Source organism: Cervus elaphus, chromosome 28 (genome assembly GCF_910594005.1).
Source record: "Cervus elaphus chromosome 28, mCerEla1.1, whole genome shotgun sequence".
NCBI classification, from domain to species: Eukaryota; Metazoa; Chordata; class Mammalia; order Artiodactyla; family Cervidae; genus Cervus; species Cervus elaphus.
Window position 1 is genome coordinate 39,641,722 of NC_057842.1, and position 72,089 is coordinate 39,713,810.

The window sequence follows — 72,089 nt, forward strand, 5'->3', positions numbered from 1 at the left end:
CCAGATAAATCAAAAGCCTAAAGAATCCAGATAGAGGAGCAGGGCTGGTGATGAGGAAAGAGTACGGAATGTACGGGACATTGTGGGACAGAGGGAGGTAAACGCTTGCTTTTTTACTTTTTTACTTACTGTCTCTAAGCCTCAGTTTTCCTTCTGCAATATGAAGATTACGATAGCGCTAATATTGGAATAGTTCTGAGAATCAAAAAAGAAAACAAGTAAGGTACTTGGCACAGCCCTGGAAGAAACAACAGGCGCCTTATAAGAGGTCATTGTAAGATTTTAGGAGTCCCAAGTCAGGGTGGAAGTTACAGAGAGCAGAATTGCTCTGTCGTAGCAAATAAATTATAGCTTCCTGCATCTGAAAAGAAGAGACAGAGAAATGTCAAATGAGAAAAAAAAACAAGGGAGAAGAGAGAAAGGCTGCTCAGTGTGAAAATAAACACATTGACAAATGAAGAAAATGGGCTGTGCCGCGCTTAGCTGCTCAGTCGTGTCCAACTCTTTGAGACCCCGTGGGCTGTAGCCCACCAGACGCCTTTGACCATGGGGATTCTCCAGGCAAGAATGCTGGAGGGGATTGCCATGCCCTCCTCTAGGAAATCTCCCCAGCCTAGGGATTGAACCCAGGTTTCACATATTGCAGGCAGGTTCTTTACCATCTGAGCCACCAGGGAAGCCTAGATACCTGCAAATAAAATAGTGCTGTGGGAAAAATACAGTGTGCTAGAGAGAGCTGAAGGGTGGAGACTTCATCTTGGATGGCCAAGCAAGTTGTGCAAGGCTCTGGTTGTGAAATGAAGTTAATAATTCAAAGATACAGGGGAATAGTCTTTCCAGGAAAGGAAGCAGATGTGTATAAAATGAGATCAGCATGTTGAAACAGAAAGTACACAGTGATTCTGAAATCCAGAGAATGAAAACAATATTAGATGAGGTTTGAGAGGTAAAACAAAGTCACATCATGTAGAACTTTTAGGATCCAGTCAGACATAATAAAATTTTAGTTTATTTGCTAAGGCTAAGAAGAAATCATTGGCATCACCAGTACAGGATGATATTTATATTTTAAATTGAGCATGCTGGTAGCTCTGTGGCATGTTATCTTCAAAGCAAGAGAAGAACAAGAAGACCACTTAAGTGGCTTCAGGAGTCTAGGCAACAGTTCATGGTTGTCTGATTTGGGAGGAAGAAATGATTAGACTGTCATATTCAGAATAGATGTTAAATGGGATGACTTCTCACTTTTCCTTATACAATATGAGGATGAGGAAAAATGAGAAATCAACCATGACTTCTGAGATTTTGACCTGAGAAACAAGATGAAAAGGATGACATTAATTGAAAGGTGGGATATTTGGAAATAAGCAAGTTGAAGGAAAATGGATTGATACAGGGAAGTGGTAAAGAATAGGTTTTTAGACTGAATTCCTACTTAAAAGACATTAACGGTGATGGTATGAGTAGAGAGGATTAAGAGGAAAGTGGGTGGTGAAGATGTACAGACAGGGATTTCAGTAGTCTTGTTTATTTAAAGAAAAATACAGTTCTTCCAAACATAAAGAAAAAAAAAAAAAAGAGTGGTTGGTACCAGAGAAAGAATCCCCTCTACTTTTTATCACATTAGTGATAGTCACATAAACCATCTTCATGCAATACTGTGTGTCCAGAGAAAATTTCTTGACACCACATATCTAACAGATATCTGCCAAATATTTGTGATTAATCTTCAGAATTGATTGTGTAGCTTCCTCAATACTGCATGTTCTCTAACGATACTGAGTCTTAACGATGTCAGAACAAATAAGGTTCTTGTCCTCCAATTTTTTTTTAAGTTTAATAGGACCAGAGTAAAAAATAATAGTGTGACTCTTTTCATATGATAAATAGGCTTGAAATAGCAATAAAATTATTCAAATCATTCTAGAGGACTAACTCAAGGAATTTTTCCCAAAATGGATATAAATATTCAAAATGGGTTTTTGACCAAAGTTTCTCAGGTGGGCTGATAGCCAAGTCAGATGATTTTGATAAGTCAAAAGATGCAAAGTACTCTGTTTTTAATTCTTGTCAATATCAGAACCCATTCTGGACATAGCCATTGCTTAACGGTTCCATTGAATGGTTCCCAAATGTGCTGCCTGCATCATGGACAAAACGATGTGATATCTGTCTCATTAAACAGAAAAAATATTCTTTTATACAGGGGATTAACTCATGCAAATTAATTGCAAATCTTCTATAAATGTCTCCTAGATGCTTCCTCTACATTTAGTATTAAGTGACTAAGATCTACTGCAATTGGTCTCACCATTCATCAGCTTTTAACCCAGTGATATCAGAGAGCATTTATTGAATATAGAATGCAGCACACAATATAATTCAAAGTCTGCAATGGCAGGTACCTTGGGCATTCAGAATCCAATAATATTCTTCTGTAGTTTTAGACAGTGGTTGGTGGAACTATGCAAAAATTCCCAAAGCTAGTGATCATGAGTGATAAAAGCCTACTCATAGAGGTAATTTGTGGAACTTCTTTATTTTTCCTTTTCCTTTTTTTAAAAAAAATGAGTCACTATTTAGTAAAAAGATGTCTTCTTTTATAAAGTACAGATAGAAAATAAAATTATATATTTTATCATTTATAGGTTTACCTGCCTTTGTCTCCAGAGAGAGGAAAATCAAATTATATACATGAAGAATAAATAGAACTTTGGGCCAGTTGGCCTGGGAATATATTCACTTTAGGAAAAACATTGTCCTTTGTTTGGGATAACCCCTTAATTTGCTATCTGACTGTGAAAGATAGAGATTTCTGATTTCAGGATAGATAGGTAGCATTTATAAATATAATTAGTTAAATGGCTACACATAAAGAGGGCTTCCCTGGTGGCTCAGATAGTAAAGAATCTGCCTGCAATGCAAGAGACCTGGGTTCAATCCCTGGGTCAGGAAGATCCCCTGGAGAAGGATACAGTCCATGGGGTCACAAAAAGTTGGATACAACTGAGCAACTAACACTTTCACTTTGTTTTTTAATGCATAATGAAGAAACAACTTTTGGCATTGTTTCTGTCAATTAAAGTAGCTGAATGGGCTTAGGAAGAGGAAATAGAAGAGGCTAAATAACTTTGGAATGAACGAGTCCATGGTTAGGACTGTATTTCAATATAATTGGATTCCTTTGCAATCCTATGTATTTTTTTTACTATACATTTAAAAAAATTATTCTGATAAAAGGTTCACAACCTTCTCTAGACTATTCAATGTACATTTAAAAGCATTTTTAGACATCCTTTTATAAGGAGAGATGAGCCTAACTAACAACACTACAGAATGGAACCCACAAAAGAACATAACAGGAAAGAAGTGTCTTGTGGAAGGGAACAGACAGTCCATTTCTAGGAACCATAGAGCTGTTATATTTGATATAGCTTCTATCCTGAGTTGTAATTACACTTCATCACTCCCATATCTTTCACTAATAACCAATTACATATAAAGTCTTGATGTTAATGGTCTTTAGAGGAGAGAAAGAAGGATGTTAGTACTAAAATGACTGACAGCAAATGAAGAGGAGGGACCCAGCAGAAGCTTTGTGGGAGAGGAAACAGTGACGAGTATTTGACCACAATCATGTGGTAAATGTCTTTATCCAAAATGTGCCATGGGAAAGGCACCCTTGCAGAGGTGTTAGGTGACAAGGAACTAGATCCTGCTACCGCAGGGGAAGATAGTCCTAAGAGAAGCACAACTTCAGGAGGATAGAAAACTCATGGATAACCAGGAGAGAGAGAGTTTTTTTTTTCTTTCTTTGTTTTAATTGAAGTATAATTGATTTACAATGTTGTGTTAGGTTTAAGTGTACAGCAAAGTGATTCATATATATAGAGAAAGTGTGTCAATCACTCAGTCAGGTCTGACTCTTTGTGATCCCATGGACTGTAGCCCACCAGGCTCCTCTGTCCATGGATTTCTCTAGCCAAGAATAGTGGAGTGGGTTGCCTTTCCTTTCTCCAGGTGATCTTCCCTTCCCAGGGATCAAACGCAGGCCTCCTGCATTGCAGGCAGATTCTTCACTGTCTGAGCCACCAGGGAAGCCATATGCACACATACACACACACACAGACACACACACACACACAGAGACACATATATATACATACACACACACACATATACATACACACACACACACACAAATATGTTCTTTATAAGACTGGTGGTTTAGATGGTAAAGAATCTACCTGCAATGCGGGAGACTCGGGTTCGATCCCTGAGTTGGGAAGATCTCCTGGAGAAGAGAATGGCAACGCACTCCAATATTCTTGCCTGGAGAATTTCATGGACAGAAGAACCTGGCATGCTACAGTCCATGGGGTCATAAAGAATTGGACACAACTGAGTGACTAGCACACATTTCTAATATAGGTTATTATAAGATATTGAATATAGTTCCCTGTACTATACAGTGAGTCTTTGCTGGTTTTCTGTTGTATATATAGTGGTGTATATATGTCAAGCCCAAACTCTTAATTTGTCTCTCCCTCCCCTGCCTTTCCCTTTTGGTAACCATAAGCTTGTTTTCTATGTCTGTGAATAGATTTCTATTTTATAAATAAGTTAACTTCTATCATTTTTTTGATTCCATATATAAAGTAGTAACACATGATATTTGTCTTTCTCTGTCTGACTTCATTTAGTATGAGAATCTCTAGGTCCATCATGTTGCTGTAAATTTAATTATTTCCTTCTATTTTATGGCTGAGTAATATTCCATTGTATGTATGTATGTACTACAATTTATTTATCCGTTCTTATGTTGATGGATACTTAGGTTGCTTCCATATCTTGGCAACTGTAAATAATGCTGCAATGAACATTGGGGTGCATGTATATAATCTTTTCCAGATACATGCCTAGAAATGGGATTTCAGGGTCATATATTAGCTATATTTTTAGTTTTTTTAATAAACTTCCATACTGTTTTCTACAGTGATTTCACCAATTTACATTTCCACCAATAGTATAAGAGGGTTCCCTTTTCTCCAAACCCTCTCCAGCATTTTAGTAGACTTTTTGATGATGGCCATTCTGACTGATGTGAGGTCATACCTCATGGTAGTTTTAATTTGCATTCCTCTAATAATTAGTGATGATGAGCATTTTTTCATGTGCCTGCCAGCCATTTATTGTCTTCTTTGTCCAACAGATCTTTGCCATTTCTTTAGATTGAGTTGTGTAAGCTGTGTGTTGTGGAAATTAAGTCCTTGCAATTCCCATCATTTGCAACTATTTTCTCCCATGCCAGAGGTTGTCTTTTCATTTTGTTGATGGTTTCATTTGCCATGTAACAAGCATGTGGACAAGCAGTTCTAGACCTACTAGACCAACTATCATCCTAAGAGTTTCTATCACTGAACTTTTGAGTTTGCTCTAATGTTCTACTCTTTCTTTAAAACACACACACACACACACACACACACACACGGCTTCCCTGGTAGCTCAGCTGGTAAAGAATCTGCCTGTAATGCAGGAAACCTGGGTTCAATCCCGGGGTTGGGAAGATCCCCTGGAGAAGGGAAGGGCTACCCACTACAGCGTTCCGGCCTGGAGAATTCCATGTCCTATGTCGTCCATGGGGTTGCAAGGTGTCAGACATGACTGAGCCTGAGCGACTTTCACAAACACACACACACACACACACACACACAATTTGGTTGGGGTGGGTCTTATTTGTGGCATGCGGTTTCTCTTGTGGTGGTGCAAGGACTCTCTAGTGGTGGTGCATGGGCTTAACTGCTCCACAGCACATGGGATCTTGGCTCCCTGATCAGGGATCAAGCCCACATCACTAGCATTGCAAAGTGGAATCTTAACCACTGGGCCACCAGGGATTTCCCACTCTACTGTCTTAAATGTATGTTTTGTCTGGATATGACCTCTGCTGTAGTTCCAGGAACAGCATATATCACATAAATTTTCCAAGTACTTATGTGTCTGAAAATGTTTTTACCTGGTCCTTATGCTTAATTGTGTAGTTTAGCTGGGAATATAATATTTAACCTTTAGGTTCCATACAACTTTCCCTTTGGAGTTTAAGACACTGCTTTTCATTTTAATTTTCTTCTTTCATCAAAGCATTACTAATGAGGTCTCATGTTCTTCTGGCACTTCTTTCTTTGCAGATGATCGTGTTTTTTTTTTTTTTTTTAACCAAAAACTTCAAGAATCTTCTCCTTATATTTAGTAGAATTTTATAAAGGTTCATATCTTCCTTCATCCTGTTGAGACTTAGTAACATGAGTCTGAAAACTTTCCTTCTCATGTTCCGCTAATTACCCAGCTATTCCTTTTTGACTTCCAGTTATCTCTTTTCTCCCCTGATTCCCTATCATTGAATATTGCACCTTCTATATCGATGCTTGATATCTCTTAAATTTTTATCCACTTTCCCCTCTACTCATTTAAATATTTGTCTAAGCTATCTTTTCAGTTTTATTTTCCAGCCCTTAGAAAGCTTTATCTCAATTGTCATGCTTTTTAATACTAAGAACTCCTGACCTCATGGATTTTCATTGAACCTCAGTTTTCCTCACATGAATGCAATATTGCCTCACCTATCTTTGTGAATATTAACTACACATTTACATTTTTCTGAATTATCCCTTTAAGAGACATCCACTGAATATCACTCAGAGCTTTATCTGTAGCTCCAGCAACACAGATCAGCAAGCTGTCCTTCTTCCCAAGAGGCTGAATGAGAACTTTTGATTTGGATCACTAGCATCCTCAGTGGAAACTCCCCCATAAAAGAGAGTAGCTTACCAGTTGTATCGGCCTAACACAACACTGTTGTAAATCAGAGCCGGCACCATATTCCAGGGATCCTGATTTCAAGGCTGGTATTCTTTCCTTTATATTTTTGGCTGAGTAATCCAGCAGATATGATATTGGTCAATTAGTTTTACATCATAAATTTTTCAAATATTTCATATAAGCTATGGGCCCTTTATAGTTAGCATAGTCTTCAGTATGTAATATAAGTCATATAAAATTATATCATTTTGTCCATCAACCATATCTCAATAAAAAATTATGTCATTTTTCAGGGCTTGAGTCATTTACAATAAGACATTTATTAACATTTATAGGAGTATTTTTCATGCATGCAAATAGTTTGTATTAGGCATTTTAGTTGAATAAGCTCTATTGTGCCAAGAATGTTGAGTTTTCCTTGAAATGCCCATGCTGTGATGTCTAAGGAAAATATCAGCTCCATAACAGCTGTTTTCAGAGAGAATTATAGTTAGTATTTGGTTTATGGTTGCCACAGTATCCCAGTTAATACCATAGCAATGAGGCTGAAGGCCTGTCAGAAACACAAAAGTTACTGCCTTTGTGTGGATTCAGAGGTTATTTCTGCTCTATAGTTAAAAGCAAGTCAGTGTTTTCAGCTAGTGAAAGTGAGATCTCCTACGCTTTCAGAAGTAACCGTCTGATTAGATAGGGGCATATCTTCTGACCTATGTATAGGGGCATTTAACACAAGTGTCTCAGGAAAGGCAGATGCCAAGAGCATGCTGCCAGCTGCAGTCTGTGGTGATCTTCAATGGCCTACAGTGCCAAGGCCTTCCTGGACAGCCAAAGGATTTTAGGAGGAAATCTGGGGAAAAAGTGATTTCTAGTTTAAGAAATACAAAAAAAGACACACACATTCTCTTTGCAACAGTTGATTTTTCGGGACAGGCAGTTTCAGAAAAAGTTTATCTCATACTTCAGCCACAGTGCTATTTCTCCACGAGGACATCTGAGTTTCCTCAAAGAATAATGAAATAACTGCTTCCTATAGACAGAAGTGACACAATACCTCTCGGAAAGTTACCCACTAGTGACTTGTCAAGCATATGTGGAGACCGGTTGTCAATTCTAGGCATCAGATGGCAAAGCAGAAAGGCCAAAAACAGTGATTAACAGTGTCATAGCATTCTGACTTTTCCTGAGGTTAACTAAAGTTTTAGCTTTGCCTTTTTTAGCTGTTAGTTTCTTGGAAATATTTTTTTTGTTGTTGTGAGAGGAGAGAATATATTTGAATAAATACAGGGGAGTACACTGGATGGTAGACTTATGTTGAATACCTCTGTGGATTTAATTGTAGGAAATATTAAGAACAAGAATTTCGACATTTTTAAAAGTCTAGTGGACAGGAAAAAACAGAATACAACATGCAAAACATTTCTTAAATGTCTCAGTAGCTCTAGAAAGATCACAAAACCATTCAGTAAATGTATGGTTGTTTAGGCAGGAAATTAAAGGTCTGCCAGTGTTAATCTGGAATTGAACACTATGAGCCTGCCAATATTGACCACCCTGGAGGTAGAAACGTGCTCTAATTGGCAATTGTGAATATGCTCTAATGTAAGTGCAGATGCCAGATGTGCTTAGATTAACATTATCAAAAGGGTAATGCTTTTGCTAATACAGTGAATCTATTCCAGCAAGAATACAGGTATACCATGGATAAAATGACAGGAGGTCTGAGTAGAGAAGTAATCTAGAAATTTAGAGAGAATTTAAGTAACATCAATTGCAGAACCTCCAATTAGAGACAGTGAGCTCCTCTGTGCTGTAACACCATGAATTCTGTTGTTGCTCAGTAAAGTTCAAGGATATTCAGCCAAGAGGGACTCAGTGCCTAGATTCAAGGGAATTCAATTTGAATGCAGCTTCCAACACAGGACACAGTCTCTGAAGAGATCAAATCCGTTTTGTGGATAAAATAAAAATGTATTGCTCTACTTTGAGACAAAAATAATAACATTTTGCTGAGAGGCTAAGTCCTGTGAATATTGAACTAAATAATAATAATTAATAACATTTAGAAAGATATATTTGATTTACCAAAAGATATTTAAGTTAGAAGGACTTAAATTCTGCATTTATATATATATATATATATATATATTAACTCCCTGTTTTATGTGATCAAACAAGTATCATTTAGTATCAAGTCAATTAGAATATAATTTAAATTGGGCAGCTTTACATTACTCTTAGAGTCCATTATATATGTATTATTTTATTATTGAAAGAATCTCTTATCCTTAGTAGAATTTTGGATAAAATTCAAATGGCAGAGATAATTGTTGTTTATTTTTTCATGGTGGAGCCTATACCTTACATAAAAAAACAAGAAGCAAAGCAAACTCAAATTTAGGAAATGATTGAAAAAAAAAATCAGTTCAGAGAGCAATCTCTGGTATTTCCCTAGCCCAAAAATGTCAATTGGCAAGTACTCTTTGGATTACAAATCCAAGTGTAAAAGTGCTAATCAGCATGATGTAGTATGTGAGTCAAACCCTGGACCTTAGCCATCCCCTAAGCAGCCACAGGACCTCTGGGAATTACCGAAGACTCTGGTTACCCTTCCGCATGAACCTGAACCCTTGCATCAGAAACAGGAGCTGACTCAATCTGCTCACTGCACACTTTTTGTCCTTCATCCTGATCCCCACCCACTTTTTTTTTTTGTTTTTTGGCTCACTCTGTAATGAGTAATCTTTTTTCGTTTTTGTTAACACTCTTTAAATCCTATTTGGATAGTCAGAGGCAAATGCTAGAATGCTTAAAAAAAAAAAATCTATTTTCTAAAGTGAGTAAAAATTATGGGCAGAAATAAATAATGTTAATCTTTCCCATGGGAACTTTGAAAGACATCTTGATATTTTAAAGAGTAAAGTTTATCTTATCAAGCATTTGAGGCCCAAAGGAAAGAAAATGAAACTCACTCTATGTCCTTTTCAACTAACACCTTCCCCTGAAAGCTAAGCTCACACACTACCTATATATGAGTTTTCAGGGGCCTCCTCAACAGAATACCACAGACTGGGATGCTTAAACAACAGCAGATTGTTTTTTCATAAGTCTGGAAGCTAGCAGTCTGAGATCAAGGTGCTGGTGGGTTTGGCTCCTGCTGAGACCACTCTCCTTGTCTTGTAGATGGCCGCCTTCTCACTGTGTCGTCCCTCTATCTATGTTGTCTGTGTCCCTGAACTTGAACCTCCTTTTCTTATAAGGAGATCAGCCCTGCTGGAATAGGGCCCACCCTAATGATCCCACTTGAATTTAATTATCTCTTTAAAGTCCCTATATCTAATATAGTCACATTCTAAGTACTGGGGGTTAGGGCTTCAACATTTTAATATTGGGAGGCAGGGACCCTATTCAACCAGTAATACTTTCCAATATAATTCTTCTGTTTATTGAGTTTGATTATAATTTCATTTTTTATCATGGTAAATTGTTGCTGTTGCTGCTGTATTGTTTAAAATAAATCACATTTTTAATAGTAATACATCCTTGGCTTTGTTTATGATCAGTCTTCTAAGACATATGAGAGATGTTGCCTTCTATGTCTTTGCTATTATTTAATTTTGGTTCATGATGAACATTTCTTTAATAATGTAATAAAAGTAAAGTCTAAACTTTAAGTCTTAGGATGTTACTTCTTGTATTAAGCATCTGATATTCTCAAAGTATTTGCCTTTTTATTCTGTAGACTACCATCCAAAATTTTTGTTGTTTATTTGGACTTTTTATACAAAATATTTGCTTACAATATAAATGAAGTAGAATTTCGTTAATAAAGCCTAAAAAGGAGAGGAATGAAAAAGTAGTTTCCAATCAAAGTGGGAGCAAGAGGAAGAGGAAGAATAGAACCAGAAATGCCAACGAAAGCACCACCAGCTGGGACATCCAGTTCATCTGAAGCTTGTTGGAAGAATGGAAGGCTTCAGGGCTGCCTGGCCACAGCTTTATGTGATGCACTTGGGAGTGCCAACATTTAACAGATTGATGATTGTGACCCTTCAGCATAATGGCAGGGAGGTTAATTTTTAAAAAATCAGTGACAGGTTAAATATTCATATCATCTGAGGTGGTTTTTTGTTGGTGTGGCCATTTAAAAAATGAAACTATAATCCAGTAATGTCTTATTCACATACTTCAGATATTCATAAATTAAAAACAGGGCCAATCTGAGCACTACGTGTTTTTCTCTCTTTTCTGAACATAGATTAAAAACACAGAAATGTCTTTGATGGTGGATGTTTTCCAGAACTTAGCCAAAACAAAGTAAAACAAGAGTCCCTGTTACACTAATTATGGTTGTCACTAGTCGCATGTACTTGGAGAGTATGGAAGGTATTTCTAGAGGGTGGTTTATTAACCCTGAATTGAATTTTTTTATTTTTGAATGGTGTTCAAATGCTGTCAGTGACTACAAGTTTGTGCATTCTTAACTGGTGTTTTCACAATATTTTGCTTGCTGAGAATGCTAGGGTTAAAAAGACAAAATACTAAAGCACAGAGATTCCCTTGTGAAAGTACTATACCTCAACACATAAATCTATCCATCCTGCTATTATTAACACCAAAGAATGACTGGAAAATAAGGATTCTGTGAAGCTGTAAAGATTAAGCTAAAGAGCAGAAAAGTAAAATCCAAAACTAACCAGCTGATTGCTCTTAGCAGAAGCCTTGCAGTTTGCTTTGGGTTGATATATTTCTAAAAGAGTAAACATCATTAATTTTTACTTGGATGAGTATTTTGTCTTAGTACTAGTGTTTTCAATGAAACATGCTTAAAATTACAGCCTTGCCATCTCTTTTTAATTATACAACTTTAGACAAAATTATAAAATTAGCTGGCTTTTTTCTGTAAGGTAGGGGGACCTTGGTGAGGGTAATGAGTAGTCAGAGAGTACAGGAATGTGTACATTGACATTTTATTTGAGAGTGTGTGTATGTGCACACACATGTCTTAGGCATTTAATTTAACCCACGATATAATATATGGTACTTTGAGACCAATTACACAGGTCTTTTGATTACAAATAGCTCAAGTAGAGCTTTCATTTAGAATTTTATCTACATATTATCCCACCAAAGGAAATTGCTGCCTTGAGTTTGTGGGTGGGTATCAATTGATTGATTGCCAAGTTTGTTCAGGAGTTCCTGACTCCACAGTGCCACCAGAGGGTTTCTCCTGGTACCTTTCCTGTACTAGTGTTTGAGATTGGAAACCAGAATGGTTTTCTGATTCCCTTTTTATTCTCCTGGCAGTTAAATGTTAAGAGATTTACATTTAAATCCCATGGCCCTCAGCAAGATTGAACAAAGCAAACCAAAATTCATGATTGTTTCTTATTGAGTCTCTGCTTTGCCCAAAGCACTACGCGTAACTTAGCTACTTAAGACAAGACCTCTGTGCCCAAGGAGATTCCTTTCAGGCTGTTCTCAGAAATGCCTTTCCTGTAGACTGTGATAGAATTCATTCTCTCAGGATATCACAAACTCTTAGGAGGCAGTAACTGGGGCAGTGACAATACTTAGTGAAGGGAGGTCTAGTCTCCACTCTCCTATCTTGGCCCATAAAGCGAGGCAGGGCATCATTTGAAAATGGAAAGTGAGCATGCTGATATTTTTACTCCCTTTGCCCCCAGTAGAAGATAAGTAGTTGACCTGCTTCATGCAACTGAGAGAGGAAATAAACCTTTGTTCAACTCCAGATGTTTTCTTGCCAATAAAGTGTTTCTGTGTCCAGGCATGCCTTCCATGACTGGGTCTATAGGGCTTCTCACCCTCTCCAGCTGTCTAGGTTCCTTGCACATGAGGTAGGGATACTGGATCAGAATAGCTGCATTTTTTTCTCCAAAGTTCCATATATATTTCTAATGAGCAGCCATGTTTAAAAACAACTAACATTATGATCTTTTATTTAGCTTGTTTCACTTTTTCTTTTTCATATTCAGTGCTCTCATTTAATTGAGTTTGTTTTCCAATTTCTCCATCTCTTTTTCTTTGATGTTCTGTCTAAAGCCTTTATCAAGTGTAGTAGAAAAGATTTTGTATACATACATATAAATAGTCTGTATAATATATATATATTATATTTAGAAAACTTATTAATTTTTGCCTAAATAAAAATTTATGGCATTTTGATTCCACTTTGTTTGACTTAGTATGAATAGAATACTAGATTTCTAATTAAAAAATAGATATGCAACAAACAACAAAGGTTTACTGTATAGCACAGGGAACTATAGTCAATATCTTATAATAACCTATGATAGAAAATAATCTCAAAAATAATATATGTGACTGTGTGAATCACAATAAGCTGTGGAAAATTCTGAAAGAGATGGGAATACCAGGCCACCTGACCTGCCTCTTGAGAAATCTGTATGCAGGTCAGGAAATCTGTATGCAGGACATGGAACAACAGACTGGTTCCCAATAGGAAAAGGAGTACATCAAGGCTGTATATTGTCACCATGCTTATTTAACTTATACGCAGAGTACATCATGAGAAACGCTCGGCTGGAGGGACCACAAGCTGGAATCAAGTTTGCCAGGAGAAATATCAATAACCTCAGATATGCAGATGGCACCACCCTTATGGCAGAAAGTGAAGAAGAACTAAAGAGCATCTTGATGAAAGTGAAAGAGGAGAGTGAAAAAGTTGACTTAAAGCTCGACATTCAGAAAACTAAGATCATGGCATCTGGTCCCATCAGTTCATGGCAAATAGATGAGGAAACAGTGGAAATAGTGGCTGACTTTATTTTTTTGAGCTCCAAAATCACTGCAGATGGTGATTGCAGCCATGAAATTAAAAGACGCTTACTCCTTGGAAGGAAAGTTATGACCAACCTAGACAGCATATTAAAAAGCAGAGACATTACTTTGCCAACAAAGGTCCGTCTGGCCAAGGCTATGGGTTTTCCAGTGGTCATGTATGGATGTGAGAGTTGGACTATAAAGAAAGCTGAGCACAGGAGAATTGATGCTTTTGAACTGTGGTGTTGGAGAAGACTCTTGAGAGTCCCTTGGACTGCAAGGAGATCCAAGCAGTCTATACTAAAGGAGATCAGTCCTGGGTGTTCACTGGAGGGACTGATGTTGAAGCTGAAACTCCAATACTTTGGCCACCTCATGCGAAGAGCTAACTCATTTGAAAAGACCCTGATGCTGGAAAAAATTGAGGGCATGAGGAGAAGAGGACAACAGAGGATGAGATGGTTGGATGGCATCACTGACTCAATGGACATGAGTTTGGGTAAACTCTGGGAGTTGGTGATGGACAAGAAGGCCTGGCGTGCTGCAGTTCATGGGGTCACAAGGAGTTGGACACGACTGAGCGACTGAACTGAATACGTATATAGAAAACGAATATCTGTTTTGTAGACAAAAATTCTCCTTCTTGTGGGTTATTTCAAGTACAGAGGCATCACAAAAGCAGATTGTTTCCCCATATTTAAGCCAGATCGTTCGGGCCAGCCTTACCAGGAATAAAGCTGATAAAAATTTTAGTTGGAATTTTAAAGGGTAAAGCTATGTAATTAATATTTATTTTTTCTCAACATTCATACATGTAAAACATCCACCACCAACAACTTAAAAGTTCTTCATTTAACCTGAAACTCCAAGTGAAGATATATAAGCACAGTAAGTTCTAATTAATTAATTAATGTTGCAATGAGAAATCAGTGTATTAATTAATTAATTAATGTTGCAATGAGAAATCAGTGTTAATTGTTTTCACTAGATGGGGAAAACTTAATGAAGATTACTTCAGTAACTTTTGAATTTATTTATAAACATCTGATTTAGGGTTCCTGCCACTGCATTCTGGCTTTTTCTTGAAAATTGCACAAATATACTATCACTGTTACCACAGTACTACATAACTGTGCTGCTCAGAAAATATCACAATTTTTAGTTGTCAATGTTTATTAAGAAAACCCAGAAAAGCAATGTATTTTAGATTATTTGAAGAGCAACAGTTAGTGCTTAAAAAAACAAATGAGGGGAAAATGCCCAAAAGGATGAGACAACAGCAAAGCCTCTGAGATAATATTTGGGAACCAGTCTAGCATATTTCTGATACCTTAACAAAAGTTTTTGTAAACATGTTTTCAATAGCACTTAAGAGTTATTGTCAAGACTTTTAGTAACAAAAAAAAGAAGGGAATGTTTACTTGAGGGTGTGTTTATTTCCCCTGTATCTCCTCCTCCTCCCTTCTGGCTCTCCTTTTTGTCTTCAGCTACCTTGTCTCCTTTGGCTCTTGGAAATTCCCTTTTGATATGTATAATTCAAATGTGACTTCCATTTATTCCAGAATTCCCTGGAAGACCAAGCCAGAATTACCCTCCTTGATGGGACTTTGTTAAATTTTACACCTCAGAGTAGTTCCTCTCTTTTATGCCCCAGAATTAGGGAATTCTTTACTGTTATTTCCTTAGAACATTTCTTAACTTTCAGTTCAGTTTAGTTCAGTCGCTCAGTCATGTCCAACTCTTCAGGACCCCATGGACTGCATGCAGCATGCCAGGCTTTCCTGTCCATCACCAGTTCCCAAAGCTTGCTCAAACTCATCTCCATTGAGTCAGTGATGCCATCCAACCATCTCATCCTCTGTCGTCCCCTTCTCCTCCTGCCTTCAATCTTTCCCAGCATAAGGGTCTTTTCCAATGTGTCCGTTTTTTGCAAAAGGTGGACAAAGTATTGGAGTTTCAGCTTCAATATCAGTCCTTCCAATGAATATTCAGCACTGATTTCCTTTAGGACTGACTGGCTGGATCTCCTTGCAGTCCAAGGGACTCTCAAGAGGCCTCTACAACATCACAGTTCAAAAGCATCGATTCTTGAGATTAATCCTTTGTCTGTTTCTTAATTCGCTATTATTTTCTCCCATTCTGAAGGCTGTCTTTTCACCTTGCTTATAGTTTCCTTTGTTGTGCAAAAGCTTTTAAGTTTCATTAGGTCCCATTTGTTTATGTTTGCTTTTATATCCAATATTCTGGGAGGTGGGTCATAGAAGATCCTGCTGTGATTTATGTCGGAGAGTGTTTTGCCTATGTTCTCCTCTAGGAGTTTTATATTTTCTGGTCTTACATTTAGATCTTTAATCCATTTTGAGTTTATTTTTGTGTATGGTGTTAGAAAGTGTTCTAGTTTCATTCTTTTACAAGTGGTTGACCAGTTGTCCCAGCACCATTTGTTAAAGAGGTTGTCTTTTTTCCATTGTATATCCTTGCCTCCATTGTCAAAGATAAGGTGTCCATAGGTATGTGGATTTATCTCTGGGCTTTCTATTTTGTTCCATTGATCTATATTTCTGTCTTTGTGCCAGTACCATACTGTCTTGATGACTGTGGCTTTGTAGTAGAGCCTGAAGTCAGGCAGGTTGATTCCTCCAGTTCCATTCTTGCAGCTCAATTCCAGAAAAATAAATGACCCAATCAAAAAATGGGCCATAGATCTAAACAGACATTTCTCCAAAGAAGACATACAGATGAAAAGATGCTCAACATCACTCATTGTCAGAGAAATGCAAATCAAAACCACAATGAGGTACCATTACATGCCAGTCAGAATGGCTGCTATCCAAAAGTCTACAAGCAATAAATGCTGGAGAGGGTGTGGAGAAAAGGGAACCCTCTTACACTGTTGGTAGGAATGCAAACTAGTACAGCCACTATGGAGAACAGTGTGGAGATTCCTTAAAAAACTGGAAATAGAACTGCCATATGACTCAGCAATCCCACTCCTGGGCATATACACCAAGGAAACAAGATCTGCAAGAGATACATGTACCCCAATGTTCATCGCAGCACTGTTTATAATAGCCAGGACATGGAAGCAACCTAGATACCCATCAGCAGATGAATGGATAAGGGAGCTGTGGTACGTATACACTATGGGATATTACTCAGCCATTAAAAAGAATTCATTTCAATCAGTTCTAATGAGATGGATGAAACTGGAGCCCATTATACAGAGTGAAGTAAGCCAGAAAGATAAAGACCAATACAGTATATTAACGCATATATATGGAATTTTAAAATATGGTAATGATAACCCTATATGCAAAACAGGAAAAGAGACACAGATGTACAGAACATACTTTTATACTCTGTTGGAGAAGGTGAGGGTGGGATGTTCAGAGAGAACAGCATTGAAACAAGTATACTATCAAGGGTGAAATAGATCACCAGCCCAGGTTGGATGCATGAGACAAGTGCTCAGGGCTGGTGCACTGGGAAGACCCAGAGGGATGGGATGGAGAGGGAGGCGAGAGGGGTGATCAGGATGGGGAACACATGTAAATCCATGGCTGATTCATGTCAATGTATGGCAAAAACCACTACAATATTGTAAAGTAACTAGCCTCCAACGAATAAAAATAAATGGAAAAAAAATAAAAAAATAAAAGCATCAATTCTTCACCGCTCAGTTTTCTTTATAGTCCAACTCTCACATCCATACATGACTACTGGAAAAACTATAGCTTTAACTAGATGGACCTTTGTTGGCAAAGTAATGTCTCTGCTTTTTCATATGCTGTCTAGGTTGGTCATAGCTTTATTCCTCATCTCAGCATCTAATTTTGGTAATCTCAACCTAAGACACTGGGCTATATAAATAGGCTGTGTATACAAACAGCATCTAAATAAATGTCTCATTCTTACCTAGGCTTTGAGGCCTTAGTACTTTTAAGATTAGAATATGAAGGGTAGGTAGTGATCATCTGACTAATTATTGTTCCTTTAAGATTTTAATTGAATCAGAAACATCTTTTATGTTCTTTCACATTTTCACCCTTATTTGTAAAACCGGAGAAAGGCTTAAGTTAGGAAAGTTTATCTTCTAATTACATTGTAGCAACTAATGTGTCAGGAAATGATCTATATTCTCCTATATTATTAGCTGTGACCAGACAACTTAAATTGCAGGAGAGAGTCATATGGATAAAAATAAATGGAAATAAATGTAAAAATGAATTAATATAATAGAATCTTGAATAATATTTGAAAGTCTGTTTAATAAGTTATAATTACTGGACTCTTGGATCTGGTAATGGCAGCCCAGGTAATCAGACCAAATCTCTGAAAACAACTGGAAAAACTGGATATAATATTTTTCTGTAATTTGCTTGAGATTAGCAAACTGCTAACAATGTAATGAATATTTAGGGGCAAAGATCTACAAGAAGAATCAAACCCACAGGGTTGAGCCCAGCCTTGGGGAATGCTTTTTCTCTAGGAACATCTGCCCACTCCAGCTTAGGTGAGAGCTTTAACAATCTTATGGAGTCAGAGCAATATAAACAAGATTCTAGAATCATCAAGAATTTAGAACCCTAGTAACTTCCCTAGGTATGAGATCAGAATTCTAAAGGAATAAGCTCTAGAATTAATGTTGAACAAAAGTAAATAGGCATTCAGAGAAAAAGATTTCCAGGTAATAAACTCAATCTTTGAAATTGAATTAAAGACTGCTAGTATCTCTATTTGTCTGTGCAAAGTAAACATTTATCTTTCCTGAAAAAAGACATTGTGATAGTCTCAAATAAAATTTACAAACTTTTATATGCAATTTGTGGTAATTAATTCAGAAATTACCTGACAAGAAATGCGGTAGGACAATATGATTGCAAATTTATGGAGATAAAAAGACAATAAAAAGAGACCCATAGGTTATATAGATAATGAAATCATTAGATCCAAATGTTAAAATAATGTTAAAATAATCATGCTTGATATGTTCAACAAATGAAAAGACAAAAAGAATTCTAGAAGAAATTATATCAAAAAACTAATAATTCTAGAACTGAACAAATATAAGCAATAATTAGTAATTAAGTGGATGAGTTTGATAACTGATTAGACACAGTGGAAGAAGGAATTAGTTAATGACAAGACTCAAAAGAGAATACCCAGAATGAAGCAGAGAGAAAAAGACAAGTGAAGAAAGGACAGAAGATAAAAGGAAAAGACAAAGTCTTAAATAATGTGTATTGGGAGACCTAGGAGGAAGAGAGAATTGAGGAGAAGCTATTTTCAAAGAAGTAATGACAGAGAAAGTTTAAAGTTAATTTAAAAATTAAACTATAGATTCAAAAACATAATGTTGCAAAACTGCTTAAAATATAAGGCAAAGGACAGATTTTAATTAAATGATCAATAATTAGTTTGACAACTGCTTTCTTAATAGAAAGATGTAAGTCTATAAACTGATATCTTGAATGTGCTGAAAGAATAAAATCAATAGTCAAGAACTCTGTGTCTTGTGAGAATACTCTTCCAAAATTAAACTGTACTAGAAGTATTTAAGCCAACAAACAAAAAAATTCTGAAAAAAAAATTATCACTGACATACTTTTAGTAAAAGATATACTTAAAAAGTGTTCTTCAGGCCAAAAAAAAAAAAAATTAAAGTCAGAAGGAAATATGGAAATAATAAGAGCAAGTAAAAAAGCAAATATCTCAGTGGACATAGATAAAAATTGTCTATAGGTATATAAAATATTAACTAGAATGTTTTTAGACATATAACTCTTAAACTGACTCAGAGACAGAACTTAGCATGTAGGATATTTATTAAAGATAGCTTTGAGATTAATAGCCATGGGAAGGAAAGAAAAGAAATAGGGATTGGAAAGAAGGAGAAATTAAGCAGGAATCCAGTCTCAATTACCGTCTTAGAAGATCTTTTGGGGAGCTTTGGGTCTAGAATAGTTCACATTGAACCAAGCCAGGATTTTGTACTCTCACATTGATCAATCATAATGTGTTCAGCCCTAGGAAGGAGTGGAATTTTGGTTAAAGGAGCTCTCTCCAGCTGAGTCAATTCTTAAAATGGTTGACATCTAAAGGCTATTTGCCAGCAGCACTCTCAGAGGCTGGCAAATACTCATTGTAAAAGAATCTGGACGGCACATTATAGCATTCATCACAGTCCACCATTATGTTACTCTGATCTGCTTCTTCACATATGTTCTGGAACACTTCCATCAGATTCTGATGGATGTCTTTTCCTGGGGTTAAACATAAAAGAAAAATAGTGGAAAAATAGTTCTCACTGTGACAGCATCTCAGGGTCAGGACTGATATTCATTATACCTCTTCTTCACTATCCAGTTTAGATCCCTCATCTACAGCTAGGATGTCTGCTAAACAAAGTGGTTTCTTTAAGCTGATGAAGCAGACCCTTACCACTGTCAGTTCTGTTTCCCTCTTTGGAAAGTGAGATTTCTAATCTAGTAGAGTTTAGAGGTCTATGCGCAAGTTCCCTCAAGCTGGTCACTCTTACTGGTAATTCTTGATCTCTATTCCTAAGAATTATTCATATTGTGAATACTATCATGGTGAAATTACATGTAGAATTTTAAATCAAATTGCATGCTATGCCTGGAGTGTGTTCCATTCTCATAAAATAACACCTTCAAACTGGCCGTTAGCTACATCTTTAATTGGTTCAGTGTAGTCAACTTTCCAACTAATGGCTAATGATCTTCTGAAGAGATCATTCTAAGTCAAGGATTAAGCACATGCACAACCCTGAGAAGTGACTCCTTAAATTTTGTACCTGAATTACCTCTCACTTTAATCTAATCCCAGTTCAGACTCTGAATATATTCTGACCTCAGATAACTTGTCTTTTCCTATAGATTTGACGACTAGATGAAACAACCCAAGCTCTGATCTTCGGCAGGATGCTTCTTCACCACTCTTTTTCAGACCCACTCTTGAGGGGATGTACAGTATGACTGCCATCTATTCTCAGCTCCCACTCACATACTGAGACAACTTATCCATAACTAAGCTCAAGCTTTTCCTTTCTCTGCCATTTCCTTGCAATAGATCCCTCACACAACACAGGTGTGAGCTGACAGAGAGGTACCAATGCAACAGTAGTGCATGGCATGTGGGTCTGACAACCTCCTGTACAACTTGATTATATACTCTAATCCTGTTTATTCTTATTCACAGGTGTACCATTTCCACCTTATAACAGTGATCATTGCTAGATCTGCTTAATGCAAGATTGCATGACTTGATGGTTCTTACAGAATTTGGCTCATAGTAGGAAACTATGATCACATGCTGACCAGTGTCCCATGTCAGACATTTTACATCTACAGTGGCTGAGTAGTACATAAGGATTCATTTTATGAAAGGCATAGCATTCTCTTAAGCAGATGACATAGCTTTGCTTTGAAACCTATGGATCTATGTTGTAAGTTTCACATAAACTCCATTCAGCATTTCTTCCACTATTGTTATCTCTAAAATAATAGTATCTGCCTGGTCTCATGGCTCAAGTGACAGGGTTGCGTGTATAACAGTCTGGACCAATTATCTTGGTAACATTTATTTTCCATCCTGTCAAGAACAGTGTAAGGTCTTGAATTTTGCACTACTTACAAGTTAGTCTGCAACAGTCTGATGGATGATTGCAGAACATATGATAATCCTTTTATTACCTCTGTGACTTGCAGTTTATTACTCATAGCAATAGCAGTAACCAGAGTATCACCATTTTTGCACTGGCTTCCTAAACTCCAGTTTCCATAGGTAACATGAAAATGGCCATAAGCCAGATACATATACATGCAGTGATTTGTGTTACAGGAAAGAAACACTGAGTTGAGGGAAGCCAAATATTTTATTGGGCTTTGCTGATAGCTCAGTTAGTAAAGAATCTGCTTGCAATACAGGAGACCCCAGTTTGGTTCCTGGGTTGAGAAGATCCACTAGAGAAGGGATAGGCTACCCACTCCAGTATTCTTGGGGCTTCCCTGTGGCTCAGCTGGTAAAGAATCCTCCTGCAATGTGGGAGACCTGGGTTTGATCCCTGGGTTGGAAAGATTCCCTAGAGAAGGGAAAGGCTACCCACTCCAGTATTCTGGCCTAGAGAATTCCATGGACTGTATAGTCCATGGGGTTGCAAGGAGTCAGACATGACTGAGCAACTTTCCTTTTCACTTATGCCTGCCTTTTACTCTTGAGAAAGATACTATCTTTATTTTCCAAGGTTTAGTTCAGTTCAGTTGCTCAGTCGTGTCCAACTCTTTGCGACCCCATAAATCGCAGCACGCCAGGCCTCCCTGTCCATCACCAACTCCCACAGTTCACCCAAACTCATGTCCATCAAGTCAGTTATGCCATTCAGCCATCTCATCCTCTGTCGTCCCCTTCTCTTCCTGCCCCCAATCCCTCCCAGCATCAGGGTCTTTTCCAATGAATCACTCTTCGCGTGAGGTGGCCAAAGTATTGGAATTTCAGCTTCAGCGTCAGTCCTTCCAATGAACACCCCGGACTGATCTCCTTCAGGATGGACTGGTTGGATCTCCTTGCAGTCCAAGGGACTCTCAAGAGTCTTCTCCAACACCACAGTTCAAAAGCATCAATTCTTTGGCGCTCAGCTTTCTTCACAGTCCAACTCTCACATCCATACATGACCACTGGAAAAACCATAGCCTTGACCAGACGGACCTTTGTTGGCAAAGTAATGTCTCTGCTTTTTAATATGCTGTCTAGGTTGGTCATAACTTTCCTTCCAAGGAGTAAGCGTCTTTTAATTTCATGGCTGCAATCACCATCTGCAGTGATTTTGGAGCCCCCAAAAATAAAGTCTGACACTGTTTCCCCATCTATTTCCCATGAAGTGATGGGACCAAATACCATGATCTTAGTTTTCTGAATGTTGAGCTTTAAGCCAACTTTTTCACTATCCTCTTTCACTTTCATCAAGAGGCTTTTTCGTTCCTCTTCACTTTCTGCCATAAGAGTGGTGTCATCTGCATATCTGAGGTTATTGATATTTCTCCCGGCAATCTTGATCCTGGCTTGTTACTAAGTGTAAAACATACTTGAAAAGATAGTCCAGAGCAATGGGCCGTCAGTGTCTTGGCGGTAAGACATGCAGAATGTAGAAGACCTTAGGAAAAGGTTTCTTGCCAAGGCCTTCAATATACTAGCCCCTTTTGGCTCATCTAGTTCAATTACCATGATATTATCAATGTAGTAGATTGGTGTAATATTTTACACAATGTTCTTTCACTCCAGAGCTTCTTGGACTATATCATAACTAATACAAGGAGATTATTAACATACTCTGGGGCAAAGTTTAAATCTGTTTCCATGTGAGTATGAAATGTTTCTTATCTTCTTTTCTAATAGAAATGAAAAAAAACCTATTAGCCAAATTAATAGCTCTATAAAATGTCCCCGAAGCCATGCTCTGGAAAAGATAACATACATCTGGAAAGGAAGCTGCAAGTTGTTTATTACTTGAATAGCTTTACTCCACAAAGAGCTTTGGAATAGAAGGCAACCTTCAGAGATGCCTCACGTTGGCTAGATCTTTACTGTCCTACATCAGTTATTAGATGAAGGCTGACCCAGAAAGAAGTGTGACCTGGTGTGAGGTGACACCATGCAGTTGAGGCAATCCTAGAAGAGAGTGACATCATAAGGCTGCCATGCAGATGGGGCAGAAAGTCCTTCAATGAAGGGGTATCTGGATGACACACTCTAGTGCCTGCCATGATACAGAGTTAAAATACACAACACAAGCTGGCAGATCAGCAGGGTTAAAAATTGAGTTAAAGAATTCAAACTTCTTTGCACTTTCTTGGATGAATTAGAAGCACCACTTTAATTATACGCTGCACAATTTCTACTACATTTTGAAAAAGGCAAAACTATGGAGACAGTAAAAGATCAGTGGTTGCCAGAGGATGAAGGAGGCTGGAAGGGATGCATACGCAGAGCACAGAGGACTTTTTAAAGCAGTGGAAATCCTCTAAATGATACTGTGATAATGGATATATATCATTATATGTCCAAACTTATAGAGTGTACAACACCAAGAGTGACCTATAAGGTAAGCTATGAACTTTAGGTGATTGTGATGTCTCAATGTGAGTTCATCAATCATAGAAAATATATCACTCTGGTGGGGGATTTTTGATAATGTTGGTACAGAGGGCAAGGGGTATATGGGAAATCTCTATACATTTCTCTCAATTTTGCTGTGACCTAAAAAACTGGTCTAAAAATTGTTTTGAAAGAAAGTGCTGCTTTATATTGTACTCTTATTTGTTATTGTATGATGTATATTGCAATTTCTAGGATAATACTAAACAACAGTACAAGAGTGAATATTTACAGAGCTAAGAGTGGGAAGGTTGTAGATTAATAAAAATCAATCCAAAGGAAGGCAAAAAATGGAATGATAAGCACACAGAGTATGTATAGCAAGTGATTAAAATGTTACATTTAAACCAAATATATCATTATTTACTTTTCATTTTATAATTTTGTTACATTAAATTTGATAAGCTGAAATAAAAAAAGAAATAGATAAATCCACAATCATAGTGGGAGATTCTATTACATTGATAGAAAAATCAGGAAGAAATTAAGATTATAAAATATTTGAACAAAAAATTAACAAGATCAAAATAGTTGATATATACAAATCATTGCATTCAAAAATGTCAGAAACTCATAACAGAAACTCCTAACTCATAACTGTAACATATTTTTTAAGCTCATGTGGAATATTTATGAATGGTTACCAAATATTAAATCTTAATATCTCAACAAATCTCAAAGTATTATTATCATCCAGTTCATGTTCTTTGACCACACTGCAAATAACATTTGAAAAGAAATCACTGAGCTTAAATATTAACAAACCTATTTCTGATACCCTATGGATCAAAAAGAAATTATAAATGACACAAGAAAAAGAAAATCATGAATATACTTGAAGAAACCAAAACTGAAAAAAGACACATGTACCCTGATGTTCACTGAAGCGCTATTTACAATAACCAAGACATGGAAGCAACCTAGATGATGATCGACAGATGAATGGATAAAGAAGTGGTACATTTATACAATGGAACACTGCTGCTGCTGCTAAGTCGCTTCAATCGTGTCTGACTCTGTGCAACCCCACAGACGGCAGCCCACCAGGCTCCCCTGTCCCTGGGATTCTCCAGGCAAGAACACTGGAGTGGGTTGCCATTTCCTTCTCCAGTGCGTGAAAGTGAAAAGTGAAAGTGAAGACGGTCAGTCATGTCCGACTCTCAACAACCCCATGGACTGCAGTCTACCAGGCCCCTCCATCCATGGGATTTTTCAGGCAAGAGTACTGGAGTGGGTTGCCATTGCCTTCTCCAAATGGAATACTAATCAGCCATAAAAAGGAACACATTTGAGTCATTTATAATGAATTGGATGAACCCAGAGGCTATTATACAGAGCAAAATAAGTCAGAAAGAGAAAAACAAATATCGTATATTAACTCATGTATATGGAATCTAGAAGGATGGTACTGATGAATCTATTTGCAGAGCAGCAATGGAGACACAGACATAGAGAACAGACTTAGAGACAAGGGTGGGGAAGAAGAGGAAAAGGGTGAGATAAATGGAGAGAGTATCATGGAAGCATATACAGTAACATATGTAAATAGATAGCCAGTGGGAATTTGCTCTATGACTCAGGGAACTCAAAATGGGGCTCTGTAATAATCTAGAGGGGTGGAACTGGGTGGGCGGTGAGAGGGAGATTCAAGAGGGAGGGGACATATGTACACCTATGGCTGTTCATGTTGGTGTATGACAGAAATCAAACCAATATTATAAACCAATCATCAAGCAATTAAAAATAAATATTAAAAAAGAAAATTATTAGCCTTACATCACATATTAGATTAAATACATGATTAAAATCAATGATATAAACATAGGCAGTTAGCAAAATAATTAAACCTAAAGAGACTATTTAAAAAAAAAAAACAATAGAACTTTATGAAACAGCTTCTGCTTAAGTTTTCACCTCTCTCCTGAAATTGTTTCTTTTTTCACTTATTTTATCCATCTTTCCCTATAAATTATTTAACATATAAAATATTAACAGTTGCTTTTAAGTTATTGGAATGTCTTTATTATCTGTAGGTCTGCTTCTGTTGGCTACTTTTCCTCTTGATTATGGGTCACAGTTTCACCTTTTAAAAAGATGCTCATTTTTTATTATGTTCTACTCAGTTTATGAAGAAGAGAAGAGATTGAGCACTAACATATTTTTATTAAGATTTGTTTTACCTTTCCAAGATACAGCAAGCAAGCCTTTTTCTTTGTCTGGTGGCTAGAATGGTGATTGATTATCAGATTCCTCCAAAAATCAAATTGAAGTGAGCCTGACCTGTCATTAAGCTGAGTTTGTCCCTCTTAGCCCTACTCTCATTTCCCACACCATTGATGCTGAGGGTGTGGGAAGTAGTTTTTCATTGTTGGTGTTTGAGCCGGGAGGGTATCGGGCCAAAGCTTCAGCTAGTTGGTTTCATCCCTAGCAGGATTCATGGATACAAGCACCATGCAAATGTGGAGACTCCATAGGTTCTTTCAGCTGTCAGGACTCCCTCCACTGGGGCTTTCTTAGAAAACTACCTGGGGACCTGATGAAGAGAAGAAAGTAGGGGCTGAAAATGTCCTTTCACATGTGCAACTTTCCAAATTCCAGTCCATTCTGCTAGCTCACCATATTCTCATCTGGTTCCTCCTTGTCTCACAAAGTATTTCCATTGATGGTAAATCTGTTTCTCTGACCTCTGGCATTGAGGCTGGCTGCTCAAGCCTAGTTATGAAAACTGTTGCTGCTCTTTGCTTTTCTAACAGGGGCACTTTCTCCCTAAGGTTTAGTTTATCACTGCTCTTTGATAGCTTCATAAAAAACACTATTTTGATTGTGTTTGTTATTCTTCTGTACCATAGCAGTAAATGTCTTTCACATTATATATGTTTTCTAATCAAAAAGAAATCTACCTGAGCATTTAAAAATTTTATTTTAAAAGATAAATGAATCTGCTAGAAGACAAAAAAAATTTCACATAAATATAGATTTACAAAGTTGTATCCATTTAACAAATCTACATCACTTTAACAAAGCAAAAATGTATGTAATTCATCCAAATTCAATACGCTTCATTAGGGTGAAAAATATTCATAATTATGAATTAATATCTTTTGTTGATTATCTAGAGACCATGGATAACTAGATAAAAAGTAGACTTCCAGGTACATTGTGACCACTGTGTTAGTTTATTTTGTAGTTTTCAATTTACAATAAACCCATAGTAAGAAAATCCGTTAAAAAGACTTCGTGCCTTTTTTCCTTCTGTAGTGATAGTATCAGAACATAAGGGAATTGTAGAGTAAGAAGTAAATAAGGACTAGATTAAGGGTTTTCTGATTAAGAATACATAAAATGCCTAAATCTGAAACAGATACAGAAAACTTTTGAATCACTTATGTCAGCACTTTTTATTTCCTTCAAGAACATTTCCTTTGCTTCACAACTTGACTGTTTGGTGCAAGAGGCCTCCTAACCTTTTGGCCTCTTGACATGTGACCTCACTAAGCTTCATCATTTCTAGATTTTATTTAAAGTGAGAGATGTTCAACTCTTCCTTTCCCTTGAACACTTACAGGCAATTGTAGGGCTAGTAATTGGTTTAATTTCAATATTGTCATGTCTCAGGGACTAGGGAGGCCAAAGCAGAGGGAGTTAGATGGGGAAATGGCTGGTGGGTGAAGCCATCAGAACACACATAAAACTTATTAAGTTCGCAGTCTTAAATGGACATAGTCTGTGATGGCCCAAAACTATTTTAATAGTAACGTCAAAGACTGCTGACCACAGATCACCATGATTAATATAATAATAATGGAAAAAATTGAAATACTGAGAGAATTACCAAAATGTGACATAGAGACATGAAGTGAGAAAATGCTGTTGGAAAAATAGTACTGCTAGACTTGCTCCCTGTAGGAATGCCTCAAACCTTCAGTTTGTAAAAAATATAAGATCCATAAACTGCAATAAAGTGAAGTACAATAAAATAAGGTATGACTATATTCCTTTTTGTATTGTCCCATAGTCCTTGGATATTTTGCTTCATTTTCTTCCATTTGATTTTCACTTTATTGCTGACACATCTTCAAGCTCATTAATTCTATCGGCAGCCTTTGATTAGCCCATTAAAGATATACTTCAAGTCTGTTACAAAGTTTTTGATTTCTATACTAGTTTCCATAATTCCCTACCAAAAGCTATACTACTGAGAGTATCAAATGAGGAATTCTCAAGAGTAACAAGTTAAATGATTTTACTCTAATGAAGCCATCAATTGCACCCTTTCTAAATAGTTCATATTCTGGTTGAGAAAACTTAACAGTACTCTTTATGAACATAAGTTAATAGACACAACAGGAAAATGAAACCTCATTTATTCTTAACTCAGCACAACAGAAAAGACTTTCTTTTTCTGCTCTCACATATTAGGCCATCAACTAATTTCTCTTTAAAGTCCAGGACACAGCATGGAAAAGACCTGATAATTGCAAGCAAACCTAAATTGCAATAAGATGACTGCTTCCCACTGAGGACTTTAAGTGCTCATGGGGACCCTGCTGTGTTGCATGTGGCTTCAGTGCTGTCAGGAGAATGCTCTTTTTGTTCCCATACTAACTTTAGATCACTGATCTGTGGGGTCTCCCTACTATTTTGAACAAAACAGAATATTCACCTATAAATTCAGATCTCCTGAAATTCACACAAATATCCTGTTAGGAAAAAAAACTCTTTTTCCTGTCATTTTTGAATTAGTAGCAAAGGATTTCCAACCTTTACAAAATGCATTTCTAACTAATAGCCTGCCACCCTGATTTGTTGTGAACAGCTCCAGTGATGGAGAGCTTTTTTTTGCTCCAACCAGCATATTCCATGTGGACCGCTATTGTAATATTGGATCCAGATTGTTTCGTTTTCTCATTATCCTGTTTTCATGTTATTTTCCTCCTGGTGTCTTATACAGCAACTTTTTAAGAAAATGGCACTTGCTATGTCCAACATCCATTCACACAATGGATCTTTTTTTGCAAAAAAAAACATCCCACGTTCCCTCAATGATACCTTATACCACATGGCTTTCTTTACCCCATCCTGTTCCCTCTGGAGGTGTAGTACTCAGAAAAGGACCTAGAAATGAAAGAGATCAATGGGTGAACTCTAGATTACATTTGTAATACTCTGCCACTTCTTTTGGTTTGTAAGCTACTCAAAGACTGATCACTCTCTTGGCTAAGTAATATCCAGTGCAGACTGTCAGGAAGGTTACAACAGGAAGATAAGACTATCTGTAACATCTTACTTCTTTTAATCTTCCTATTTGAGGGTCCCCATTACTTTCTTCTGTAACATTTGGGGCTTCCCTGGTGACTCAGATGGTAAAGAATCCACCTGCAATGTGGGAGACCCGGGCTCGACCCTGGGCTGGGAAGATCCCTTGGAGGAGGACATGGCAACCCACTCCAGTATTCTTGCCTGGGGAATTCCCATGGACAGAGGAGCCTGGTGGGATACAGTCCATGGGTTCGCAAAGAAGCAGACACAACTGAGCAACTAAGAACAAGCACATTATTTTCTTGTAGTATGATCTTTCTTCTGTGTATATGGATGCTCCCTGTCATCAAAACTTCTTTTCTTTGCCTTATCTCTGCAGGAATCTGATCTCTGTAGAAAGAGTTAATTAGAAGAGCTTAATTTCAGATTTAGCTGGTGATGTTTTTCTATCAGCATCAGCTACAGAGTTGTGCACAATAAAATAAATGTCAACCCATCTGAAATGTACATATACCCAGAAAGCATTTCAAGGATGGCTAAAGATGACATATTCTGTATTTAGAAACACAGAGGTCTGAGTTGCCTCTATTTAGGACTGGTATATTGGAAGAGTGGACCTCTTCTAAACCAAGGCTACTCAAAGTGCAGTCCCTGAACAGACATATCAGTAGCATCTGAGAAGTTAACAGAAATGAAAGCTTGGGGCCCCTCCCCAGGCTTACTGAATTAGAATGCCTGAGGCTAGATTCCAGAATTCTCTGTAGGAAAATTTTATGCAGAATAAAATTTGAGAAACAAATTTCTTAACCACAGTCACTCTCACAATCTATTTGTTCCAGGTGGCTCTGGCTTCCTGTTGACATGACATTAAGTGTGGTGCCACGGAAGAAGAGCATATGATATCTAGCATTGTCATATTCAAGATTCTCAGTGATCTGATTCACTACCCTTACTTTCAGCTTTCTCTTAAAGAATCTCTCTTAGGCACATTTTTACCTGAATTATCATTTAAGATTCATATTCAAGATTCTCAGTGATCTGATTCACTACCCTTACTTTCAGCTTTCTCTTAAAGAATCTCTCTTAGGCACATTTTTACCTGAATTATCATTTAAGATTCATATTCAAGATTCTCAGTGATCTGATTCACTACCCTTACATTCAGCTTTCTCTTAAAGAATCTCTCTTAGGCACATTTTTGCCTGAATTATCATTTAGCCAGTGATACTCACCTTCATCTGTCAGAATTATATATCCATCTTTCAAAATAAAACCTAAAACCCTGCTACCTCCTTGTCACTTTCCTGACAAACCTAGATACTGAACCTAGGAAAAAAACTCTTCTTCTAAACCCTCCTATTGTGTCATTCACAACTCTCTTATACTCACTGACACCTTCTTCTTGTGTAATTAAGTGTTCCTAAAAAACAGAAACTGAAACCAAATTGTATATGCTGATAATTAATTAGTATAATCACACAGAAGAAGAAAGAGGAAAAGAGAGGAAGCTCCGAGGGGGGGAGAAATTAAATTCAAGAAGATGAATTCCTGATACTACTTGGTATCAAGTACATCTAATTGGTTATTCTTGAGGAATCATCCTCCTAGCATCCACATGAAGAACTGCATCTCAGGATTCTCTATCTGGGGTGGAGCAGCCATAGCAATGAAAGATTAATAGGGGCTTAAAAATATCTGCTTAATGAATTGCATGTAATTAATAAATTCTTCTCTCTACACCAGCAATTTACAGTCTGATAATCTCCCCATTGTCATTTCTTCTCCTTAAAATTCTTATGTCTGCCAACTAGATGTCTATGTCCAGTGCTGTTTTGTTGTCCATGTGTTAAGTTCTATAAAAACCCATAAAATAGAGTCCACAGTCTTTAATCTATTTGACAGATAAGATATATAACCTCCTGCTAGGTCACTGAGTATCTAATACTTTTTTGTATGTGCACATTTTGGGGAACACTAGAATGTTTTCTATTCCAAATTTGTTTGAAAATATCTGTAGTGAAAATGATTGCATTTGCTTTACATTTGGCACCTGAACTAAAACTTGCTTTGCAAGATAAATTTCTATCTTGCTCCTGGCAATCATGTAAAACAAATCACTTTCTGTTTGTAGGGAATAAAAACAGAATTTGTACTTGATGCTTTGGGAAATGGAAGCTAGAAGCAATGCTGAAAGAATGATTTCTTCATAGCACAGGTACATTTCTAAAGTAAAAGTTTTGGGGGCTGAAAAGAATGCCATCTCTTTGTGTTGCCTACAACAATGTTCTAATATGGAAGGAAGTGTTCCAGATAGATCAGCTTTTGGCAAATCTCTTTCAGTACTTTTAAATGAATCAGTATAAATTGAGTTGTTAGGTGCTTATCATGTAAATATCCTGAAGTAATTGTATTCTAAGTAGAGTAAATATTTTGCAATAGAAAAAATTGTAACCAAGAGTTATGGAAATTGAAACAATCATGAAAAAGTTTGCTCAGTTTAGCAACAGCTCAATTCAATAATTGCTGAATGCACACTTATTACGGAGAAGGCAATGGCAACCCTCTCCAGTACTCTTGCCTGGAAAGTCCTGTGGATGGAGGTGCCTAGTGGGCTGCAGTCCATGGGGTCACGGAGAGTTGGACATGACTGAGCAACTTCACTTTCACTTTTCACTTTCCTGCATTGGAGAAGGAAATGGCAACCCACTCCAGTGTTCTTGCTTAGAGAATCCCAGGGACAGCAGAGCCTAGTGGGCTGCGATCTATGGGGTCGCACAGAGTCAGACACAACTGAAGCAACTTAGCAGCAGCAGCAGCAGCACACTTATTAAATACTCTGTTTTTTAAAAGAAAATGTATGCCCTTCATGCCTTGGAGAAGGAAATAGCAACCCACTCCAGTATTCTTGCCTGGAAAACCCCATGGACAAAGGAGCCTGGAGGGCTACAGTTCGTGGGGTCGCAAAGAGTTGGATATGACTGAGCGACTGAACACACATATGACATTCTTATTCTAAGTGCTTAGTATGTAATCTGTAGTATAGATATTAGCATCAATTAAAACTACAGAAGAGTAATACCAAATATTAGGTTGGTCAAAAAAAAGTTGACTTAAATTTTTCCGTAAGATGGTGTGAAAAAAGCCAAACAAACTCCTGGCCAACCCATACAAGGAGCAGGGCTTCCATAGTAGCTCAGTTGGTAAAGAATCTGCCTGCAATTCAGGAGACCCTGGTTCAATCCCTGGGTCAGGAAGATCCCCTGGAGAAGGAAATGACAGCCCACTCCAGGACTCTTGCCTGGAGAATTCCATGGACAGAGGAGCCTGGCGGGCTATAATCCATGGGATCGCAAAGAGCCGGACACAACTATGCGACTTTCTGTTTTTCATACATGGAGCAAATGAGAAGCAGCTATGAGGCAGAATGGTTTGATTTTTCACACATTATGTGAAAGTTTCTATAGGTTAGATACTCTCCTGCCCTGACTCTGTTTGTGCGCCCAATACTAAAGGTAATGGAACTCTTGGTGGCCTAGGAGCAAAGGTGGGAAACTTAGCATCTGCCCTTTGGAGGAGAGAAAGGGCTCTTCTTCTTCTGCCTGGAAAAATCTAGTCATTGTTTGCTTGTTTTTTAATATAGGTGATTGAGTGATTAAATGGAAAGTGAAGGAAGGATGGATATTATGGGAAGATTCTGTGAGAGAGGAGAGAAAATAAATCTCTAAAAGATGAGTTTTTTTCTGAAAGATACACTGTGTTATTGAAATGCTTGTATAGAATTTTTCTGAACCTAGTCTTCTAAAAGAAAATACAGTGCCTAAAAGAACGTGAGGTTAGGATTTAAAATGTGCATCCATGCAAGCAATGCCTCTAAAGATATTTGTGTTACTGAACTATCCATCACAAGAATCACCTGTGAACTAAATGATAAGTGGGGTTTCCAAAGGCAAATTTTGAAAAGAGAGAAAGAGAAAAAGAGAAAAAGAAGGGACATACTTTTAAGAAAATGGTTTATCAATTTAAAACACATTATTCATAATCTAAGATTTCAAAGCTTTGAAGGAATATTTGTCTGACGGAGTTTAAATCTCAGAACTATTAATAAAATCTTAATTATTAACTGAATTTGCATTTTATTAGGAAGATGCTGTAGAGATAATCAATTTTCAATCCTTTTGTGCATAACCTGTGACTTAGAAATGCTCCTGAAATTATTTACAGATGTTTCAAATACAAAACAATTGTAACTTAATAATCATTAATATGATCATTTTGGATCTATGTATTAGATGTCAGAAAAATTAAAGTGAAAGTGAAAGTGAAAGTCGCTCAGTTGTATCGACTCTTTGCTACCCCATGGACTGTAGCCTGCCAGGCTCCTCTGTCCATGGAATTCTCCAGGCAAGAGTACTGGAAGGGTAATCTTTCCCTTCTCCAGGGGATCTTCCCAACCCAGGGATTGAACCTAGGTGTCTCGAATTACAGGCAGATTCTTTGCTGTCTGAGCCACCAGGAAAGCCTAGTGGTGAATCATTTTACCTAAGACAAAATGAAGCTGTGATTTTTTATCAGATATAATTAAGTGGAAAAGCTCAACTTCATTCATGGATTGCTTACCTTCTATTCCTCAATCAAATATAATTTGCCCTTTTGTCACTAAATCTAGGTCATATTACTTGTTGGTGTATTAAGTGGGGACAGTTATAATTATTAACAATGTGCTTTAAAAAAAAATAGTTGCTGAACTTAACATCCTAAGGCACAGTGCTTAATATCTCAGACCCAAGTTTTCTGCTGTACTTAAAAAGGATAACACGTACTCACAGGGTGCTAAATTAAACACAACATATGAAAAGCACTTAGTATAGTATCTGGTGAATGAGACGCATGTCATAGAGGATAGTTTTGTTATGAATATTGTTGCAAATATTACTAGGCACTTCTAGTTAAATAATCAGGAAAAAACTTCAATTTATAGTGCTGAGATATAGTTTAAACTGACATCCTTAAGAGAGAACACTTCATTTCCATTTGGAGGTTAACATCGGTTTAGTTTTGCTCAAAATGAGTGACATATTATACTTCTCCAAATAGCAAAAACACTTGTAAAAACAAAACTATAATAGGTTAACTTGGACCAGTTTTCTAATTCCCATGAGAACTTTTACTATGTTTTTATTTCCCATAATCATATGGTCTTAGAAAGAACAGTTTGAGTGTTAACCAAATTAATGATATACATAAAAATTATTAATTTGATGATGCACTGATTTTATTATTAATGGTTTTTAATAAAATACCCTCCAATGAATAGTAACTCATAGCCCATAATTTTATTAAAATAATGATTTCAAATCATGTGGTACCCTCTAACTCAATGAAATAGTTTTGTAGAGTTTGCATTTCACATACATTTGGATGTGCAATGAAGTGTTGATTCATTGCTTATAGCCAATCATATTAATAAATGTCAAAGAAAAAATGAAACTACTTTTCTCATGCTTTTACTCCATTTCCCATATGAATAAGGATGGTCTTCATATTAAAAAGTGGAAAATAGCATTTATTAGAAAGAACGGAAGTCCTTAAGGATATTAAAAAGCACAGTCTGTTGGACTAAATGTAATCTCTGATAGGACAAATGGTGTCCTGGTGTATTATTGAAGTCTACGGGAAATTCACAGATGAGATAGCGGAACCACTGCTAAGAATCTCTAAGGAAACTATAGGATAAGAAAATTATCATACATCTTGAAGATGAGCAAATATAAAGGCAATTTTTCACCATGAAATTGAACTAAACACTTTTTTTTTTTTCTCTACACACTTGTCCTCAGAGGACAGTTTTTGAGTTCTGGAAGGAGAAAGTTGCATAGATTCATTAAAGACAAGTTATTGTTCATTAGTCTTTGTTTCATTTTTTTTAAAAAATAAGACAGAAGGTGGGCTATTCAAGGAGATTCTATCAATAATGTTTCTATGTGTTGTGCTCAGTCACTCCGTCATCATCCAACTCTCTGTGACCCCATTGACTGTAACCCGCCAGGCTCCTCTGTCCATGGAATTTTCTAGGCAAGAATACTGGAATGGGTTGCCATTTCTTTCCCTAGGGTATCTCCTGGAGTCAGGAGTTGAACTCACATCTCTTGGGTCTCCTGCATTGCCAGGTGGATTCTTCACCACTGCGCCACCTGGGGAGCCCTATTGTCTCTGTATTATCTCTAAACTTTAGCGTGGAACTTTAAACTTCTGCCTTAACTTTGTAAACATTGTGAAATAATCTTATTAATAATGCAGTTTGGAATATTTATATAGATTTAAGCAGTACTGATAATTTATATAGATTTAAGCATACTTAAGCGGTACTAACAGCAGTACTAATACAATAATAATAAAATGATTATTAATGAGTCTTGATCAACTTAAAATGGAGGACTTCCATATACAAATCTGTTTCATTTAGTAGTTTATTTTAAAATTTTTCTATCAAGGTAATATGCAAATATTAAAACTTTATCATATTACAAGCATATTAAAAGCAATAGTCCCTACCCTACCTTTCCCCACCTCAGTCACTAACACCAGAAGCAATCATTTGTGATTTCCATGCTCAGATAAACTTAGTTATCTCCATTTCTCTAAATGATATATTCATATTAATATTTCTCAATTTATCAACAGTAGGTGTAATTTATTGCTTGTTATACCATGCCTTTAAATAGATAGCCTACTAAAAATCTGCTTCATTTTCACCTCTTCTCAATAAAATAATAGTACTACTTTTTTTTTTTTGGTAATGGCTGGAATATTATATTTAATTCATTTTTAATTGAAGCATACTTGCTATACAACATTGTATCTTATATATGTACAATACAGTGATTCACATTTTTAAAGGTTATACTCATTTATAGTTATTATAAAATATCAAAAAAATAAAATAAAATATCGACTATATTCCTGTGCTGTACAATATATCCTTGTAGCTTATTTTACAGCTACAAGTTTATAGCTCTTACTCCCCTACCTCTATTTTGCCTTTCCCTCCTTCCCTCTCCCACTGGAAACTACTAGTTTGTTCTCCACATCTGTGAGTCTTCTTTTTTTTGTTATATTCACTGGTTTGTTGAATTCTTTAGATTTCACATATAAGTGATATCATGCAGTGTTTGTCTTTCTTTCACGTATTTCACTTAACATAATGTCCTCCAAGTCCATCCATGTTGCTGCAAATGGCAAAATTTTGTTCTTTTTATGACTGAGTAGTATTCCATTGCATATACATCTTCTTTTCACATTCACCTATTGATGAACATCTAGGTTTCTTTCATACCTTGGCAATTATAATGCTGCTATGAACACTGAGGTGCATGTATCTTTTTGAATCAGTGTTTTGGTTTTCAGACATATACTCAGGATACCCAGGAGTGGAACTGCTAGGTCATTTAGTAGTTCTATTTTTCTTTTCCTGAGAAAACTCCATATTGTTTTCCACAGCTTACATTCCACTTTACATACCTCAGTTTACATTCCTAGCAACAGTGTATAACAGTTCCCTTTTCTCCACCTCTTCACCAACATTTGTAATTTGGGTTCTTTTTGATTATAGCCATTCTGACAGGTGTGAGGTGATATATCATTGTGATTTTGATTTGCATTCCCCTGATGATTAGCAATGTGGAACATCTTTTCATGTGCCTGTTAGCCATCTACATTTCCTCTTTGGAAAACTGTCCATTCAGTTCCTCTGCCCATTTTTAAATCAGGCTGTTTTTCTTTTTCTAATCTTAGGCTACATGAGCTGTATACATACATTGGCTATAATTCCTCATCATATTTTCTCCCATTCAGTAGACTGTCTTTTCACTTGGTTGATAGTTTCTTTTTCTGTGCAAAAACTTTAAAGTTTCATTAGGCCCCATTTGTTTAATTGCTTTTGTTTCCTTTGTGTTAGGAGATGGATTCAAAAAAATAATGCTGTGATTTATGTCAAAGAGTGTTCTGCCTATGTTTTCCTCTAGAGGTTTTACAGCATCCAGTCTTAGATTTAGCTCTTTAATCCACTTTGAGTTTATTTTTTTTACATGATGGTAAGGAATGTTCTAATTTTATTCTTTTACATGTAACTGTACAGTTTTCCCAGCACTACTTATTGAAAAGACTTTTTCTCTATTGCATATTCTTGTCTCCTTTGTCCTAGATTAATTGACCATAACTGCATGCATTTAATTCTGGGCTATCTATCCCGTTCCATTGATCTATGTGACTGCTTTTGTGCCAATACCATACAGTTTTGATTAGTGTAGCTTTGTAGTAAGATCTGAAGTTAGGAAGCCTGATTCCTATATGTCTGTTCTTTCTGAAGACTGTTTTAGCTATTTAGACTCTTCTATGCTTCCATACAAATTTAAAAGTTATTGGTTCTGGTTCTGTGAAAAATGCCACTGACATTTTGATATGGATTGCATTGAACCTTTACATTGCCTTGATTAGTATGATCATTTTAACAATATTGATTCTTCCAATCCAAGAAGAGGGCATATTTTTCTATCTGTGTCTTCTTCAGTTTCTTTCATCAGTGTCTTATTTTTTGTGAACACAAGTCTTTTACCTCTGTAGATAGGTTTATTCCAAGGTATTTTATTCTTTTGATGTGACAACAGATGGGATTGGTTTCTTAATTCCTCTTTCGGATTGTTGTTCAGTCATTAAGTCATGCCCAACTCTTTGAAACTCCATGAACTGCAGCATGCCAGACTTCCCTGTCCTTTACTATCTCCCTGAGTTTGCTCAAACTCATATCTATTGAGTCAGTGATGCCATCCAACCATCTCATCCTATGTCACCCTCTTTTCCTCTTGGGCTCAGTCTTTCCCAATGAGTCAGGGTCTTTTCCAATGAGTCAGCTGTTTGCATCAGGTGACCAAAGTATTGGAGCTTCAGCTTCAATATCAGTCCTTCTAATGGATATACAGGATTGATTTCCTTTAGGATTGACTGGTTTGATCTCCTTGCCATCCAAAAGATTCTCAAGAGTCTGCCAGCACCACAGTTCAAAACCACCAATTCTCCAATGCTTAGCCTTCTTTGTTGTCCAACTCTCAGATCCATACATGACTACTGGAAAACTATAGCTTTGACTATATGCACTTTGTTGACAAAGTGATGTCTCTGCTTTTTAATACACTGTCTAGGTTTGTCATAGTTTTACTTCTAGGGAGTGAGTGTTTTTTTAATTTCATGGCTGCAGTCACCATCCACAGTGATTTTGGAGACCAAGAAAATAAAATCTGTCACTGTTTCCACTTTTAACTCTTCTATTTGCCATGAAGTCATGAGACCAGATGCCATGATCTTAGTTTTTTTATTGTTGAATTTTAAGCCAGCTTTTTCACTCTCTTTCTGATCATTCATTGTTAGAATAAATGTATAGAAATGTAAGCTATTTCTCTATATTAATTTTGTATCCTGCATTTATTGATGAGCCCTAGTAGCATTCTGGTGGCATCTTTAAGATATTTTAGATATATATATATATGTGTGTGTGTGTGTGTGTGTGTGTGTATACATGTATATTCACAAATTTCTGGGTGTACTTGTTTTTCAAACACAGTGTTTGAACCCCTTGATTACTCGATAAATATAATAATTGCTATTGGTGTTTAGTTGCTAAGTCATGTCTGACTCTTTTGCGACCCATGGACCGTAGCCCATCAGGCTTCTCTGTCCATAGGATTTCCCAGGCAAGAATACTGGAGTACGTTGCTGTTTGCTTCTCCAGAGGATCTTCCTGACCCTGGAATTGAACCCACATCTCCTGCATTGGAAAGCAGATTCTTTACTGAGCCTGCCAATATATATATATATACAGGAAATTCCCAAGTATAGTAATACCCATAATAATTCCTTCACCTATCATCTCTCTGTCCACTAACTTGACGAGCTATACTTTGACTTTTGCATTGCCAATACTGATGACATTTAGATTCTGTTTTCGGATGCTTTGATAGTTCAGTTGGTAAAGAATCCACCTGCAATGCAGGAGACCCCGGTTTGATTCCTGGGTTGGGAAGATCCGCTAGAGAAGGGATAGGCTACCCATTCCAGTATTCTTGAGCTTCCCTTGTGGCTCAGCTGGTAAAGAATCTGCTTACAATGCAGGAGACCTGGGTTTGATCCCTGGGTTTGGAAGATCCCCTGGAGAAGGGAAAGGCTACCCACTCCAGTATTCTGGCCTAGAGAATGCTATGGACTGTATTGTCCATGGAGTTGCAAAGAGTCAGGCATGACTGAGTGACTTTCACTTTCACTTTAGATTCTATTCTGCCATTATGACTAAGCTTCCAAGCTTTATCTGACAGTTCAGCCTAAAAGTGGAAAACAAATATAGTTTTTATATTATTTTAACTTTATGCATTGTGCCCCATGCATACTGCAGTAGTTTATTTCAATTAGATTTCTACTCTGCCACTCAAGAAAGCATGCTCAAATGAATTCTCCATCATGAAACTCCAGTAGGTGGTCAAATATGTCATCTATTTTAAATTTGACCATGGTTATGGTAGGCAGAATTACAAGATGATCCCAAAGTCCTACTTCCTTGTGTACAGACTTTGGATAATCTTCACAGTGTAAATATCATGGATTGTAGTCCTATCATTAGATTGTATTATATGACACCATGGACTTTAAGAAAGGAAGATATTTGCATGAGCCCTTTAAATTTGGGTATTAATTTCACATACAAGAGGAGTCAGAGAAAGAAGTCAAAGAGATTAAAATCTGTTGACTTGGAAAGATAAACAGCTGTGCTGTGAAACATCAATGAGAGGGGTTATCCTCCAGGAACGGAGAACAGTGCCTTGCTGACGGTTAGCAAGAAAACCTTAGTCCTAAGGATATAAGGAAACAAATCCAGTCAAAATCTTGAATGAGCTTAGAGGGGGAATTCTTTCCCATGGAAGTCAGATAACAACTTAGTCTTGCAACAGTGACACTTTGATTTCAGTCTTGTATGAGGCCCTAAGCAGAAAACCTAATTACACTGTGCTAGTTTTCTGACCTATAGACTGCAAGATCATAAATGGTGAACTAAAAAACTGGCATTGTTTTAAGCAACTAAATGTGTGGGAATTTGTTGCACAGTAATAGAAAACAACTACAACATTTACAACTGTGTTTGGAGAATTAAAAAATCCCTGAAGATAGGATTTTTTTTTCCTTTACTTTTTGAGGTGATTTTAAAACATATCCACAACTTTGATATTCTTTCTGTAAAATGTGGAATTTAATCCATCTCCACTTGATACAAGCTGATGTTAGTGATTTGCTTTTGATGAGCAGAATGTGTATAGCATAGGTGACATTATATAACTTCCCAGACTAGCTTGAAAAAAGTGATAGATGCTCAAACTGGAACCAATCAAGACATCCTTCAATAAGATAATGGATAGACAAATTGTTCTAGGCTTATGTTATAGAATACTTCATGATCAAGAAATAAAGCTGTCCATTCATACAACAACAGGGATGAAGCTTAAATGCATATTTCTAAGTAAAAGAAACCAGTCTTATATTACATGTATATGAGGTACTGGAGAAGGGAAGACTACAGAGGTGGAAGACAGATCTATGTTGCCAGAGCATGGGGAAGGGAGAGGGTTGAATAGGACTACATGAAGCACACAAGATATTTTAGAGCTGAGAAAATACAGGATGCCATTTAACAAAACTTCTGTTAAACCCCATAGAACTTTACAACATAAACAGTAAACTTTAATGTATGTAAATTTTTTAAAAAGGCACAGGATCTCAGGATGGAATGTAGCATGTGACAAAAGAATCTAAATATATTACAAATACATGATGTAATCTAACTGAAGGGAGTGAAGAAAAAGAGGTAATGGCCTACCTACATAACCTTGGAAATGACTGGAAAATGTAAAACTAAACACAAAGGAACTGTATGTGAACATTACACTCTAGTTGGTAAAACTGTTTCTCACAAAAGTGCATATTAATAATTATGAAGCCATTTTACATCTATACTGGAATAAACAATAAGTAAATAAATGGCAGATGATAGAAGTCAGGTGTATTTACTGTTGGAGTGAGAAAGTAAAAGTCGCTCAGTCATGTCCGACTCTTTGTGAATCCATAGACTATACAGTCTATGGAATTCTCCAGCCCAGAATGCCTGAGTGGGTAGCTGTTCCCTTCTCCAGGGGATCTTCCCAACCCAGGGATTGAACCCAGGTCTCCCTCATTGTGGGCTGCTTCTTTACCAGCTGAGCCACTGAGAAGTTCAGATAAACAATAGGCGAAAGCTAGACTTAAACCAACGGAGAAGGCAATAGCACCCCATTCCAGTACTCTTGCCTGGAAAATCCCATGGACGGAGGAGCTTGGTGGATTGCAGTCCATGGGGTTGCTAAGAGTCGGACACGACTGAGCGACTTCATTTTCACTATTCACTTTCATGCATTGGAGAAGGAAACGGCAACCCTCTCCAGTGTTCTTGCCTGGAGAATCCCAGGGACAGTGGAGCCTAGTGGGCTGCCGCCTATGGGGTCGCACAGTCAGACACGACTGAAGTGACTTAGCAGTAGCAGCAGAATTAAAACGAAAGTATTTAGACTCTGGTTTAGCTTAATATAAATGCTGATGGATATATGAATACATAGAGATGTATATGTGTACATGCTTTAATGTACATACATGTATTTCCTCAATTTACTGAGAGGACCTAAAAAAGCGATGAGCTTACTCACTTTCCAGATATTAGTCTACAACCCCACTCTTCAATAAAATTAAGAAGGTTTTGAGAAATGGCTGAATCTAGGACTAAGGCAGGACATATACAAGATTAGCCTAGAGCATCTTGTGGTGTCAGAAAGGACATACTGCTAATGACTGATGCTGAAACAATTTGAGCAGTGAGATAGATAACTAATAATGGGGTATTGAATTATAACAAAGTATAAAATAAATATCGATGAATCCAGACTGATCTGATTGAAAACTGAATGAGAGAGAAGAGGTAAACCTTCCATACAGAAGAATTCCAAATGATGTATATAGTTACTACTCCCTCAAAGAAGTGGAACATAACTCCTCACTCCTCAAGTATGGGCTATGCTTTTTCACTTGCTTCCAAATAATGTAGTCTAAAAAGGAGGTAAGTATAACTTTACAATAGAGCAATCCAGCATACAGTACTTTAGCCCAATGAATAAGACTTACTTCATCAGTGATTCTATGTTTTATTGAGAAGAACATTTCATCTCTGTGATTATCCTCCTGAAACAAGCATAACCTGTTAACATGAAAAAACACATATACTAAAAGCAAATTAAAGGACATTCTGCAAAATACCTGACCAGTAATCTCAAAAGACACTAGGAGAAAATTAATGAAATTTGAACAAAGTATGGAGCCTAGTTAATAATAATGTACCAATATCGATTAATGAGTTACGACAACGGTATCAGAGCAGTGCAGGATGTCAACAATAGGGAAGCTGGTTGCAAGGTAGATGGGCCTCTCTGTGCCAACTATCTTGGCAGTTTTTTTTTTTTTTTAAACAAATCTAACTTCTGAAATAAGGTTTATTAGGAAAAACAAGGTGATCAAGCCTGGGGAACTCTCTCAGGAAATGTGCCCTGAGAACCCTAAGCTAACAAGGAAGAAGTCTAGCTGTCCTGAAGCCAGTGTGCTAGAAGTATCATATGAAGAGATCACGTGGAGATAGGAGACCCAACTTTCAGGCCAGATCTTTCTTTTCCCAATCTTTCAAGATGTGAGTGAGCTTTCAAAGTAGTTCAGCCCCAGCCTTTGAGCTATCCCAGTAGCCAACCAGAACAGGTATGAGCTGCCGTTTTTCAGTCGCTCAGTCATGTCTGACTCTCTGTGACCCCATGGACTGATGAGCTAAGGCCAGCCCAGACTGCAGATTTGTGATTAAAATGAATGCTGCTTGTTTGAAGCCAATAAGTTTTGAGGTGCTCTTTCAGGTGGCACTAGATACATGGAACACTCCTATTTACTATGAATTTGCAGTGGTACATCTAAAAAAATTACTTTTACCAAATTTGATCAATATTTGTCAAGCTTCTTTTGTTTGAATACATCTCCTTTAACTCCAGAAACATTTTTGGCTTTTGTTTGTTTTTTAATATTTTTCCTCTAGTCTTCCTCTTGTGTTCCTTTCTCAGAGTTCTAATTAGTTCAGTACTGTCTTAAATGGATACTATATGATTTTTATCTTTTCTCTCATATTTCTCATGGTTATACATTATTAATATTTATTTGAGGAATTCCTTTGACTTTATCTTTCTCTAACTTTATCTTTCTTATCTTTTGTCAGAAATACTTTAAGTTTTGTGTAATTATTTATTTTCCTGTGATCCACACTTTGACAAGTTATGGGATTCTTTTATGAAGTATATACATGCACACACACATACATAAATCTTTCTAAGAATAAATTACCCTTCCATTTCTTGCATTATCTTCATTTCCTTTCATATTTCAAAATGATGCTAGAAAATGGGGGCTGATACCACTCATGCTCTTCAAAATGGATTTTATTAACAGGCAGCTTTTGCCAAATGGTCAACAGAACTGGATGCCAATCATTATGGCTAGACTTCCTTAATGCCAGAATATACTAGTTGCCTCATTTCTCTCTAGGCAGCTCAGATTATTTAAAAAATAATTGTCCTTTCATTGTTGGGTTTTTTGTATGTATTTACTTGGTTGTTAAAGCCTAGCTTCTGGGTGAGGGATAGAGGAGGATGACTGCATAAATAGGAAGCCAGTTTTTCCTTGCTTTTAGACCCCTTCTCTCTCCAACCCTCTGAGGTTACTTGCCTTGTTGTCAGGAGCTCTGGGCTGTAGCCCTCTCTGGGTTTCATCAGTTCATTTGTTTGCCGTCTTCTAGAGGTGATTCAGAAACTTTGATGTGGTGATGTCCCATTTTCTATTATGTTTGTGGCTGTAAGATTACCATTTTGATTCATTTAACATTATCTTAATGGATATCCAGGGATAGGAGATAAAAGTATTATTTCTCAAATTAGAAGCTGAAAACTTTAATGATCTAGGAAATGACATCAATGAGATACAAATCAAATGTTCATAGTACAATGAATTGAAGTGGAGAGATGAATAAAAATTCAAATTCTAAAAGCTAACATGATTGCTACATATTATTATTATTATTATTATTATTATTATTATTATTATTATTATGGACTTTCCTGGAAACTCAGTCAGTAAAGAATCTGCCTGCAATGTGGGAGATCCAGGTTTGATTCCTGGGTCAGGAAGATCCTCTGGAGGAGGGAATGGCAACCCACTCTAGTATTCTTGCCTGGAGAATCCCAAGGACAGAGGAGCCTGGCAGGCTACAGTCCATGGAATGGCAAAGAGTCAGACACGACTGAGTGACTAACACACACACACATTATTATTATGATTGCTATCATCATCATCATCATTATTATTCCATATACCCTGGCATAAGTTTTACATATCTGTTTGATCCATACAACAATCTGACTACTTCTCACCATGCCTTCTGCTCTCATCCAAGTCTGAATCACCATCTTTTTTCATCTGAATTTATTTCAAATGTCTAGTAAATGCTTTCATGCTTCTCTTTAATTCAGTTATCACAGAATAATCAAAATGATCTTTTAAAAATAAAAAAAAAATGGATCATATCATTGCATTGCTTAAAATGTTCCAGTTGGCTTGCCAATCCCTCAGAATATAGCCAAAGACTTATAGTCAGTTATGAACTCTACATTACCTGATCCCTGCCTAAATCTTGATTCCCTTACATATTTCTCCTCTTCTTTCTTTATTTCCCATGTTCCAGACATGTTACTTATTGCTCTAAAGGTACATACTCTTATCTCCTGGTAACTGTTGCATAGGTCAGGTTCAGTTCAGTTCAGTTCAGTTCAGTTGCTCAGTGTGTCTGGCTCTTTGCGACCCCATGAATCGCAGCACACCAGGCCTCCCTGTCCATCACCAACTCCCAGAGTTTACTCAAACTCATGCCCATCAAGTCGGTGATGCCATCCAGCCATCTCATCCTCTGTCGTCCCCTTCTCCTCCTGCCCCCAACCCCTCCCAGTATCAGGGTCTTTTCCAATGAGTCAACTCTTCGAATGAGTTTTGGAGTTTGGAGCAAAGTACTGGAGTTTCAGCTTCAGCATAGATAAATATAAATACATGTTTTCTAAAATATTAAGCCAGGAACAGTTGCTAGTAATTACATGTCTAGCTTAAAAGAGTTGTGTGTTTAGCATATCTGCCACCATTTTTGAACTGTCTATGTCTGCCTTTTCCCGAGAAATAATATTTATTACACTAATGTCTTGTCAAGGGAAAAATAAATGTTTGGTAAATTAACTAAATCATGACAGCCTAGAGCTGTCTCCTTGTTTATTCTGTCAGTTTAGCTGGTCATCTTCTGAAGAGTATTTTCAAAATATTAATAGGATAACAACTTCTCTACATAAAGGAGAGAAATTATCAATTAATATAACAAAAATCAGAAGAACTGGAAGGATAAGGAAATTAAATGGCACAATTAAACAGATTTAAGTAGAACATACCAGTCTAGACAGTGCCCATTCAAAGACTTATAGAAGGGACTGGAGGAATACAAATGCGTTCAAAGTTCTCACATTTAGTTTCTTCCTCACTCCAGGCTTCCTCCTTCCTGGGAATTTGCCAGTTAAACTTTCTCCCCCTTGACTTGATTTGTGCAAAATCTTGGGAAAAGAGTGTCTTTGGATTTCATTAGGTCATTATTTGGTTTATTCATTCCTGAGGATGTGAGTTAGAGTGCCTTTCACTAAACCACACACTTTGTCTAGTTTATACACATATACACATTACCTTCTGCCATTGCAATTTTATCCCAGTGCTTTCTAGTTAAATCTGGGGAACATAATCACTTAGTAGAACCATGATTGTGGCTGCAGGCTGGCATTACAAATCTTACTTCCCCATTTTCATCTAACTAGGTTGGTCCAAGGAATTGTTTTTAATGATCAGAATCACTTACTACTCTGAATACATACTAGTTACTTGATTAGAAATGGTTTATCCTCTACTTAACAACTAGGCATATGATAATTGGCATTTCAGTCTAGGTCTAGGTAGGAAAGTAGAAACCTTTTAAAGCAGAGAGAAATTAATGTAGCAAATTGATGATAAATAAATCAGAGTTGGTGAGGTAATCAAAAGATTAGCAATAAGAAAAGACTACCTTCAGTCCCAGGCTGGAAGGAGTGAGAGAGGAAAAGATTTTACTAAAGTCCTGGAGCTACCCAATGGAAGTTGGAATAGTGATAAACATTTTTCCTAATAGAAGCTGGAGCCACAGCAAATATATAGCTGTCAGAGATGGTGCCTGATGCTAGCTTCTCCTTTCCTGCCATCCTCCAATCTATTGCCAGGAACTTCTGTTGGCGAAAGGCAAGAAAAGCCAGCTTAGTCAGAAGGCTGGGAAAGGCAGTTTGTAAGATTCAGTCTCTGTGACACAGAGCTTAGCAGAGAAAGACAGAAAGTCAGGACTGAGCAAGCCCAGGAAGGGCACAAATTAGTTTTCATATGGGTCCAATAATCAAATGTGTTTACTCAAAAATTATTATATGTCCATGTTGAATTGGGCATGTTTCAGTGAAAAAAATAATTGTATTTTCTAAGGACTTTATTTGTTAATTGAGAACTACAAACTGAAATCTTAGTAGGAAAATATAGCATTTAATTGTCTCACCAAGGAGGAATATGCAAGGCAAACAAACAATCCATAATTGTTGCTTTTATGAACTCATTTAGCATTATATTGGTCCTTAGGATTACATATTTATCTCAATTAACATTAAGTCAGGTATTAAAAAGCTGATATTAATATTTATAGAGCTCCTGTCACAGCAGCAATTCACAGTCACCACAGTGAGTTGGTAACCTGGCTGTTCCTCCATGGAAGCCATCTTGAATGAAATGAATGTCCCAGAAGGTACACAGATAGAGCAACATAAATTAATCCCAACTGTCTGGAAAACTTTATGGCATAGATTTACAATACATGATGTTTTTATATCCAACAATAAAACAAACATTGAATTCTGTGGAACTGAAACCATCATAATCACTAGAGAGAAATTATTAATAAAAAGAAAATTCCTTTTAGATATTCATTATACACTGCTGCTTAATCTCAAAGCTTTTGATGAGAAAATATATGGCTATTTTGTGCTTGTAATGACAAATAACCAGATGTTTGGGAATATCCAGAAGTTCCTCTGAATATTTTTTAACTTTCCTCACTATTTGGAATGACATCAACACAGCTAACATATGAGAATTACAGCTTGATTGGCAATATGTAGCTAAGAACAAATACAACTATCATTTTGATAACTATATGCTTTGGCAGGGGCTTCCCAGGTGGGTCAGTGGTAAAGAATCCACCAGCCAAAGTAAAAGAGATAGGTTCAAACCCCAGTCCAAGAAGATCCCCTGGAGAAGGAAATGTCAGCCCACTCCAGTATTCTTGCCTGGAAAACCCCATGGACAGAGAGCCTGGCAGGCTGCAGTCCATGGGGTTGCATAGAATTGGATATGACTTAATGACTGAACAAACAAAACAAAAACGTTTTGGCATATGAGCTATACTATAGTTACACAGATGATTTTAAAAATTAGATGAATACATGAGTATGCCTCTATTCATTGCATAACCTGAAAGGAACAATACTATAAAATCAATCCCTTTACTGTCAAGCCTTAGTTTTCTGTTTCTTTCACACTGGCCTCCTAGTAGGATCTTCTTTGATTCTCCCTTCACTTGATCAGATCATTATAGTTTTATGAATACTGTTTATTGAAGATCTAACACATGCCCTCTGTGCTAAGCAAAATCTTTGAAATAATCTTATGATACTAAGCACTCTGCTTATCCATTCATTGATTCAATCATTTATCCAATGTTTACTGAGTGCCTATTCTGTGTTAAGGGCTTCTCTCATAGCTCAGTGGTAAAGAATCTGCCTGCCAACATTAGAGGCATGGGTTTGATCCCTGGGTTGGGAAGATCCCCTGTAGGAGGAAATTACAATCCACTCTGATATTCTGGGGCTTCCCAGATGGCACTCTTGGTAAAGAACCTGCCTGCCAATGCAGGAGCCATTAAAGATGCAGGTTCCATCCCTGGGTTGGGAAGATCCCCTGGAAAAGGAAATGGCAACCCACTCCAGTATCCTTGCCTGGAGAAGAGGATCCCATGGATCCCATGGACAGAGGAGGATTCCATGGACAGAGGAGCCTGGAGAGTTACAGTCCATGGGATAGCAAAGAGTCAGACACAACTGAGGCTACTGAGCATACACATTCTGTGGTAAGTGACAAGAATCCTGACATTATTTCCATTTTACAGGAAGAAGATACAGATTCTAAGAGTTAATCCCATTTTAAAGTAGGAAAAATTGAACTTTAGGAAGTTTAAGGAAGTTACCCAAGGTCACAAAATCTAGCACATGTAGCCCTAGGATTCTAGCTTAGGAAATCTAACTGCAGTGTCAATAGTCTTGACTAGATAATGGTTCTGTCTCCTGTCTTTAGGGACTCTGTTTTCCCTTTTCTTAAGAAAGGCTTTAATTAATTTACTTATTTACATTGAGATGCACCTGCTTGATAAGCATCTATATGTGGTAGACTGTATTTTTTTTTTCTCTCCTAGCAAGCTCTCTTATATGCTTATTGACTTCTTATAAGAGATTTCCTATTGTTAATGCATGGATAATAGGGAAAAAAATCACTCTTTCTTGAGTACTGATAAGGTGAGGTTGCTGGACATTGTTAAGACTTGTCTGCAGAAGAGAATAGGGCTAACATGTAAAGAAAATGAAAGATAAATGGATAATGAGAAGACAGGGAAAAAATAAGAAGATAGAAAGCAAGAGAGAATTTCCTGATAGCATTGAATCCCCAAATGGAGTCCCTGAATCTGGTTTTAACACTTTTTCTTTTTCTTTTCTCTCCCTTGTTCTGTGAATTTCTAAAGCATCTACAAGACAAAAATATGCTTTTTGTTTATGGGGATTTCAATTGGGTCTCTTATAATGCAAGGAATCAAGACTAATTCTCCCTTCCATTATCATAGGTATCTGTAGCATAAGATAAAAAGCCTTAAGCAGATGAGTCTCTAATGTGGGAAAGCTTAGCATTGATAAGCCAATACTAAACATATATATCTACCTTGGTGCAGGAGGACTTGTCTCAAACTACAAATCATATGCTTATTGACTTCTTGTAAAAGATTTCCTATTGTTCAGGGCTCCTGTACTTCATAGAGTCGAATTCTCTGAATCAGAATTAGTAGGCTGATATGATCTGTTGAACTGGGATGCTTGTAGGTGAGATGGGAACACTTCAGTTGTTCAGTTTCAACCATTACTATTTTTTTTACATCTTGCCTGCATGGCTTCTTCCTGGCTCTGAAAATATTTACCATTCCTATATTAGAAATTTATTTGTCTCTCTTTGCATCAAAAAAGTGATTGATTTCTTATTTATCAATTTGGAATCTGATAACTCCTATCTACATGTCTGGCTCCCTTGGAAGGAAAGAAACTTAAATTTTACCATAAAAATTTGAAAACCTGATTACTCAGAAGAAATTACATATAAAATCATATCAACTAGTATTCATTTTTATAATTATCATTCAGTTGATAAAGATAAGCAGTGTCCTAGTGATGCTATAGATTATAATCCCAAGGTCACATCATATTCTCCATAGATAAAAATTGCTTGACAGCCATTGTACAAGGTGGTTTTTTTTTTTTTTAATGCATAAGTTGTTTTTATTTTTTTTTTAATTTTTATTTATTTATTTTTTTGTCATACATTGATATGAATCAGCCATAGATTTACACGTATTCCCCATCCCGATCCCCCCTCCCACCTCCCTCTCCACCCGATTCCTCTGGGTCTTCCCAGTGCACCAGGCCCGAGCATTTGTCTCATGCATCCCACCTGGGCTGGTGATCTGTTTCACCATAAATAGTATACATGCTGTTCTTTTGAAATATCCCACCCCCACATTCTCCCACAGAGTTCAAAAGTCTGTTCTGTATTTCTGTGTCTCTTTTTCCGTTTTGCATATAGGGTTATCGTTACCTTCTTTCTAAATTCCATATATATGTGTTAGTATGCTGTAATGTTCTTTATCTTTCTGGCTTACTTCACTCTGTATAAGGGGCTCCAGTTTCATCCATCTCATTAGGACTGATTCAAATGAATTCTTTTTAACGGCTGAGTAATATTCCATGGTGTATATGTACCACAGCTTCCTTATCCATTCATCTGCTGATGGGCATCTAGGTTGCTTCCATGTCCTGCCTATTATAAACAGTGCTGCAATGAACATTGGGGTGCACGTGTCTCTTTCAGATCTGGTTTCCTCAGTGTGTATGCCCAGAAGTGGGATTGCTGGGTCATATGGCAGTTCTATTTCCAGTTTTTTAAGAAATCTCCACACTGTTTTCCATAGCGGCTGTACTAGTTTGCATTCCCACCAACAGTGTAAGAGGGTTCCCTTTTCTCCACACCCTCTCCAGCATTTATTGCTTGTAGACTTTTGGATAGCAGCCATCCTGACTGGCGTGTAATGGTACCTCATTGTGGTTTTGATTCTCTAATAATGAGTGATGTTGAGCATCTTTTCCTGTGTTTGTTAGCCATCTGTATGTCTTCTTTGGAGAAATGTCTGTTTAGTTCTTTGGCCCATTTTTTGATTGGGTCATTTATTTTTCTGGAATTGAGCTGCAGGAGTTGCTTGTATATTTTTGAGATTAATCCTTTGTCTGTTTCTTCATTTGCTATTATTTTCTCCCAATCTGAGGGCTGTCTTTTCACCTTACTTATAGTTTCCTTTGTAGTGCAAAAGCTTTTAAGTTTCATTAGGTCCCATTTGTTTATTTTTGCTTTTATTTCCAGTATTCTGGGAGGTGGGTCATAGAGGATCTTGCTGTGATTTATGTCGGAGAGTGTTTTGCCTATGTTCTCCTCTAGGAGTTTTATAGTTTCTGGTCTTACATTTAGATCTTTAATCCATTTTGAGTTTATTTTTGTGTATGGTGTTAGAAAGTGTTCTAGTTTCATTCTTTTACAAGTGGTTGACCAGTTATCCCAGCACCACTTGTTAAAGAGGTTGTCTTTTTTCCATTGTATGTCCTTGCCTCCTTTGTCAAAGATAAGGTGTCCATAGGTCCGTGGATTTATCTCTGGGCTTTCTATTCTGTTCCATTGATCTATATTTCTGTCTTTGTGCCAGTACCATACTGTCTTGATGACTGTGGCTTTGTAGTAGAGTCTGAAGTCAGGCAGGTTGATTCCTCCAGTTCCATTCTTCTTTCTCAAGATTACTTTGGCTATTCGAGGTTTTTTGTATTTCCATACAAATTGTCAAATTCTTTGGTCTAGTTCTGTGAAAAATACCGTTGGTAGCTTGATAGGGATTGCATTGAATCTATAGATTGCTTTAGGTAGAATAGCCATTTTGACAATATTGATTCTTCCAATCCATGAACACGGTATGTTTCTCCATCTGTTTGTGTCCTCTTTGATTTCTTTCATCAGTGTTTTATAGTTTTCTATGTATAGGTCTTTTGTTTCTTTAGGTAGATATACTCCTAAGTATTTTATTCTTTTTGTTGCAATGGTGAATGGTATTGTTTCTTTAATTTCTCTTTCTGTTTTTTCATTGTTAGTATATAGGAATGCAAGGGATTTCTGTGTGTTAATTTTATATCCTGCAACTTTACTATATTCATTGATTAGCTCTAGTAATTTTCTGGAAGAGTCTTTAGGGTTTTCTATGTAGAGGATCATGTCATCTGCAAACAGTGAGAGTTTCACTTCTTCTTTTCCTATCTGGATTCCTTTTACTTCTTTTTCTGCTCTGATTGCTGTGGCCAAAACTTCCAACACTATGTTGAATAGTAGTGGTGAGAGTGGGCACCCTTGTCTTGTTCCTGATTTCAGGGGAAATGCTTTCAATTTTATATATATATATATATATATGCACCCAACATAGGAGCACCGCAATATGTACAGCAAACACTAACGAGTATGAAAGAGGAAATTAATAGTAACACAATAATAGTGGGAGACTTTAATACCCCACTCACAACTATGGATAGATCAACTAAACAGAAAATTAACAAGGAAACACAAACCTTAAATGACACAATGGACCAGCTAGACCTAATTGATATCTATAGGACATTTCACCCCAAAACAATCAACTTCACCTTTTTCTCAAGTGCACACGGAACCTTCTCCAGAATAGATCACATCCTGGGCCATAAATCTGGTCTAGGAAAATTCAAAAAAATTGAAATCATTCCAGTCATCTTTTCTGACCACAGTGCAGTAAGATTAGATCTCAATTACAGGAAAAAAATTGTTAAAAATTCAAACATATGGAGGCTAAATAACACGCTTCTGAATAACCAACAAATCATAGAAGAAATCAAAAAAGAAATCAAAATATGTATAGAAATGAATGAAAATGAAAACACAACAACCCAAAACCTATGGGACACTGTAAAAGCAGTGCTAAGGGGAAGGTTCATAGCATTACAGGCTTACATCAAGAAACAAGAAAAAAACCAAATAAATAACCTAACTCTACACCTAAAGCAACTAGAGAAGGAAGAAATGAAGAACCCCAGGGTTAGCAGAAGGAAAGAAATCCTAAAAAATCAGGGCAGAAATACATGCAAAAGAAACTAAAGAGACCATAGCAAAAATCAACAAAGCTAAAAGCTGGTTTTTTGAAAAAATAAACAAAATTGACAAGCCATTAGCAAGACTCATTAAGAAACAAAGAGAGAAGAACCAAATTAACAAAATTAGAAATGAAAATGGAGAGATCACAACAGACAACACTGAAATACAAAGGATCATAAGAGACTACTACCAGCAGCTCTATGCCAATAAAATGGACAACTTGGATGAAATGGACAAATTCTTAGAAAAGTATAACTTTCCAAAACTGAACCAGGAAGAAATAGAAGATCTTAACAGACCCATCACAAGCAAGGAAATCGAAACTGTCATCAAAAATCTTCCAGCAAACAAAAGCCCAGGACCAGATGGCTTCACAGCTGAATTCTACCAAAAATTTAGAGAAGAGCTAACACCTATCTTACTCAAACTCTTCCAGAAAATTGCAGATGAAGGTAAGCTTCCAAACTCATTCTATGAGGCCACCATCACCCTAATTCCAAAACCAGACAAAGATGCCACAAAAAAAGAAAACTACAGGCCAATATCACTGATGAACATAGATGCAAAAATCCTTAACAAAATTCTAGCAAACAGAATCCAACAACATATTAAAAAAATCATACACCATGACCAAGTGGGCTTTATCCCAGGAATGCAAGGATTCTTTAATATCCGCAAATCAATCAATGTAATACACCACATTAACAAACTGAAAGATAAAAACCATATGATTATCTCAATAGATGCAGAGAAAGCCTTTGACAAAATTCAACACTCATTTATGATTAAAACTCTCCAAAAAGCAGGAATAGAAGGAACATACCTCAACATAATAAAAGCTATATATGACAAACCCACAGCAAGCATCACCCTCAATGGTGAAAAATACAAGGTGGTTTTAAAATTAATTGGATCTTGGACATACAGATCTTAAAAGTCAATAGCATCTTGGCCTTGGAGAGAGATGGGAGTTGACGCTTCTAGTTCAACAAAATGATGTTTAGCAGCTTCAAAGAGGTAGAATGGAAATCAGTACTTGAGTCCATCCAGCCTCCATTTAAATGAATTCAATAAAAAGTCAAGGAAAATAGTATTTGGGAATATTGGCAAGGGTATAATAGAAATGATAAACTATGAATTCTAAACTGGATTGTGAGTACAGTTACATGAGACAAAGCTTAGTTGAAAAAAGTAGAGTCATATGAATAAAGAGATGGATAGATGAATAAATGGAGACACCTCTAGAACTAATCCAGGAATTTGTCAATTGACACTATATGTATAATAAAAACACTGAGTGTTTTTGTGGTACAAGTGAGAGAAAACTAGGAATACTCTATTCTGACTGTCAAGAATTCCTTTCTGTTGAGGCCCTAAATATTCAATATAAATCCTTGGCCAGGAATATTTTCATCCCTTCCTGCAGAAAAGCATTTGGAGAATTATATTGAGCATATTATATTCAGCATACAGTACAGTGTTTTCATAGTGAGATTTATTTTCAGATAATCTGCCTGTACCCAGTTTTAAATGGGAACACTTCCTAGATATGCTGCATATAGTGCAGCAAGAGTGATATTAAACCATCCTATTTGAACAGGAAATTAATAATGGAATCTACATAGGTTGATTTTTTTAATGGGACCATCCACTCCACTTATAGGCAACTAACATTTTTAGGTTATAATTTTCTAGGTTCCTTGGTAGATATTTGGGCTTCCCAGGTGGCACTAGTGGTAAAGAACCTGCCTGCCAATGCAGGAGATGCTGGAGACGCCAGTTCGATCCCTGGGTCTGGAAGATCCCCTAGAGGAGGGCATGGAAGCCTACTCCAGTATTCTTGCCTGAAGAATCCCGTGGACAGAGAAGCCTGGTGGGCTATGGTCCACAAGGTCACAATGAGTCACACATGACTGAAGCAACTTAGCATGCAGCCATGGTAGATATTAGGAAAATAAATCTTAATAAACTGCTTCTGCTCTTTAGAAGCATAAAGTCAAATAGGAGAGTCAGACCTGTAAACAGTGTAGGGACATAGGTATAGCAGAGTCCACTGAAATCACAAGAATGGGAAATTTGACTGCCTGCTGAATTGGTGAAAGTTTATAGAGTAGTCACCACTTGTTCTGGGTCTTGATGGATAAATCAAAAAGTAAGAATGTGTTAGATCTGATAGTTAATCATAAAATATTCACTTCTCTACTTCTCCCCCTTTGAGTGGAGCATATTTGTCTCCCACATTGATACTGGGTTTGACCATGTGCATTGTTTTTGCCTTATGAACTTAGTGGTCATGATGCAAGCAGAGTCTTTAAATGTGCTGCTGTGATCTAAGGTAACAACTTATAGACAGTAATTTTCCAGGAGGAGACCATACTCTGGGTAACTGCTGGCCCAGGAAAATGAGGAAACACCTGCAGCTGACCTAATTTCTAATCTATAGCTTGGAGCCAACCCTGGTAGATCCCAGCTGAGTCTTGCCTAACACCAAGTTACTCACACAATGCATAAGAGGAAAACAAAACTGTGCGTTTTTGTAAGCCACTATACTGGGTTTTGAGGTAGTTTGCTACGTCTTATTTTTGCCATTATAATAATACAGAGAGGAAAGACTTGCTTGGTAGGAGCAATGCTGTGTGAAAGAACGTGGCTATTACCTTGCTATGATTAGACTCTGGGTGACTATAAGGGAAAGATAGAAACTGGAAGACACAATTTAAAGCCCAGTGACAAATCTTTTTTTTTTTTTTTACAAATCTAAAGTGTTGGACCAAATCCCATAGGTGGTGGAATGTCATGAAAATATTTTTCACCAAAGAAGTAACATAATTATACTCCACAGAGTCAATCCTGCAAATTTTATCTACCCAAAACTCATTCAGCAGATAATTGATGAGCACCAAATATGTGCCAGACATTTGGGACATACTAGTAAACAAAAATAAGATATCTGTCCTTCCCTTTTAATAGAGGACAACAGACAACAAATAATGAGTATAATAAGCAAGGTATATGGTATATTAGAAAGTGACCAGTACTATGGAAAAAAATAAGAAAAAGCAGAGCATGGAGGGAAGGCTGCACTTTTTAAAAGGTTAGATGGGGTAGGTCTCATTGAGAAAGCAATATCCTCTTGGAATCTGCAGTATCAAGGATTTTTCAGGATTGGCAGCTATCATGTAGCTGTATGCATTTAGCCAAAAATTCCATGTAAATGACTCTATAATTAAGGGTCTAAACTGTTCCTCAGCAAAAGCTTATGAGTCACAGAACTTACAAATCATCAGATAGAAGTTGTAGAACGTCATGACTCCAATAATAACAGCAAAGATGTCTTCGTCAATATGTACGTTGTTCTACTCTGCAATAAAGTGGTTCATGAATAGGCAGTACGGCTGCTGCTGGGCCACCTGGCATCTTGTGAGGAAGCATATTTTCAGCAATATGATCTGAGCCTTCACTGGTGAGAAACAGTGATTTATGTTCATTGAGGCATACTGCAAAACCTTGGCAATCAACCCCAACTTGGCATTCTGGAAGGTATCTTTATGCCTGAGAATTTAAACATTGTGCCAGGCCTTCCTCCAAGAAGCAGTTGAACTGGCTCAGTTATGGTTTCAAGTTCTATTTTCTTTTAAGGAAGAGAGCATGAAGTAATTTGAACGGTGTAAAAAAAAAAGATTTGAAGTCTTTGCTTTACAGTGGACACATCATAGAATACAAGGAACTTAGTGCTTTGTGGTAAGTGTTGTGTGGTTAGTATTTTGAACTCTGCTGATTGAAGCTGTACAATATAGATACTGTGGTGTAAGCGGCTGTAACAATTTTCTTCATTTCATATTTTGCTCTCTGAAGTAGCATGGATTTGTGGGAATCTTTCTGGAAGAGAGTTCTTTTATTCATAGACAACATAAAATTCATTTTATTTTTCTGATTATTTTCATGTATTTTCTTTTTAATTCATTTTTATTGATATTATTAATAGTATATATTTATTAATATATATTAATATATATATATATTATACATTTATTAATATTATATATATTGTGTGTGCTAAGTCGCTTCAGTCTGTGGATTTGCGGGCATCTTTCTGCAAGACAGTTCTTTTTTTTTCCATTGACAACATAAAATCCATTTTATTTTCCTAATTTACTTTTACTGAAGTATAGTTCTGTACAATATTATATAAGTTGTGCATGCTAAGTGGCTTCAGTCTTTTGCAAATCTGTGGACTGTAGTCCTCCAGGCTCCTCTGTCCATGGGTTTCCTCGGCAAGAATACTGGAGTGGGTTGCCATGCCCTTCTCCAGGGGATCTTCCCAATCCAGGGATTGAACCTGTGTCTCTCACATCTCCTGCATTGGCAGGCAAGTTCTTTTTCACTGGTGCCACCTGAGAAACCCATATAAGTTACAGGTGTACAAGAGAGTGAGTCACAATTTTTAAAGATTATACTCCACTTATAGTTATTATAAAATATTGACTGTATTCCCTATGCCACATGTTGTATATCCTTGTAACCTATTTTATACATAATAGTTTGTGCCTCTTAACTGTCTTGTCCCTCCCTCTTCCCTCTCTTTACTGGCAACCACTAGTTTGTTCTCTGTATCTGTGAACCCGCTTCTTTTTTGTTATATTCACTAGTTTTTTGTATATTTTTTTAGATTCCACATAAAAGTGATATCATGCAGTATTTGTCTTTATTTAATTCACTTCACTTAGCATAGTGACCTCCAAGTCCTCAAATTTTAAGGAATTATTTTCATGAAGAAAGAAAAAAAGAAAGTGATAGAGAAGAAAGAAAAGAGAAGAAAAGTAAAGCAAAGCAATCAGGGGAGACTCTGGAACCCATCTCACTAACACTGCAGAAACACACTGAGGTTGAAAAAAAGACACACGTAATGTTGTAGAACACAGAATAACATTTTCATTTAATAACCAAGATATTTTTCTTCTTAGTTATATCAATTCCCTTTTTTAATCTCCTGGTCTTTTCCCCACAAAACAAAACTATGCAGTTGAGCCATTTGAAGCTTATTGGTCTGAGCCAATTCAGGAGTGAGTGACAACTGGAAGAGGATTCAAGTTGGGGAGCATTCCTGAGAAGGGGATTCTTTCATCTTTCTCCCATTTCTGAAGTAAGTTTGAGAGGAGAGACATGTGAAAGAAACTCCAGTTAAATGTCGGTGATGCTGAAAATAGAAACTATCCTCTTCTGAACTGAATTTTGGAAGTAACATTCTCAAGAAAGTGTCTACTGCCTTGTTAGGGTTGGGAAGAAGAAATGAATCATAGGAACGTGTTTGGACAGGGAGGACCTGAAGAGGCCCCATCAAGTCTCCGTGATCCTGGAGTTCCATGAGACAGCAAACATGGTGTGGCTCTGTGACCAGGCTGGGCAAGACACAGATGCATGTGCGTACCCTACGCCATAGGAACACATCCCTCTTAGCAGGAGTGAGCAAGAAGACCATCCGTAAGGCTAAAGAGGATAAGTTACAACCCAGTGACTACATCACCATGATGAAGGATGGTAGCCACAAAGCTGATGCTGGCCCCAAATCATGACGGTACGTATGTGCCTGGAATGTTCCTCTTGGAAAGCGGAATCTGGAATTGAGCGAATTTAAGCTTGAAATGATTGATGATATTCTGGGATGGCCAAGTTTACCTAGACTTGAAAAAATTAAGTTTTCTGCCTCCCAATATAATAATAGCTCAAAGTGAAGATTTAGTTAAGTTTTGAAAAAAGAAAGGTAGTTATATATTTGCACACCTGAGTTTGCGGCTTGAAAATTCCTCCTTGTTCCATTAGCAAATGTGCAGATCTAACTAGCACTTTGCAGATTTTATGTCCCAGCTGCATATTAAAGTAGCTGGCATTTGTTTCACTAAAAAAGAGAAAAGGCATCAATTTTATCTATGGCATTAATTCTTCCTAGATGGGAATCCTGTTCCCTGATAGAAATATGTCCCTGACAAAAAATGTTTTGTTCCTGCTAATATCCTTCTTCAAGCATTATAGAAAGGGGGCAAACCTTCATTTACCAAAGACAAATGCCCATTTTTGTAATGCTATAGGATATGTTTCAAGGACAACCCCTCCGTCTAAATAATTCAGGCACATTTTATGTAAAACACAGCTCTATTGTTCACATGGCATTCTTTCTGGGCACAATCATGAGTGAGTCTGAATACTAGGAAATGTACACACTTCCTTTTTCTGGGAGATGGCTCTCTTTACTAGAAGGTTAGTCCTCTAGTTCTTCATCCTTCTGACCAACCCCTCTGCCCCTCTCCTGCTCCTCTTTGGAGATGGAATATTGTACTTTGTTTTAAGGCCTGAGATCATCTTAGCTACAGCAACATCCCGCCCCATACTCCTATGGCTCCAAAACTTCCCAACTTTGACCCAACAGCAGCATTCCTCAGCTTCCGCTTGGGGAGTTGCTCAATGCCTGTCTTAGCACTTGTTCACTATTTTGAAGAGCAGAGGATGTTCTTCACAAATTAACCTAATTTCCTGGGGCCATTTTCTGCCGGCACTTCTGCAGAGATACAGATCCAAGTCTCTCAAAGGCATTATGAAGAATGGCCCCTAGCATATTGCAAATTTGGGGCTTACTAGGGAGTTCCACTGTCTATTGACAGCTCTAATTTGCTTCCTTCCATTTCTAGGCTCTGTACTCAGCTCTCCATGGATGCCAACATCTTTCTTTCTAATTTTTTTTTTTAAGAAGAGACTGAGGTTAAGTTTCTAAATTTGCCCTAGATTTGGCTGGTCCTGAAAAAAAGACTCCCAAAGTCTCATTTCTCTCATAAAATAAGCATAAATCAATAAAGAGTCAAACTTTCTACCCAGGGATGAAAAAAATAGTTTTTAGGGCAGTCGTATCATTTGTAGAGAATATTTGGGCTTTACTAAAAATAACATATGTTGGCTCACTGATATGTCTGCATAGGTTTTAGTGAATCCTACATTTTCAAAAGTTTAGTTCAGCCTCTCTGGTTTGTGGTTGTTTCAGAGATAATAAAGAGTGACTCTGGATTTTTTACCCCAGTCAACTAAAGTAATTCATGTAATAGACAAACCCACATAGTAAGAATGCTCCATAGAACTTAAAATTTTTGGATGAAATATGAGGTCTCTTTTTCTCAAAATTCTGTGGAAATTGTGTTGTTGCAAATATTTTGAGAAGAAGGCTGAGAGTATTTTTTTATCCTTTTATTTTTTTCCAAAACACATGTTTATTCTTTCTATGTCTAAATTTCTCTCCTCCACATATAACTGTGTGTATATATATATATATATTTTTCCCATGTTGTACCCATCCTCTGACACATTATATATCATTATATATTAGATATATATACATCATATATATTAGTAAAAATTCTCAGGGTTTTACTTTTAATTACCCCTTTTAAGGCAAAAGATTATGTATCAAATCTGGGGGTCTTTTTTTATCCAGATGCATGGAATATGGAGGATTGTCTTCCAAGTTTGTTGTATGAGCCTACACTGTTGCTTTGTCTCAATGGTGAGGATATTTTATTTAAAAACTTTAAAGATTTTAAAAATAAATACCACTGAGTTTCAAAGAGACCATTTACAAACTTGTACTTTTCTCACCTTTCTTGAATGTAATCTAATATTTCAAATTGTATATTCAACTCATACCTTTAATAATAATCCTTTGTAGATGATGCTTGAAATAAGATAAGTCTGAGTTTTAAATCCCATTTAAGCTACTTGTTTCAAATGGGCTTGAGCATGTTCTCAACCTAATGAACCTAAGTTTTCTCACAAAATGAAGATAATCTGGAAGAGTATTCAACTGGAAAAGATGCTTTGATGATTACATATGACATATATATATACACACATGTGTATGTGTATACATGTGTATATACATATGTGTGTATACATGTGTGTGTGTGTGTATATATATATATATATATATATATATATATATATAAAACATTTAGGCAGTGTCTAATATATAAAAGGTACACAAACAAATACATTATCTGAAGCTACTTGTTTAAATTAGCTATAATTTTAAGCTCCATTTTAAGCCACTGAGTATTTGAATATTATGATTTTTAAGGCAGAATGTTCTGTTTATTAATGGTTGTTGATGTGTGTGTGTTAGTCACTCAGTCATGTCTGACTCTTTATGACCCCATGGATTGTAGCCTGCCAGATTTCTCTGTCCATTGAATTCTCCAGGCAAGAATACTAGAGTGGGTAGCCATTCTCTTCTCCAGGGCATCTTCCCAACCTAGGGATAGAACCCAGGTCTCTTGCATTGCAGTCCCATTCTTTATGGTCTGAGCCACTAGGGAAGCCCATGGTTGTTGATACATGTCCTCAATAACCCTACAGGATGGTGCTGTGTGAGCAAACTGGAAATTAATTCTCTAAAGTCTTCTAAGGAGACTGAACTTAAATCTTCTTAAAAGAAAGCTTCTGTGAAAATTAATCAAAATGGCATTTTACACTATTTCTCATGTTTTTCCTTTTCTTTGATATTCTTCATGAACCTGGGAAATACTGAAATTAAAAGATTGAAGGTAATATCCAAAATTGTTCTCTCACTTTCGTATTGTAAATAATCATCCTGTATACTCATCAATTCAAATAGGCAGGGGTAATTGTAGATGTACTGTAGAAATAAATCACTTTGGGGGGAAAAGGAATTGAAAGAGAGTCATTAATTTAGTAACTTGAATTTATAAATTATACATGCAGGTAAGCTATCACCTGAGCATATTAAAATAAAGCAATATTTTAGTAAAACTTTTAAAATATCAGTTCAGTCACTCAGTAGTGTCCAATTCTTCGCAGCCCCAAGGACTGCCGCACGCCAGGCCCTCCCTGTCTCTCATCAACTCCCAGAGCCTGCTCAAACTCACGCCAATAGCGTCGGTGATACCTTCCAGCCATCTCATCCTCTGCTGTCCCCTTCTTCTCCCACCTTCAATCTTTCCCAGCATCAGGTCTTTTCCAACGAGTCAATTCTTTGCATCGGGTGGACAAAATATTGGAGTTTCAGCTTCAGTATCAGTCCTTCCAATGAATATTCAGGACTTGTTTCCTTTGGGATGGACTGGTTGGATCTCCTTGCAGTCCAAGGGACTCTCAAGAGTCTTCTCCAACACCACAGTTCAAAATCATCAATTCTTTAGTGCTCAGTTTTCTTTATAGTCCAACTCTCACGTCCATACATGACCACTGGAAAAACCATAGCTTTGACTAGATGGGCCTTTGTCAGCAAAGTAAATTGTCTCTGCTTTTTAATATGCTGTCTAGGTTGGTCATAGTTTTTCTTCCAAAGGAACAAGAGTCTTTTAGTTTCACGGCTACAGTCACCATCTGCAGTGATTTTGGAGCCCAAAAACATAAAGTATCTCACTGTTTCCATTGTTTCCCCATCTATTTGCCATGAAGTGATAGGGTCTAAATTTCTTTTGATTATTATTTTAATGCAAATAGAAAGCTTAGTTCTTATTCTGGATGCCACCCAGTAGACAATTCTGCATGTTCATGTTTTCCAGGAAGCTATTCAATAGTTTCATCCCAACTCTAAGAAAAGGCAAAAACACAAACTTGATACGGCTTATCTGAGAATATATATTCTTGTATTAAAGGTTTTGTTTTATAGGTGCATGTTACTTTTGACCATGATCCATTAAGAGAAATAGTTGTATTTTTCATAAAGTAGCCAAGTTACATGAAATAATCCATACAGGTCCTGCTGACTCATGTGCGTAGGAAGGTTATTTTTGCCATTTCCTCTGGTGAATCTATAATTTGGCTTTGCAGGGCAACAGCTTGAGGAATGGCACTCTTTCAGAGGCTGACTCTGAGCCACTGCCTGGGGCAGGAAGTCACAGTCTAAGTCTAGAAGGAACTGAAAGCAGACAGGCCATGTGCTGGCTCTTGGATCACCTAAGGAACGTCAATGAAAGCGATGACTTACTTAGCATTCTGTGCTTTTGACCACAGTTTCACAGGCCTGATTTCAAACCCATAGCATGAGATGAATTAGAGGCCCTTTTGTGATCTTTCGAGTTCCTTCCTTGTGTTCACAGGTCAGGAAACATGAAGGGTGTAAGGGAACAGGGGTAAATATTGAGCTTCAGCAGTCTGTTGGCTTCATTCTATGGTTATATCCTTTCTACTCTTTTTCTGTCCTGATAAGCAAATCCCTGTAATTATGAAATGTGAAAGCCAAGGGTGGCTTTCACGTCTATTTTTCATAGAAAAATCTCATGAAATGTCTATGAGAGTTTTATCTCAAGGTTCAGAGGTAGAACAGAGTAGTGGTCAAGGGAAAAATTAAACTAAACTAGTCTGAGTTCAAATTCCAGCTCTACCTCTTACTGACTGTGTAATTTTTGACAAGTTAATCAATTCCTCTGTCCTTGAGTTTTCTTGCCTGAAAAATTACAGTGCTTAATGTTAAGATTTTTTTGAGGCTTAAATTAGCTAATATAGTTTAAAATACTTAGTTTCCTAGGTGATACTCATAAATGCAATCTATTATAATTATTAATTTAAATATTCCAAAATAGACTTAATGGAATATATATTTGAGTGTCCACTTTCAAAACACAGAATCTAGTCTTTCAAACTCAGAGTATACGACTTATCAGAAGTTTTTGATCAATCAGCAGAAAATCCCACACTGCTCCATGATGAAGGTCCCATGAAATGTGAATTAAGTAATTTGCCCAAAATACAGTTGCCAGATAAAATGCAAGATACCAATTTAAATTTGAGAAAATAATACTTTTAGTATAGATCTGCCCTATGAAATATTTAGAATATACTTATGTTAAAAAAAATGTGTAGGTTTATTTGAAGTCTAAAATAAACTGAGTGTCCCATATTCTCTTTGCTAAGTCTGGCAAACCTAATACAAGAACTCACCAAGACTATGCTGGTTCTGTCTTGTCCAACATGAAGATAAAAACACAAGACTATCCAATACTCTGCTTCCTAGTTGGGAATCACTTCAACTAACTTATAGAATTCATATTTTCAGTAAGATGATAATCAGAATACAAAAATGGCTTTATTATATATTTCAAGGTTATTTATTACAAGTTATAATTATTGATTGGTTATTAGATTCATAATCACCAAATAAAAGTATTTATTCATTTCTACATCTAATATGTGTAATGTCTCATAAACCCAAAATCTGGACTAAAAAGTCTAAACATTTTCTATTTTCCAATTGTAAAAAATATTTACATTTAAAAATTATTTCTGCTCTTCTGTCATCCTTTAAAATGTATAGCATGTTTAAGAGCACATAGAATATGGGAAAAAATCACTTCTGAAAGATCAAATGCGCTTAGTACAAATCAATGCTCTTACATCTTAATCATTTCAGGAGTGATATTATTAACATGATGTTTACTTCAAAGATAATATCAAATGTGTTATTTAGAATACTATGCCTAATGTATCTATCAAAAAATAAGCACTGCTATCTTACGGTTTTTAATACCTTCTAGTGTGGTTTTTTAATACCACACTGTATAGTGGTGGTAGATATGGATCTCCATAACTTTCTTTTACATAGTCCTTTATTCTCCCATAATCTTCCTTCCCACTAAAATCTCTCCTTCCTTGAAACTGTCTTCTCTACCCTAGCTTCCACCATGTCTTCTTTCCACTCTTCTCCCCATTCCGTACCTACCCTCTAAACTCCCTCCTCTCCCACCACCTCATCTATCACCACCACCACCCCAGTCACTCTTTCCCTGCCTGCTGGTTTCTTTTGAAAAAAAGGGCATTTCAGAAGGTAATGCCTCAATTGCGTTTGTTCTTTCTTCCCTGTAAAGCACTCTACCAAGAAATACCTTATTAATAGCACATATTTTCTTCTCTAGGTTGGCTTTGCTACTGTTTTAATGATCTTGGTTGCATCTTCATGAGCAGCAATGTGTGCCAAGGTCATAGTTGTCATGCATGGAAAGAAATGACATTTAGGCTGATAAAGTTTTGCTAAGTCATCATCTGTTTTAATTGAGCCAAATTCACATATTTATGCAGAGCTATTTAATTTAGACATGCACATGCATTCTTTTTTAAATGATAGACATTCATTGACATGTATCTATTAAGATATAATCAACTACTGTTTACCATGTCACATCTTTATATTTATCATATTTTCACTTGAAAAGTTTTCATATTGAAAAATCCCATCCTTAGCATGGAAATATATTTCTGGATTAAAATGCTAAAAACTCAAATTGAAATGTCCTAGTCAGTCTGCTTCTATAAATTTAGGATTGTTATATACATACACATATATATGTACATATATTCTCTATGGTATTTACAAATAAAAAACATTTATTTGATAAAAATACAAACATTTATCATTTATATGTTTAAGTGTTAGACTGAAATATGCTAATTCACCACTGCAGTGGCTATATGAATATATTATGACTATTCAGATACATTGTTCAGATACATTGTCAGAAATTGTTTAAAACTGAGGCATTGATATAAAGTTTTTGTTTTGTTTTATTGAAGTCTGGTTGATTTATAATATTGTGTTATTTTCAGGTATATAGCAAAGTGATTCAGTTATACATATTACATATACTTTTTCATTATATAAATAGGCTATAGTTCCCTGTCCTGTACAATAAATCCTTGTTGCTTGATATGAAGTGTTAATCTCTTACTTTAATTTAGAGTTTCTTAACTATGTTATTTTGCTTGAACCATCAGTAGCTAACTATAGAAGAAGGAAAATGGGATAATCAACAAAGATCAAAAATTTTAAAAAATCTGTCAAATGTTCCCTAAGGGAAACAAGTCTGTATTTTTTCCCAGTAAGTTCAAGTAGAAAAAGCTTCTCAGGACAATTCTAATTGTGACAGTACTTTAGATTCAGTTGCTGCTGTTCAGTTGCTAAGTCATGTCCAACTTTCTTATGACCCCATGGACTGTAGGACACACCAGACTCCTCTGTCCATAGAATTTCCCAGGCAAGAATTCTGGAGCGGGTTGCCATTTCCTACTCTGAGGGATCTTCCAGACACAGTTCCAGGGATTGAACTGCGTCTCTCATGTCTCCTGCACGGACAGGAAGGTTCTTTTTCACTAGCACCACCTGGGAAGCCCCTCTTGATTATGAGGAATTTGTAATCTCACACACTTGCTCAGTTCAGTGGCTCAGTCATCAGTCTAATCTAGCTGGCTGCCCACTAAACCTATATACATAATAATAAGGAAAGGTTAGGGCTATAAGACAATTACAATCAAAGTATCATAGTGGAGAGAGAAATTCCAATTGGAATGATCACAGAAAACGTTTTGGAGGAAGTATTTAATTGGGAAAGGTGAAAAAAAAATGGAAGCATTTTATATTGAAATATTTGGTTTGGAATCTCATATCCCTAAATTCAAATCTTAAGGCCACCATGGTATAGACAGAAGCAAGATACGTAGTTTCCTCATTTATAATGTAAAACTGGTTAAGAAACTTTGTCAGTCTTTTAATCTTTAACATACAACTCACAGGTTAAATTAGATGAATGCATATGTGTGCGAAAGAGAGAGAGAAAAAGGAAGGGAGGGGAGGAGGGAAGGAAGGAAGGGAGATAAGAAGTCTGAAGTATGATTTGCTACAGGGAACTTAGGTAAAATGAAACTCCACAGGCAACTACATAACTCCTCAGCTAGTTGATCTTCTCTAGGTAGCAGAGTGAAAAAGGGCATGGAATTCAGGATGCGGAAACCTTGTCTCCTACTTGTCACCTATGTATATAACTTAGTAGTAGTAATAATTTGAGGTGCCTCAAATTTAAAATTCTTCTCTTTAAGGCTTTCTTTGCCAATTTCATAGCTCTTCTCCTAAGAATTCAATAGCAAATCCATGATATTAAAATATATAACACATAACCTTTAGGAGTGAGATAAAATAGTAATAATAAGTATGTCAGAAGCACAATAGTATTTTTTAATACTAGTGAATATGAAAGAAAAAAATTGAAATCAAATACTAGGGTAGCGAATAGGAAGCAATCTGATTCTGCTGCTGCTGCTGCTACTAAGTCGCTTCAGTCGTGTCCAACTCTGTGCAACCCCATAGACAGCAGCCCAGGCTCCACTGTCCCTGGGATTCTCCAGGCAAGAGTACTGGATTGGGTTGCCATTTCCTTCTCCAATGCATGAAAGTGGAAAGTAAAAGTGAAGTCACTCAGTCGTGTCCGACTCTTCTCGACCCCATGGACTGCAGCCCACCAGGCTCCTCTGTCCCTGGGATTCTCCAGGCAAGAGTACTGGAGTGGGTCGCCATTGCCTTCTCCAATCTGATTCTAGCCATTACTAATTACATATCAAAGTGTGTTTATGTTGTAAGTGAAAAATAAACACATGCAAATTTAATATATCTGATTTTAGAACTACCCATCTGACAGTTTTGCTATGCTGATTTAAGTATGATTATGCTTATGGAAATAAGTACAGATGTTGAACTTGATGAATTTTTATTAACTATTGGCACAGACTTACTAGTTTCAAAGAAACATTTTTCTTGTATATTTTGAAAAAATAATCATTAACAATTGAGTTGTGGGAAAATCTTTTGCAGAGGTCACTGATTTTTTTCCCCTTTAAGTAAACATGAGTTTTAAAATGCAGTGGGAAGGTATGAAAAGGAGACTCAATGACTAGTGGTGAAAAGAATTTTTTAAAAACCAGCTAATTTTGTGGCTAGTATATTTAGAAAGACAAGGAGTCACTATGCTTTTGCATTTTGTATAATGAAAATACCCATGGCCAGGTGTAAAATTTGGGAAGTACAAAGTCTGGCAAATTTGATTCAACAGTGAATTGACTATGACATCATGGCTATATAATGATCTTTTCTATAATTGCTAATAAAACATCAGTTTGCCAGCACAGGAAAGGAAAGTGCCAGATAAATGCCACTAAGAACTTTAAGTTGTATACATTCAGTACATTTTCAATCTAACTATTGATGAATTAAAATGGTGTTCTTTCTTTGTTAATGTTAAAATCAAGCGTATTAATTATGGGCCAAAAGGTATACTGGATTTTATTAGTCCTAATATATCAATAACTTTTGTCCTCTAATACCATAATTTAACATAAATGAAAAAGGAATTGGTAATAATAATTCAAGACGTATGTGAAGCATTCATTTATTCATTCACTCAATTAATGTATGTCACATATATTAAATTTTTATACAGCTATGTAAACGATTCTGACAGGTATCAAGGTTTGGAAATTCTTGATCTGTATAAAATAACACTACTTATATTAATTAATCCTACTTGGTTTCAAAACAGAAAGATAAAACAGCAAGCAAGCTGTCCCTAATAATCTTTCTGTTCTCTCCCAGTTCACTGCCATGGTGCCATATCTGACCCTCATTAGCATTAACTTTCATAGGAACCTTCTACCTGGTTTCCTTTCTTCCATTCTATTTGGCTGTTAAAATACCCAAATTACTAGAGCTTCAGTCCTTACTCTAAACTGACTCTATAGAGGATATCAGTCAGTCCACTGATTTCAATCAGCCTTTTCTAAAGACAATACACGTATTTACATCCAGCCCAAATCTATTTCCGGAGTTTTATACTTATGTATTTCACAGTTTAGTGCACGTCTCTCAAATGAGACACAAGGTTATCCCAAACCTAACTCATCCAATGCCCTGCCAAGCTGGTCATCTTCTCCCATATCAAAGTTCAGAGTAACTGCAGTTTTACTCTCCTGACCACCCTTCTAGTGGCTTGATGGCCTGGACATATGGATGTTTCCATGTTTTTCATTGGTTGACCTTGTTTTTCTTTATAATACATCTTTTTTCTCCCACATGTCTCTGCCTCTTTCCCCTTAGCAACACATGGTCTCTGCCTGCCTGACCACTTGTCTGGATGTTAGTCCCTTGATCAAGAAAGTCTTTCCCTCAGGGTCAACATTCTTGATGGTCCTGCTGGCCAAGCCCAAGAAGCAGTGTTTAATTGCATCCTAGGAAAGAATTTCCCATCTCTGTATCTCATATTCTTTGTGCTAATTTACAGCACTCCATCTTCAGTTACAGTTAATTAAACATGACTTACACAGTTAAGGGTAGAACCTAGATTTTATTACTTTTTGAATACTCAGCACATCCTGCAACAGTCCCAGGAACATATTAAACTCTATAAAGAAGTAGTTATGAAAGAAATTAATCATTCTGTTCTCTGCAGCTTTGTCTTGCTCTTAAAGGCAATTTATCTTCCTAATTGTTCAGTGGTTTTATGGATACTTGTTTTTTAGTATAAAAACAATGCATTCATTTTATTGTATGTAGATTGGAAATATTGAAAAATATGAAGAAGAAAATGATAATTGCCTATTACCCCATTACCTTTTGGTAAACACCTTAAATATTTTGCACATTTCCTTCTAAATTCTTTTCCTATGCCTTTATGTTGGTATTTTTGTGCATTTACACATTCCATGCTTGTTTTATGGTATGCTTTCTATGGTGTACACTATGGATCTCCACAATTTTTAAAGTAGCCAACTCAACATAAACTTTTAATAAGTATAGATATTAGCAACAATGTTTCTAATGGTTTTTAAATATTTGTTAGTAAAACCTGAAATGCTCTAGAAATATTATACATTAAATGCATAGAAGGGCTCTAAGAGTAAAGGAACTAAGATAGCTCTGGTTTGAGTCTCATAAAATGTATATATTTCAAGCTTAGAACCTGAAGTATTTGGGAAATTTGTACTCATGTTTCCACAAATACAAAGCAAGAGAAAATGGTTATTGTGAAATAAGTGTGCCCTTTCTTTCCTTAATCTAAAAAAAAAATTCTGAACACTTGGCACTATATTAAATATGAAATGAACAAGATATACCAGGGGACTCTGCTTAAAGAACTTACATAATAAATGGGGAAACAATTGATATGTAGTTAAAACAATAATGGAAATCAATACAACGTGGAATAAATTCCAAGAAGGAAATAAAAATGATGCTGCCCAAAAAACGCCTAATGAGACCTGCTTTAGAAACAATAAAAAAGGAAAGAACCAGTTACCAGAACAGGGGAACCTCTCCCGAAAAAAAGAACAGAAAGTGCATGGTGCTAAGGACAGACAGAAGCGCCGTCCTTTTGGAAAGGCCTTCAGTGATGCTGAAACTGGCATTAAAGGGACAAGTGTATGAGGGGAGTTGAATCTGTGGGCAAAAATTGGATCATAATGGACAATATATTTGGTCTTGGCTAGTCTACAAGCATATAATAGAGTAGATCTATAATACATCTAAATATAAAAGCTGCTTAGACTGCATTTCCTTCTGTCACTTCTTCTTGTGTTTATTTATATATGTATAATATATATATATCAGACCCACCAGTCTGATTACAAATGAGTACATTTTCTAACTCAATCATTTATAAAGCATATTATAAACAGATTTTTTTAAACTTTGCGTAAAACTGAATGAATTTAATGCAGTGCCGCACACAGAAATGTTGATGGAATCTGAATCACTGTTGTTACAAAGATGAGAATGTGAAATTCAGACCTATTGGAGGAAATTTATACCCAATATCAATCATGCTGGTTTGTATTTTGTCTTCTTTGGATGAAAATAAGTGAAATAGGAACCCATGGAAATGGAAAATAAATCTGAATATCACTTCAATAAATTACTCTGTTGATTGTTTACACCATTAACATCTCATATTAAGTCATGTAGATTAAAAATGTATGAATTATCAATTTTTAATCTGTAGGCCATTTTTTACCACTTAGACTCTCCTTGGATGCCTCTGCCCCATATATTTCAACTGAATTATGAACCTGCCTGCAGCTGAGTAAACCTGGCCAAAATGTACTTTCCAAAATGTTATGTATTAATTTTGGATGTAGAGCAAAATGATTCAGTTGAACACATATTTTTTCATATTCTTTCCCATCGAGGTTTATCACAGGATACTGAATATATTCCCTGTGCTATACAATAAGACTTTGCTGTCTATCCACTGTAAATGTAATGGTTTGCAACTAGTCCATCCTTCTCCTTTCTCCCGCCCCCTTGGCAACCACAAGTTTGATATCTATGTGTGAGTCTGTTTCTGTTTTATAGATAGGTTCATTTGTGCCATATTTTAGGTCCCACATACAAGTGATATATAGTATCTGTCTTTCTCTTTCTCACTTCACTTAGTATGATAATCTCTAGTTCCATCCATGTTGCTGTAAATGGTATATTTTGTTTTTCTTTATGGCTGAGTAGTATTCCATTGAATTAATATATATTGTATACATACCACATCTTTTTTTAAAATAAACATTTATTGACTGAATAATATAACCTTAATGCAATTCTGTATTTCTTTATGAAATCAGGAAATTAGATTATCTCAGCATATGTATATTTCCTTTTAAAACACTGTTTACATTTTTTTTTTTTTTTGCTTTAAAACCCCATGTATTTAGAGATAAAATGTCCACTTTTAAATAATAGGTGTCTGATGGTGGTGGTGCTTTAGTCACTAAGTCATTTCTGACTCTGGCAACCCCATGGACTACAGCCCGCCAGGCTCCTCTGTCCATGGGATTTCCCAGGCAAGAATGCTGGAGTAATTTGCCATTTCCATCTCTACGGGGTCTTCCTGAACCATGAATATCAAACCAGTGTCTCCTGCATTGCAGGCTGTTTCTTTACCACTGAGACCCTTGGGGATTCCCTGATAGATGTATCTAAGAAGCCAGGGGAAGGAAAATTAGAAAAAAAAAAAAATACCACATCTGCTTTATCCATTCACCTGTTGATGGACATATAGGTTGTTTCCATGTTTGGGCCATTGTGAAAAGTGTTGCTATGAACATTGGGGTGCATGTATATTTTGAATTTTAGTTTTGTCTGGGTATAAGCCCAGGAGTGGGATTGATGGATCATATGGTAATTCTATTTTCAGTTTTCTGAGGAATCTCTGTATGTTTTCCATGGTGTCTGCACAAACTTGCATTCCCACCAACAGTGTAGGAGGGTTCCCTTTTCTCCATACCCTCTCCAGAATTCATTACTTGTAGACTTTTCAATCATGGCCATTCTGACCAGTGTCAGGTGGTACCTCATTGTGCTTATGATTTGCATTTCCCTAACAGTTAGTGAGGAGAAGGCAATGGCACCC